This window comes from Rhamphochromis sp. 'chilingali' (genome assembly GCF_963969265.1).
Source record: "Rhamphochromis sp. 'chilingali' genome assembly, chromosome: 2".
In the NCBI taxonomy this organism is placed as follows: Eukaryota; Metazoa; Chordata; class Actinopteri; order Cichliformes; family Cichlidae; genus Rhamphochromis; species Rhamphochromis sp. 'chilingali'.
Genome location: NC_137930.1, coordinates 49,851,196 through 49,923,284, shown reverse-complemented (window position 1 = coordinate 49,923,284; position 72,089 = coordinate 49,851,196). Strand labels below are relative to the sequence as shown.

At 40.2% G+C, this 72,089-nt stretch overlaps 2 protein-coding genes and 1 long non-coding RNA gene across 3 annotated transcripts; all 3 read right to left on the bottom strand.

Moving 5' to 3' along the window:
- Window positions 1–41,486: 41,486 nt before the first annotated feature.
- Window positions 41,487–44,624, bottom strand: LOC308387067. The gene is made up of 3 exons (XR_013969885.1): window positions 44,408–44,624; window positions 42,345–42,500; window positions 41,487–41,921 (listed from the first exon to the last, which is right to left on the bottom strand). It is a non-coding gene; the product is annotated as an uncharacterized lncRNA (long non-coding RNA).
- A 2,455-nt stretch (window positions 44,625–47,079) lies between these two features.
- Window positions 47,080–49,318, bottom strand: LOC308387044 (interferon-induced transmembrane protein 1-like). Its single transcript, XM_080866917.1, has 3 exons — window positions 49,171–49,318; window positions 48,200–48,426; window positions 47,080–47,796 (listed from the first exon to the last, which is right to left on the bottom strand). Exons 1-3 carry the CDS (start codon window positions 49,298–49,300, stop codon window positions 47,599–47,601), a joined length of 555 nt encoding a protein of 184 aa, XP_080723043.1. The 5' UTR covers window positions 49,301–49,318; the 3' UTR covers window positions 47,080–47,598.
- A 6,437-nt stretch (window positions 49,319–55,755) lies between these two features.
- LOC308387053 (interferon-induced transmembrane protein 1-like) lies at window positions 55,756–60,090 on the bottom strand. Its single transcript, XM_080866929.1, has 3 exons — window positions 58,603–60,090; window positions 57,760–57,986; window positions 55,756–57,559 (listed from the first exon to the last, which is right to left on the bottom strand). Exons 1-3 carry the CDS (start codon window positions 58,682–58,684, stop codon window positions 57,404–57,406), a joined length of 465 nt encoding a protein of 154 aa, XP_080723055.1. The 5' UTR covers window positions 58,685–60,090; the 3' UTR covers window positions 55,756–57,403.
- Window positions 60,091–72,089: the final 11,999 nt, after the last annotated feature.

The following is a 72,089-nucleotide window of genomic DNA, read 5'->3' as shown; positions in this document are numbered from 1 at the left end:
CTTTGCATAGCAGATTGAAGACTTGAGGAAATACACACTGTTCAAGAAAACAAATGATCAGCATTACTCCAAAGTGGCAAAGCTCATGTAAATACTAATGTATAGTTTAAATTGTATGTCATAACCTACCAATGTCTTGTGTTTGAAATTTAAATGATTTGTTTAAACCCACTGATGAACTTTGAACTGATGAACGTATTATCGAGATAATAATAATCTATTATCGAGATTATGAGTTCAGCTGCATTCAAATGATGGGAGTGAATTCTGTTTGCATTAGGTATGTCCTGAGTTGTCACGGATTGCCGGGGCAAGCCGTGTGGAATGTAGAAAAGGACCCAAAAGGCAGCAGCTCTGGAGCAGGTGAGTGTTTATTTAACAAAAGAAAATACAAACAGCAATGGCGTGGGTGAAGGTGAAACAGGAAAACCTAAACTGGGTAAAACTAACAAAACAAACCAGAAACGAAGATGCAGAGGTCCGGGGAAATACATACGGAGAGACGCAGGGAGACCGAGGGGAAACAACACAGACGAACCAGCAACTACTAAGACAGAAAATACAACTTAAATATACTCAGAGAACACAGGGAGATTACACACAGGTGGGAGACACAGCTGGGAGTGATAAACATGACGAGACTAGGGAGGCAAACTGAAAACACTCACATAAGACGCAGACCTTCACAATAAAACAGGAACTTGCACATGAAAGGACACAAACTAAGAAACGCGGACTGGATACAGGAACACACGAGCAGAACAGAGTAAACACTAACCAGAGGAAGAACAGAACCAAAATCGCGAAGAGAAAACACAAAACGCTGGGTCAAAAGGACCCAGGATCATGACATGAGTGATGCTGGATTACTTTAAGATTATCATTAATCAAAAGTACATGTAGGAACGAGTGTGAATGACGTATGTTAAATAAAGTGATGCGCACATTGTGGGCTGACTGGAGGCCTGGTCTCCACGAGGACATCAAAAGAAAAAGCCTGCCTGACATTCACAGATGCAGGTACAAGAGCTTGAGGGAAAAAGCAAGAAGGTGAGATCAAGGGGAAAAGATAACAGGACACACAGGAAGTGCAACTGCACAGTATCTATTTGAGTATGTGTGTGAGAATCAATATATGTGGTGATATGGCAAAGAAAAGCAGCAGTTCTTCCTCCCGCTGGTGACAATGCGTATCTGGGTAACAAAAGACTTGACCTTAGACAAAGAACATGGAAATACAGTCTCTCAAAAAATCATAACACAGTGTTTTCAGCACCACGTTATTGTCAGAGAGTGGTTCATAACTGCAGGTCATTATGCTCAGTTTGCCACTGAGCATAATACATGGAGCGTACTCTCTAGAAAGTTTCATTGCTTTTCACAAAAGTCTATGGTCATGCGTCCAATAAACTAATTTGGCTATACAAAAAAGGTTGGAGAAACCTGTAGTCAGCTGAGACTGAAAAAAGTCACTTGTATGAATGATGAAATGTTTCTCCCACTGAAAACACTACGTCCAAATAATGTCCAACTTATGGGGTACCTAGCATTGCAACAAAAGATTAAAGATGAAAATAAAAAAAAAACCAAAGAATTAATTAACCTGCCTAATTTTAATGAAAGTGAACAGAATGTTTCAGAGGGTTAAATATGACTCACATCCACTGCTGTATAAATAAGAGTAACTGTTTCCTGTTTCTGAAGAACTGGTGGAACATGTATTTATCCCCACCCACCACCACCACCACAGACACACACACACACACACACACACACACACACACACACTACATCTAACAGCAGCAGTTTAAGGGGAAAAACATACAGAGAGACAGGAAACTGAGAAGATGTGAATAAACAGTGTGTATTTGACAAAAATAAGTGTGCAGCCAGGGTAACCGTCACCAATGTTCCCTCTAAGATTGCGTAATTGCGCACTGCTGGCACGGTCTCTGCGCAGAGAAAATCTGTGTTGCCACAAAAAAATCTAACCTGAATTGAAATTAAAATATATACGTTAACAATTCTGTCTTGCAGTGTTAGTCAGCAAGTGACTGTCTGCTCCAGTATGGGATTAGAACGATGCCACCTTATCCCATAGTCCAGCCAATGATGCGATTCACATTTGTATATATGCAGCTAATCAACGTCGACAGGCTATGATAGCATCCTTATGCGCCGACACTGGTGTTTTAGCTAGCAAAGCGGCATGGCTGATGTGGAGTGAAGCCACGTTAATGACAGCGTGTACAACCACTGGAGATGTGAGCTGGACAGACAGAATAACTCACAGAAAAAGACACACTCAGAAACATGAAAAATTAGAGGGAACATTGACTGCCACTGAACAAAACTGTTTTATAGACTACATGACAGCATTCCACAAGCTCCTATATATCTTTCTGATCTTTTGAAATTGGTATGCTCCGACGAGATCTTTGAGGTCTGCAGACCAAATGCTTCTAGTTGTCCCTAGGTCTAGATTAAAACACATAGGGCTTTTGCTGTGACTGCTCTGAAACTGTGGAATAAACTGCCTTTAAATATCAGGACCTCTCCAACACTGGATACTTTTAAAACTCATTTAAAGGCCCATTTTTACTCTTTGGCTTTTAATTCTGTATGTGTCTGTCATTATTTTATTCTTATTATTTTCTTATCTTTTATTTTACTTTCCTTTAAAATTTTATCTGATTATTTTACTGTAGAGTACTTTAGTCAACAGTTGTTTTTAAAAGTGCAATATGAATAAAAATTGATTGATTGATGTTTTTCTTTCGCAAACTGCATAAAAGTTTTGGGTCTATTGCTAAAATGAGTGCAACAGTAAAAACGCTAGGAAGAAACTGACTTTCTATGGGTAAAACATGTTTCTGTTGTAGGAACTGTGCATCTGCAAAAACTCCTGTAAATCCAGGATGTTCAACCATGTTAGTTGTAGGAGCCATATGAGTTGCTCCTTTTTTGACTAAGTGGGTTGGTTTAAATGGACTAGCTGTATTGGTGCACGGGTGTGGGGCGTGTCTCATGGGTGTGGTAGACGATAAATGTGGTTGCACTCACCTGTTCACCGCACCTGATGTTGATGAGCAGAAAGGTAGGGTGAGCATGAGGCAAAACTTTCTGTTGACCGCAGCTTTAATGATTTTTATGTATTTTGACTGTAACTTGATAGTTTTTGTATATTTATGCACTAATTGATGCCATGCCATTGAAGACATGGATGAAACAAATCCAGGATGATTTGAAGGCCCTTCGACTTGACCTCGAGCAGGCAAAAACCATCGCCTTAGATCGAAAAGCGTGGAAGATAATCGTTGGTCAAGCAAGAGAACCTGGGGCACCTACAGCAGCATACTGGTTGCGCGGCAGACCACCGCCACTGGTCGCCCGCTAAGGACAAGAAGAAGAATTGATGCCATAGGCCAAGTTGTAATTTGGCGTAGTAATTGGTGCAGTTCTTTGTGAGTTGCAGTTATTTGTTTGTGCAGTCTGTGCATTTGTTTAATAGTTAATCCCAGGCGCTGATTTGTATATTGGACAGTTGCATGTGGAATAAAAGGAGCAAATGGTACAGAAGGGACAGGGATGAAAAATGATATTAAATGTCTCAGTGGGTCAGTAGCAGGTAAAACTGGAACTGGATCAATCTCCTCCACAAGCAAAATGACAGACCAACACCATCAACCTCATTAGAACTATAACCTGGGCGAGCTAAATATTCCACAGTAAGGCATCGTCACTGATTTCTAGAATTGTTTTGATTCCGATTCACAAGGTCCCCATTCAATTCAATCCACGATTTGATTCAATTCAATTTGAATCAGGGATATTTTGCATTAGACAGTCAGAAATATTATAATTCTGATCATTTATCAGTACATATCCATATTTTTATATCTATAAAAAGAAAGCTGACACTTGTAAGACGTCAGAGGTGTGAGCATCACAGCAGATGCCTTTGAGTCAAAGTAACTGAGGATAATACACAGAAAAAACACAAAGGAGATTTTCCTGGCCTGGCTTTTTACAGCAGATAATCACCTTAAAAATATTCTGCAGTAGAACAAAAACAGAAGACAACCATGAATCAACATATAAACATTACCTGATGCTGCTGAAGTGAAGCAGAGCAGAGGTTTAAATAATTAGAGACTAAGTTTAAATTTCTTCAGTATTGAACAGCAGAAATGAAGAAATGAGACTTTCTTGTCGGAAGTCAGTTAAAAAAACAAAAACAAAAAACCAGCGGCCAACAACGGTAGACTTCCACGTAATAAGAAAGCAAATAGTGCAGAAAACAGAGATTTTTAGATAGGAAACTGTTCTTGAAGTACACCGAGAGAGAGAGAGAGAGAGAGAGCTGTGCAGTAAGTGTGAGTAAATCATGGTGGAAACAAAACAGCAAAAGTAAGAGGGAATTCATGACAATGTTTATGTGAAGCAAAATCTGAAGTGTAGTTTGGATCTTCTTTTGCTGCTCATTCAGTCAATTTTGTTAGGAGACAGGCAAATCCTACAGCTCCAGAATCTAGCACAAAAAAGACATAAACACACTCGCAGATGCATCAGAATCTGTGAGCTGTTGGCTGAAAGCGCACTTTGTGTTTATGTCTTTGTGCAGAATCTGTGCAACTGCTCTCGTTTATGTTTTTAGCTGTTTGGTGGTTGTTGAAATTTTGTGGGGTTTAACCTGAGATTCTGGCGTTTTGGGAAAATAAATTTATATGTAAAAATCCATTCAGGATTTTAATGAATCAATATTGCGTTATTCAAGCTAGAATAGATTTTAATCGGAAAATCAATAATCAAAACCCACCTCTATTCCACAGCTTCACCTCGACCCACCTCTGACCCTGAAAAACAAGCTTCAACAACTACCAACCTCCATCTATTCAATTCAATTCAATTCAATTTTATTTATATAGCGCCAAATCACAACAAAAGTCGCCTCAAGGCGCTTCATAGATACAGAGAAAAACCCAACAATCATATGACCCCCTATGAGCAAGCACTTTGGCGACAGTGGGAAGGAAAAACTCCCTTTTAACAGGAAGAAACCTCCGGCAGAACCAGGCTCAGGGAGGGGCGGCCATCTGCTGCGACCGGTTGGGGTGAGAGAAGGAAGACAGGATAAAGACATGCTGTGGAAGAGAGACAGAGGTTAATAACAGATATGATTCAATGCAGAGAGGTCTATTAATACATAGTGAGTGAGAAAGGTGACTGGAAAGGAAAAACTCAATGCACCATGGGAATCCCCCGACAGCCTACATCTATTGCAGCATAACTAAGGGAGGATTCAGGGTCACCTGGTCCAGCCCTAACTATATGCTTTAGAAAAAAGGAAAGTTTTAAGCCTAATCTTAAAAGTAGAGATAGTGTCTGTCTCCCGAATCCAAACTGGAAGCTGGTTCCACAGAAGAGGGGCCTGAAAACTGAAGGCTCTCCCTCCCATTCTACTTTTAAATACTCTAGGAACAACAAGTAGGCCTGCAGAGCGAGAGCGGAGCGCTCTAATAGGGTGATATGGTACTACAAGGTCATTAAGATAAGATGGGGCCTGATTATTTAAGACCTTGTATGTGAGGAGCAGGATTTTGAATTCAATTCTGGATTTAACAGGAAGCCAATGAAGGGAAGCCAAAACAGGAGAAATATGCTCTCTCTTTCTAGTCCCTGTCAGGACTCTTGCTGCAGCATTTTGGATTAGCTGAAGGCTTTTCAGTGAGTTTTTTGGACATCCTGATAATAATGAATTACAGTAGTCCAGCCTGGAAGTAATAAATGCATGAACTAGTTTTTCAGCGTCACTCTGAGACAGGATATTTCTAATTTTAGAGATGTTGCGCAAATGGAAGAAAGCAGTCTTACATATTTGTTTAATATGAGCGTTGAAGGACATGTCCTGGTCAAAAATGACTCCAAGGTTCCTCACAGCGTTACTGGAGGCCAAGGTAATGCCATCCAGAGTAAGAATCTGGTTAGATACCATATTTCTAAGATTTTCAGGGCCGAGTACAATAACCTCAGTTTTATCTGAATTAAGAAGCAGAAAGTTAGCGGCCATCCAGGTCTTTATGTCTTTAAGACATTCCTGCAGTTTAACTAATTGGTGTGTGTTATCTGGCTTCATGGACAGATAGAGCTGGGTGTCATCTGCATAGCAGTGAAAATGTATGCTATGTCTTCTAATGATACTGCCTAAGGGAAGCATGTATAATGTAAACAGAATTGGTCCTAGCACTGAACCCTGTGGAACTCCATAATTAACCTCAGTGTGTGAAGAGGACTCTCCATTTACATGCACGAATTGGAGTCTATTAGATAGATATGATACAAACCACTGCAGCGCAGTACTTGTAATACCTACAGCATGTTCTAATCGCTCTAATAGGATATTATGGTCAACAGTATCAAACACTGCACTAAGGTCTAGCAGGACAAGCACAGAGATGAGTCCACTGTCAGAGGCCATAAGAAGATCATTTGTAACCTTCACTAAAGCTGTTTCTGTGCTGTGCTGAGCTCTGAAACCTGACTGAAACTCTTCAAATAAACCATTCCTCTGCAGATGATCTGTTAGCTGTTTGACAACTACTCTTTCAAGGATTTTTGATATGAAAGGAAGGTTGGAGATTGGCCTATAATTAGCTAAGACTGCTGGGTCTAGAGATGGCTTTTTGAGTAAAGGTTTAACTACAGCCAGCTTGAAGGCCTGTGGTACATAGCCGATTATTAGAGATAGGTTGATCATATTTAAGATCGAAGAATTAATTAATGGCAGGACTTCTTTGAGCAGTTTTGTAGGAATGGGGTCTAAAAGACACGTTGATGGTTTGGAGGAAGTAATTATTGAAGTTAACTCAGAAAGATCAATTGGAGAAAAAGAGTCTAACTTAATATCAATGGTACTAAGAGTAGCTGTAGATAATATTACATCTGTGGGATGATTATTGGTAATTTTTTCTCTAATAATAAAAATTTTATTTGTGAAGAAGTTCATGAAGTCATTACTAGTTAACGTTAAAGGGATGGTTGGCTCAAAAGAGCTCTGACTTTTTGTCAGCCTGGCTACAGTGCTGAAGAGAAACCTAGGGTTGTTCTTATTTTCTTCAATCAGTGATGAATAGTAAGATGTTCTGGCTTTGCGGAGGGCTTTCTTATAAAGCAGCAAACTATTTCTCCAGGCTAAATGATGATCCTCTAGATTTGTGACACGCCATTTCCTCTCCAGATTACGAGTCATCTGCTTTAGGGTACGTGTTTCAGAATTATACCACGGAGTCAGGTACTTCTGATTTGAGGCCTTAGTTTTCACAGGAGCTACAGTATCCAGAGTCGTACGTAGTGAGGAGGTGAAATTATTAACAAGATAATCGACCTCTGTTGGGGTAGCGTTCAGATAGCTGCTTTGCTCTGTGTTGGTACAGGGCATTGGAGATGATAACAGTGGGTGGATTATATTCTTAAACTTAGTTACCGTGCTTTCAGAAAGACATCTACTTTGATAAAGTCTACTCTTCACCGCTGTGTAATCAATTATTGTAAAAGTAAATGTTATCAGGAAATGATCAGACAGGAGAGGGTTTTCAGGAAACACTGTTAAATGTTCAGGTTCGATGCCATATGTTAAAACAAGATCTAGAGTGTGATTAAAGTGGTGGGTGGGTTCTTTTACATTTTGAGAGAAACCAATTGAGTCTAATAACAGATTAAATGCCATGTTGAGGCTGTCATCTGATGACACAATATACTTCTAGACCAACTGCATTGAGTTCAGGAGACCAGTAGCATATACAAACACCATCATGGATGAAGAGATCCCTTCCAAATCACAACCTGGGAAGTTCACCTTCGATATCAATGTTTGTGAATGGACTTGGAAAGATTGTCTGAGTTTAATATTTGCCACACGCGGAGTTATAACGGCAATTGAGGAGACTGAGAAAAAAATAAGACAATGAACACATCACAACCATGAACTGCAGTAGATTGTGGCAAAGGCAGACAGAGGTGGAGAGGTGAAGGGAGAAGAAAACATGGAACAATTAAGGCTGTTTTTAGTGTGGTCACACATTAATATTGGGTTAAGGATTGTCCTAAAAAGCAGGAATCTCAGGCCGACTGACTCGGGGTGGAGTTTGAGAAAGGGAAGGGTCCTCAGCATCGCAACAAAAGGTTAAAGATAAAAAATAAGACACGCACACAGATAATTGCATTAGCCCACCTACTGTCACACACAGCCAATGAAAGCTACTCATAAACATGGCAATTTCTCTCATTACTGTTAAAAATATACACACACACTTGCTACCAAATACTGAGTTCATCAGCTGCTGACAGAGACCTGCCACAGTTTACTCTCCAGATTACAGGACATCAGCTTGAGTTTTTAGTAGACTCTGGCGCTACTGTAAGGACACATGAATGTAGATTGTCGTAGCTGACATATGGTGCCTCAAGTGGCCTGTCTGAGTAAGGCAAGAGAAAATCAAAAAGGACAGAACCCACGCACGTTCTCTGGGGTGTGTGTATTTGTGAAGAAGAGGAGAGAAGTAGCTGTCTCCCGCATGTTGTCAGGGCCAGCCACATTAAGAAAGCCTCACAGTTCGACTGAGCCCAAAAGGGGTACCAGAGAGGTCAGTGAAACAGAAGTCTCGAGAGTTTTGCTCCTTGCGTGAAGCTTGGCTTTGTGTAGCCGCGAGCCACAACGGGTGACGCTGCGGACCATAATCAAAGTAGATAACGTGGGGACAGGGCGTTGGAGCGAGAGCAAACTTTAGCTGCACTTTTCTTTTAGGCCCACCACCGTTTCTAGTTGGATTAGGCTGAGTTTGGCCGTTAATTGAACGTTTGGTGCAGGGCAGCATGTAAGCATGTAGTAAGTACCAGGGTCAATTGTACTAGGGGGGTCACGGACCCACATCCTATCACCCTCAGTCGTTCAGGGCAACTTGTACATACCCACACCCCTACATAGCGGGAGCTGGTAGCACCTACACTACCAATCAGTGATCAGTTAATAAATTAAGTGGTTAATATATTTTGATGCATGCTCAATCATCCAGGTAAGTAAATAAGTAAAGGCGCTGTCAATTGGTGTTCGCTCTCTCTGCGGTAGAGTATCACTTCCTTTTCCTGCTCAAACACAGTGGTGTTTTTGAGTAGCTTACCTGCTTAGCAATTTAATTAAAAACTTTTAGATACCTTTTTTTCATAGTATAATCTTCACGTGCTTCATCCGAAGCACACTTTCTGTGTACTCACTACCTAATTTAAAGCCAAAGTATTCACTCACTGTGAAGTCGCTAGCACCATGGCTACTTCACCTGTCCCTCCTGCACTTTCTTGCTCATTGTGTCAGATGTTTAGTTACTCCTCAGCCTCTGTAGCCAGATGGGCTACTCGCCTTCCGTTTTTTTTTCTTCTCTCATTCTCTCTCTCTCGCTCGCTCTACCACCCTCGCTCTCTTTCCGCTGCACTCGCTCCTTGTATCAGGTGATTGGGTTAATTGGGAACCCACCTGCACATTGATTGCAGGGTGGCGCTAGCCCGTATAAAGCTAAGCCGATGTTTTGTTGGATTAATCCCTCCTGAGCTTCTGGTGCGATACAGCAGTAAATGCTGGCGTACTGCGACAGACTGATCAGCAAGAGCCGATTATATGACAGCTACAGGTATGCTCTCGCTTAACCTCAGATTCCCTCCGAATACTGGAATTGGTGTTAATATACTTTTCCGGCCTGTTGTAGCGCAGCAGTCTGTTTAATTCTGCCATTCGGGCTGTGCAATGCTCCTGGTACCTTCCAGCGCCTAATGCAGAGGATGTTCGGGGATCAGCAGTGCCAGTCATTACTGCTGTACCTAGACGACATCATTGTGTTCTCCTCGTCTGTCTCTCAGCACCTGCAACGGCTAGAGATGGTGATGGCAAGGCTGCAGCAACAGGGGCTCAAGGCTAAGTTAGAAAAGTGTGCCTTTTTCCAGCAGAAGGTTAACTACTTGGGCCATGTAATCTCCTGTGAGGGTGTCTCGACCGATCCAGCCAAGGTTGACGCAGTAGCCAAATGGCAGTGTCCTCGTTCCGTGTCAGAGTTGCGATCCTTTTTGGGTTTCGCCAGCTATTACCGGCGCTTTGTGGAGGGGTTCGCCGCATTGGCGGCTCCCCTGCATCAAGTGGTGGCTAAATCGGCTGGCACAAAGACAAAGAAGGGCTCGGGACAGAGTTTGAGTGCTATTTGGACCCCTCAGTGTGAGGAGAGCTTTGAGGCCCTGAAAGCAAAGCTTGTGTCTGCACCTGTGCTAGCATATGCTGACTTTACGCGCCCATTTATCTTGGAGATTGACGCCAGCCACAGTGGTTTAGGTGCAGTTCTCTCCCAAGATGTAGAAGGTGTCGTTAGGCCAGTGGCTTATGCTAGTCGAGGTCTTCGGCCACATGAGCGCAATATGGACAATTACAGCTCCATGAAGCTGGAGTTTCTTGCGCTCAAGTGGGCCATGGCCGAGAAGTTCCGGGAGTACCTGCTGGGGCAGAAGTGTGTGGTTTACACCGATAATAATCCACTCAGTTACCTCTCTTCAGCTAAGCTGGGTGCCACCGAGCAGAGGTGGGCCTCCCAGCTGGCGGCATTCGATTTTGAGATCAAGTATCGCTCAGGCCGCAGTAATAGGAATGCTGATGCTCTCTCTCGACAATATGAGACGAGCTCCAGCTTGGCCGAGGGTGTGTTGCCTGGGACTTGTGTCCCGACTTCACTTCAGCAGGCTCAGTGTCCAGCCGTTTCGCCTTCCGTTACTCAGTTGGAGATTGGGGCCTTTCCATCTCACTCCCTGGAGGATATTCGTGCTTTGCAGGAGGCTGACCCCCTCCTCAAGGATTTCTTGGTATACTGAAGGAGGCACACCCCGCCCTCTTCGGAGGAAAGGAGTCAGGTCCCCAAACCAGTCATGGTTCTGCTGCGTCAGTGGGATCGTCTGGTGGAGAAGGATGGCATCCTTTTTCGCCGTATCTTGCGTCCAGGTGGAGGTGAGGAAGCCCTCCAACTTGTTCTTCCAGAGGCTCTAAAGCCTGAGACCTTGAGGCAGCTGCACCAGGACCATGGGCACCAAGGTATTGAGCGTACCACTGAACTGGTCAGGCAGCGTTGCTATTGGCCCGGGATGTCCTCTGACATCAAGCAATGGGTTCAGCGTTGTGAACGCTGTCAGGTCGCAAAGGACTCAGAGTTGGGGTCTCATAGTTATATGGGTCATCTGTTGGCGTCTAGGCCAAATGAAATCCTGGCCATAGACTTCACGGTGTTGGAACCTTCCCGTAGTGGAGTTGAAAACGTCTTGGTTATGACTGACGTTTTTAGCAAATACACTGTTGCAGTCCCTACCCGGGACCAGCGGGCCTCTACTGTGCCCCAGGCCCTGTTAACAGAGTGTTTTTTTAAGTTTGGCATTCCAAGCCGCCTCCACTCTGACCAGGGTAGAAATTTTGAGAGTTTGGTGATGCAACAGTTATGCGAGTTGTATCGGGTAGCCAAGTCCCGTACAACCCCTTACCACCCAGCGGGTAATGGGCAGTGCGAACGGTTTAACCGAACCCTCCATAACCTCCTCCGGACTCTGCCATCATCTCGGAAATGCGACTGGGCTGCATGCTTACCGCATGTGCTCTTTTGCTATAATAGCACGCCGCATCAGGGCACTGGAGAGTCACCGTTTTTCTTGATGTTTGGCAGGGATCCTAGGCTGCCTATTGATTTCCTTCTAGGCCGCGTTCAGGACCCAGTGCCTGGAGAGGTACAGGACTGGGTGGCCGAGCACCAAGCCAGGTTAATGGTGGCTTTTGAGGGAGCTCGGGCACGGTTGTCGCTGGCCGCTGACCGTCGTAAGGAGCGGCATGACCAGAGAGTCCACCCTGTTCCTTTAAAGGTCGGTCAGCTGGTGTATCTTCGAGATCACAGCGCCCGGGGCCGGCACAAGATCCAGGACCTTTGGAGCTCTGTGGTCTATCAGGTGTTGAGGGCACCCCAAGAGAACGGGGCTGTTTATACCATTGCCCCCGTGGGAGACTTGGAGAAGGTTCGACATGTCCATCGTGACATGTTAAAGGCACAGGTCAGCCTAGGGCCGCCTACACCTGGTCCACCGGTTCCACCCCCACCTGTACCTGCTGACTCAGAGCAGACCTCTCTGAGTGACGACGAGTTGTGGCTCCTTGTCCCTGAGGTACCCTCACACCCTGTAGCACCTGTGGTGTCACTTCCCGATGCCTCTAGAGTTCCATCGGTGGAGCTCAGGTCCACTCCCAGTGTGATTGTAGCACCCTCGACCTCTGCTCCCCCAGGTTCTTCCTCAGGCTCTGTTGAACAGTCTGAGGTGAGTGGGCCACATTTGCGGAGAACAGCACGTTCAACAGCTGGTCAGCACTCAAATGTTTATCACTTGCCACGTCCTGTTGAATCCGCGTCAGTTGCTAATGCTCAGCTTGCCATATTCAGGCCATGGTGTTAGGTTCCTTGAGTTATTGTCGGGGCGCCAATACAAAAAAGGGGGGGTAGATGTAGCCAGATGGGCTACTCGCCTTCCGTTTTTTTTTCTTCTCTCATTCTCTCTCTCTCGCTCGCTCTACCACCCTCGCTCTCTTTCCGCTGCACTCGCTCCTTGTATCAGGTGATTGGGTTAATTGGGAACCCACCTGCACATTGATTGCAGGGTGGCGCTAGCCCGTATAAAGCTAAGCCGATGTTTTGTTGGATTAATCCCTCCTGAGCTTCTGGTGCGATACAGCAGTAAATGCTGGCGTACTGCGACAGACTGATCAGCAAGAGCCGATTATATGACAGCTACAGGTATGCTCTCGCTTAACCTCAGATTCCCTCCGAATACTGGAATTGGTGTTAATATACTTTTCCGGCCTGTTGTAGCGCAGCAGTCTGTTTAATTCTGCCATTGCGGAGAGAGGTGTTCGTGGTATCTCCACCAATGAGAGTATAGTGCCTCCGGTCCTGGGGTAAGCCGTTAGAACTACTTTTATTAGCATTCATAGCTATAAGAGTTTAAGGTTACATTTATCTGTTTCAGGGCTTCACTGCTGTACTCACCTCTCCATGGTAAATTGCCCAACCTAAATTGGAAGAGTGGACTGCCTTCTCAGCTGCTGTTGTGAACTCCTCCTTGGTGGAGTCTGCTGTCTTGTCTTGTTTTGTCTTATCTTGTTTTTATTAAGTAGGCTTACCTTTTTTTGGGTTCGCCTGGTGTTCTATTTTACCCTGGACTGTTGCTCGTACCCACGCTTCTGTGATCGGGCTGAAGTGATTCCCTGCCCGAGTGTCGTGCTGGGACTCTAAATCGCCTGGGTGGCCGGTCTCAGCCGGTGGGGAGCCAGACCGGCCTACGCCTGAGAATAATTATTACCAGCACGAGTGGTAGTTTGACCCGTGGGGAATAAGCCTTTCCTCTGTGTGTGTGCGCGTGTGTGTGATTTCTTTTATTAAAGTTATTAAAGTGTGTTTTAGTCTTTTTATGATTTGTAGCGAGCCTGACGCGCAGTGTCCTTTTATTCTTTTAACATACTTTTCTGTGTTTTATTTCAGTGAAGGAGGACGAGCCAGTGGCCCTGGGACCTCAGGTGGTGGGTCGTTTTCACACTTTCTTTTGTACAGCACTGGGTGGTCTGAAGTGATTCTTTTGGTGTGATTTTCTTTTGGTTCCACGGCTGCTGGTAAGTCCAAGTTCCACGGTTGTTTATGTTTACTGTAGGACACTGTCAATAATGATGCTACATCTTGACTTTTAATATTTTATTTATAAAATATTATTTATAATATTTTATTCATTTCTATAAATAAAACTGTTTTAATATTGGAAGCCAACCTGCCTCAGTGTGCATCCTTGAATCTGTGCGGTCTTCTTTTATTCCTTTTCTTTATTTTTCTTAAATATATTTCCTGGGGGTGTAATTCTCCTAGGTGGCGTTGTCAAGTTTATTTATTTTGTTCATAACCCCGCCGACCACTTGGTCACACCTCCTTTAGCAGTAATGATACTTGTAACAAATGTAGCATATTTGCAGCTCTGGAGGCCAGGATTACTGAATTGGAGACTCAGCTTTGCACCCTTCATTCACCCGTAGCTAGTCATGCCCCTGTAGCTGGTGCAGCCGAAGATAGCGTAGGCCAGTGTTTCCCAACCACTGTGCCCCGGCACATAGGTGTGCCATGGGAAATTATTTAATTTTAATGAACTGGTCCAAAAATAAAATTTAATAATTACTACAAATGATAAAATCATTGTTGGGCATCTGTGCTTTCAATGCAGTGACTTGTAGAGTAATTACTCTTTTATGTCAGTGGGTGGCAGTGGGTAGCGCAATATCACCTTGTTAAGTTAAGACACAGTAAGTGATGCGCGTGGTACGTGGCAACTGCAAGACGTACAACAAAGATGGATAAATATTTGAAAACAAAAACTGCAGACTCCGAACTGGGCCCTGGACAAAATTCTAATCCAGAAGAGCCTAGTACGAGCGGTAGTCAAAAGAAAGCAAAAACAGTGAGCTCGAGGCAATACAGCAAAAGTTACCTTTCGTTCGGATTTACTTTCACTGGACTGCACCAACTCAGTTATGTTTGGTGTGTGGAGAAAAGCTCTCAAACAGTGCTTTTGGTCCCAAGCAAGCTTAAATGCCATCTCCACACAAAACATCCCTCACTTCAAAACAAGAACAGACTATTTTGTTCACCTGCGTGAACACGCTGAGAAACAGGTAACTTTAATGAGAAAAAACACAAAGGTGTCTGAAAGAGCTCTCAAAGCTGAACTTTTAGCCAAATCCAAAAAAACCACACATACCGTAGCAGAGACATTAATACTACCTGCCTGCAAAGCCATTGTGAATAAGATGCTGGGCCCGGACACGGTTAAAGAAATAGCCAAAGTCCCGCTCTCACAAAACAATTGCCAGACGTATTGATGACATGTCTGCAGACATCGAAAGTGTGGTTTTGGAGAAGATACGCTTCAGTGGGAAGTTTTCATTGCAACTTGATGAGTCTACGGACATTAGTGGACATTCCCAATTCTTGGCCAATGTGTGTTTTGTGGATGGGGACTCCATCAGAGAAAACCTTCTGTTTTGCAAGGCACTGCCAGAAAAAACAACATGAGAGGAAATTGTTTGGGTAACATCCGAATATCTTGAACAAGGAGGACTTAAGTGGGAAAACTGTATGAGTGTCTGCACTAATGGAGCAGCAGCCATGGTCGGGCGCACCAAAGGTTTCTTAGCAGAGTGAAAGCAATACACCCAGATGTTATTGTTACGCACTGTTTTCTGCACCGTGGGGAGCTTGTTGCCAAAACTTTACCAGCAGACCTAGCTCCTGTGTTGAATGATGTCGTGCGCATGGTAAACTTCGTCAAGACAAGACCTCTGAAAAGAAAACTAAAAACGGAGAGATTTAGAGCTGTTGAGGAAGAGCTTCGTGTATGCCTTTCTTCAATTCCTGCCAGAATATCATCTTTGTGTTCATCTAGACAGGCCCAGGTTTCACACTGAGTATAAACAAACTGAGAGATTAACTTGCCATTATATGTACTATATTAGGCTACAATGTGTCATTTTGGAGTAAGTTTGGTTGGTGGTGTGCCACAGGATATATTTAATCTATAAAATATGCCGCAACTTAAAGGTTGAAAAACACTGGTGTAGGCTCCGCTAGCTGTTTCCCGGCAGATCCCAAGCAGCTGGGGAAAGAGGGCAACTGGGTGACGGTGAGGAGGAAGCATAGTCTTAAAAAGAAGCCCCAGGTACACCACCAACCTGTTCATCTGTCTAACCGTTTTTCCCCACTCGGCGACACACCCGCCGGGAGTCAAACTCTGGTAATTGGTGATTCTGTTCTGAGTGTGTGAAGCTAGAGACACTGGCAACCATAGTCAATTGTCTTCCAGGGGCCAGAGCAGGTGACATTGAGGGAAATTTAAAACTGCTGGCTAAGGGTAAACTGATGAGTTACCACTGCAGCACATTTGCTTTTTAACGGAAAAACCTCAACCCATTTTGAAAAATAGTCTGTTGCAGTTAGAATGTATTGATGTCACTCGAGGTTTTTGGAGGAGGTCCAGTTAGATCGATTCCAATTAGCTGCCAGACATCTGACACCTGTCAATGATGAAAGAATCACATTTTTAATATGTACATTATAACATTACTATTTTATACTAAAATGCTGCTAATATTTACCTTGGTATACTGTAGTGATTGCACAGCAGCCAAAGGTTTTCCTATTTTTTGGCGCTGGTCACAAGCCAAGATACATAATTACAAGTATTCTATAACAAAGACTCATTCTAGCTACAGTGTTAATTACTGCACATCATCCTGAAATGTGGGACAGATCTTCAGGATAACTATGCATTATTTTTGTGTATTGTCAACATACCTTACTTTTTTTTTATAAATGAAAACTTCAAAAACACATACCCAATTCCCAATGTCATCTGACATGCCATACCAGTAAAATCTGGAACACATTGCAGAGTCTTGCCAGTGTGTCCACCAATAGAACTTGAATGAAACTCCTGAAATGGTCCCATCGCTTTTGTCTTTTACATTTAAGAAATGTAAATTAATTGTTAACGCTGTATGCCAGTTTACAGAAGTGTAGAAGTACTAAATCAAGACTTGAAATATGACTTCAACTGGAGTATTTTTGCACAAAAAATAAAATGCATGTTAGCTTGAAAAGTTAACAAATTGACAACAGCATAAGGAAAACAAGTATCAACTGTAATAAAGAAGTAAAACATATAATACTAACCTTTTTTCATACGCACGAGATTGGAGAGGATCAAATAATAGGCGTATACTATTAACACCGAAAACATGGACACTTTGAGGTAGGACAGTTTGATAGGGTGTTTTGTCAGAACACTGGCTCTGTTTTAGAAGAAATTACATGTAAAAACTCTTAACATAAAAAAAATAACAGAGGACTTGATATTTTTTTAAGTAATCAGATCATTTTATGCACCCTTATGAGCAACACTTCCATCATAGCTAAATGAACCCTCGTTAGTGATGTGCGATACCACTGATTTCCTTTCCGATCCGATACCAAGTAAAATTCAGGGTGGTATCGGCGATACTGATCCGATACCGATACTCTGTACAAAAACTTAATGTTTCATTGCATTTCATAATACAATATATAATTGTATTATGTAATTGTAATAATAACATAACCATATTGCTTCATAATGATTAGAGGACATCAGACAACTTGTTTTTATTGCTTAATAATGCAGAATAATCATATAAAAAAAAAAAAAACTGACGTTGTGCACTATTTGAGCATGTTGTCTGCCTGCACCACTAAAGGACTCTGCGAGAGACGTCTGTCTCGCCCTAGCAGCACCTGTCCCTGTCCTCCTCTTCAGTTCGCCTCAACATAAGCTCGTCATATTCTGTGATGTGATTTACTCTGAGGTGTTTGATGAGGTCAGTGGTGTTGCCACAACACCCCACTGTCTTGCCACATATATCACAAACCGCGACTTGACTGTTTGTGGAGGTAAAACGCGTCCACACATGACTCTGTTTGCCCTCAGCCATTGTTATGAGTGTGCACGCCAGGGGCTGCGACACACGATCCGAATGATATAGTTTCTTTCCACTGCGTTCATTTTAATGGAAAAACTACAAATTTACCCCAGAGTACTAAAATATCGATATTATAATATGAGAATCGATTCTAGAACATAAATTGCTGGTATCGGAAGAATCGATATTTCAGTATCGATCCGCACACCACTAACCCTCGTTAATTTGATCATGTTTGACTCATTTCCTGGGATCCATCTATTCCTGGGATAGATGACAGTGTGAAGGAATTCCCAAACCTGGGTGCATGACTTAACTTGAATCACAAACAAAAAGCATGTGCTTCAGTATTTACCAGAGTTTGAACACATTTTACATTGTAGGCGACATACAGCCCAATTTTCTCTTAATTGGGTCAGACCAGTGAAACTCCCCTTTCAGTAAATGGAAAACAAACTTTTCTGTCATTTAATTGTTTATTGCTTAATTAATTTGTATAGTATTATTAGCCATAAGGTTAAAAATATAGTTAAATATCCCAAAATGTATGCTTGTGCTTATTTGTGGTGAGGAGCCAATCAAAGAGTTATGATTTATAAATGGCTTCAAGTGCACATCTAACATTTCAATCAGCAGTGTTATCAATTTCATTGGAATCTGTTGTTATTATGCAAATGTTGCTCTATTTTATAACCACTGGATAAGTCTTCATCGTTTATTGAACAACTCTTTTGTACATTCATGTGGAGAACACTTTAAAATGACACACTTTTAAAGCTTGTTTTAACCAGTTTGAGGTGATTAAGCTTTGTGACATGGCATTAGTTGGATAATGGAAAGATGGGAACACTGTGGGCATAAAGGGATGGACATGGTTAGGTATAATACTCAGGTAGACTGTGGTGTTTAAATAATGCTCAGTTAGTAATAAGGAGCCCCAAGTGTGCCAAGAAAATATCCCCGATATAATCTTGCCACAAACAGCCTGAACCATTGTTAAAAGTCAGGATAGATCAGTGCCTTTGTTTAATCTGTGCAAACGGTAGCCTCACTTATAGTTTGCAAGGTTTGACAGGTTGTGTATTTAGAGATGCTCTTCTGCATACTTTTTTAAAAGTTATATTTGCTGTTCTATCAGCTCAGTCACACTGGCCATTCTCCTGTGAACTGCTGCTCAATGGATATTTTCTCTTTTTCAGACCCTTCCAGGTAAACTCAACAGGTGTTTGTGTGAAACTCAGCAGTTTGTAAAATACTCGGACCAGTCCGTCTGGCACCAAGAACTGTGCCACGATCACTCTCATCTTCAACATGTCTGCATGTCTAAAACATTTGAGCAGCTGACATATGATTGAATCATTACATAATTGCATTAAATATCATTTGAACAGGTAGGTGGCCTCTGAGAGTATATAAGACCACAGTTCACATGCCAAATGAAGTGCTTTATATTCGTTAACACATGAACTATTTGATCTTAAACCCTAAGTTTATTGTTTACTTACAGTTGAAATACTTTAAACACATATTTTTTTAATATACTTATATAAGTCAAATTCAAATGTGATTTTTGGTGTACAGGGTGAATCACTCTTGGAGTGAAGGCCCAGCCCCACAAGTGAACTTAACAGACTTCATGTATTCTGTAATTTGAGTCCAAATCTAGTTTAACTACTTTTGATTTATTATTATATTTGCTGTAAATTTTGATTTTAAAGCATCATTATGTGTTTGAAGTGTCTAACCAACACAAACCTTAGGAAATGTAGGATTTATCCCAGCGGTCCCCAAACATTTTCGTGCCACGGATCGGTTTATGTCCAACAATATTTTCACGGACTGGCCTTTAAGGTGTCATGGATAAATACAACAAAATAAAACCAGTACTGGGACCAAAAAGAAAAGAAGATTTATTCATAACACACAGGAAAAGACCCAGGGAAATGGAGTTAAACAACAGTGAAGTAACATCTGACAGCTGTTTCCTTTAAAGAAAAATCATGGACCTGCTCACAAAATTGCTCAAAGCAGAAAACAAGCATTAACATTTCTGAGGATTGTTGTGTGTCTGTGTTTATAATTTGGTTATTAAAGGGATACGGAGTCTGACTCCCCTCTGAACCTTGTGGCTGTTTTTATGTGTCTGTTAACTTGAACACAAAATGTAGAAAGTTTGAATTCTTGAGATTTTGTGTGATGGAGCAGTGAACTAAGTGATTGACATCCTGTTAAAAACTAATTTAATTACATTTTGAGTACAGATTGCAGTGGTGCTATCAGAGAAATGTACTTTAAAATATAAATATCTGCAGTATTTGAATAAATCTGTGAGCTTTACACAGTACACTGTTGGTACAGAGTCATCAAACTTTGTGATGATTTCACTTCTAACTATACATCATATATTCAATTATCACAGGAAACCATGTAAACCCTGAAGCTGCAGAATAACTTGATCCCACTACTGTTGCAATGTTTCTCTCTGCAGTATAGTTCAGCTTAATCAGATATTAAATCACAGAAGTCAGTATTTTAATGTTGTAACTGGCTGAGCTGAAGCTGATCTAAAAGTATAGGAAATATGTTGAATTAAATCAAATTACAAGTTCTCATGTACCTTGTTAATGGTATTAAATATTATATATTTGATAAAGATTGCAGATTCTTGAATATACACTCAACAAAAATATAAACGCAACACTTTTGTTTTTGCTCCCATTCCCCATGGGAGCAAAAACTATTTCTATTTCTTCCTTGACGTCCATTTCACTGACAGAGTTGGTTCATGAAGAATGATAAAGTGATTCTGTCTGTGATCCATTTGCCCAGTTATACATAATATAATAAACAGGTTTCAATTGACGATCGTACTGTATATACACTCAACAAAAATATAAACGCAACACCTTTGTTACTGCTCCCATTCCCCATGGGATGGACGTAGAGACCTAAAATTCATTCCAGATACACAATATAACCATCCCTCCCAAACAGTGGTCACAAATCAGTCCAAATGTGTGGTAGTGGGCACATCTGCTATATTGAGATAATCCATCCCACCTCACTGGTGTGCCACATCAGGATGCTGATCTGACATCATGAGTAGTGCACAGGTGTACCTCAGACTGCCCACAACAAAAGGCCACCCTGGAATGTGCAGTTTTTTGCGCTATTGGGGGTCTGGGGACCCAGAACCGGTCAGTATCTGGTGTGACCACCATTTGCCTCATGCAGTGCAACACATCGTCGCATGGAGTCTATCAGATTGTCAATTGTGGCCTGTGGAATGTTGGTCCACTCCACTTCAATGGCTGTGCGAGGTTGTTGGATATTCGTGGGAACTGGTACACGCTGTCGTATACGCCGGTCAAGCACATCCCGAACATGCTCAATGGGTGACATGTCCGGTGAGTATGCTGGCCATGCAAGAACTGGGACATTCTCAGCTGCCATCTGCCCTGAACAATGTGAACCATGATTCATCCGTGAAGCGCACACCTCTCCAACGTGCCAGACGCCATCGAATGTGAGCATTTGCCCACACAAGTCTGTTACGGCGACGAGCTGGAGTCAGGTCAAGACCCCGATGAGGACGACGGGCATGCAGTTGAGCGTCCCTGAGACGGTTTCTGACAGTTTGTGCAGAAATTGTTTGGTTGTGCAAACCAATTGTTCCAGCAGCTGTCTGGGTGGCTGGTCTCAGACGATTTTGGAGGTGAACCTGCTGGATGTGGAGGTCCTGGGCTGGTGTGGTTACACGAGGTCTGCGGTTGTGAGGCCGGTTGGATGTGCTGCCATATTCTCTGAAACACCTGTGGAGACGGCTTATGGTTGAGAAATGAACATTCAATGCACGGGCGACAGATCTGGTTGACATTCCTGCTGTCAGCATGCCAGTTGCACGCTCCCTCATTGCTTGTGGCATCTGTGGCATTTTGCTGTGAGACAAAACTGCACATTCCAGGGTGGCCTTTTGTTGTGGGCAGTCTGAGGTACACCTGTGCACTACTCATGATGTCAGATCAGCATCCTGATGTGGCACACCTGTGAGGTGGGATGGATTATCTCAATATGGCAGATGTGCCCACTACCACACATTTGGACTGATTTGTGACCACTGTTTGGGAGGGATGGTTATATTGTGTATCTGGAATGAATTTTAGGTCTCTACGTCCATCCCATGGGGAATGGGAGCAGTAACAAAGGTGTTGCGTTTATGTGTGTGTGTGTGTGTGTGTGTTCATATATGTGTGTTAAACAGGTAAACCAGTGGTAAAGGGCACAAATGTAAAAGAAAACAGCTCCAACAATGTAAACATGTCAGTAGCCTAATAGTATTATCACAGTACGGCAAGTAAATAACAAATACATAAATAAAGTTAGTGTAGAACAGAATAGGTGATTTAGGCCTCAGTCACACAAAAGTAAAAATAGGACGACCACCAACTGGTCGCCCGCAGGCTGAGTCTGGTGGGAGGCAACCTGTCTCTGTCAGACTCAGAATGAAAACAACCACTCTTAAACAAGGTCTGCAATTAATTGCCACATAATTTATAAATGCAAATGAATTGCTGACTCTTGCAATCACTTGAATCAGTCTTCCCCATTGTGTGCCAAATTGTGACAGACACAAATTGAAGACACTACGCTTTTTCACAGTAAAATTTAATGAATATATATCAGTCATACAAATACATGCACACAAAAAAGAAATGCAATGCAATGGTTGGGAAGGACAGTTGAATTCTCACCACAAACCACACAACAGCTGCAAATGCTTCCTGGAACATTAGGTTCCAAAAGAAACGTCCTGTGGTATTATCATACGAATAACATGTTAACAATGCATAGCTTTTCTGGCAATATTAAAATAAATGCTATCACATTCAAATTTTTGGTTAATTGTGTTTAAAAGAAACAACAAAGCTTATGATTTATAAAAGTGTGTGGCTTTAAGAATGGTAGCATATTTACCCACTATATGCCTGACTGCAGCAGTGATTCAAAGAGGAAAGAATGCAACCAGAGCTTAACACTCAAACCAAATTATATCACTTATACAAAATGTGCAAAAGTACAAATGGATCAATGTTTAGTCTCACTGAAGCCTTTTTGTTTTGTTTTTCCTCAATAGTCTTTAAATAAAATAGTCCTAAATAGATTCTGGTAGTTTACCACAGTATGATGTATGAATAAAAAATATGTTTTGAGGGAGGTTTTTTTTAACTGTAGTCGTAAAAAACTCCAGAAATTTCTATAGTAGAAAATAAAAAAAAGAAAGTTTTCTGTCATTTATTGTTATTTCTGTTATTTTTCTGTTATTTGGTTATTGATTAATTAATTTGTATTGTATGATTGCCCATAAGGGAGGTTAAAAGTACAGTTAAAAGTCCAAAATGTATGCTTGTGCTTGTTTGTAGTGAGCAGCAGATCAAAGAGTTATGAGTTATAAATGGCTTCAAGCGCACATTAAGGCCTGTGAGACTCATTTAGCCCCTCAGACACTGAGTCATGGCTCTGTGCTACATGCACACATTTCTGCATCTCTGCCGTTCAAAGACACTTTGACAGGTGGAATATGGCACATTTTGTTTCATATTTAATACTGAACTGTAAATTTAGTCGTTTTCAAGGAAGCAATTTTATATTCAGTGTTTTCTTAAAAGTCTTGTTTTATGCATTTACTACTACTGGGGAGAACAAACACGAGGTTTAAGGCCTCGTTTAAGGCCTCGTTTAAAACTTTTGTCCTCCACAATTAAAAATGTTGAAAATAGGAACAGGCATCACTTTAGCCAGCTCCTAATTGGATCAATTCTGTACTCAGCTTTGCAGTCTTCAGTATCATTGAAAAGCAGCCAGATGCTGCTTATTTCACGTTTTCACTCGTCTCTTTCTTTTTCCCGACACGCTTGCATTGAAATCCAGCTCCACCCTCTCTCTGTGTACCTTGCATGTACCCCCTTTCTTCTTTCACAAAATGGTATGATCCCAGTCTGCTGTTTCGTGTTATTGGCCACATGGTCTTCTCAGGAGACTGAAAAGATTTGGCATGAGCCCCCACATCCTCAGGACCTTCTATCACTGTGCCATTGAGAGCATCCTCACTGGATGCATCACCACCTGGTATGGCAACAGCACCGCTTACAACCGCAAAGCTCTCCAGAGAGTAGTGCGGTGTTCTGAAAGGATAATTGGGGGTGAGTTTCCCTCCCTCCAGGACATCTACAGGAAGCGGTGCCTGAGGAAAGCGGGGAGGATCATCAAGGACTCCAGTCACCCCAGCCACAAACTGTTCAGACTACTTCCATCGGGAAGGAGGTTCTGCAGTATCTGGTCCCGTACCAGCAGACAGAGACAGCTTTTTCCATCAGGCCATCAGACTGCTGAACACTTCATAGACACCTCACCTTCACTACTGGAACTTCAACATTATGCACTCCATACTGTATATAAATGCCACTGTTTTGCACATGTCTCAACCAACTCTGTATATATTTATATATTTTATATTGTTGTTTACTCTATTTAATTTGTAAAATATGTATACACACACACACACACACACACACACATAGAAAAACATATTTAGTATACACATCCAGTAATGCATATACTATTATATATTGTACATACACTCAACAAAAATATAAACGCAACACCTTTGTTACTGCTCCCATTCCCCATGGGATGGACGTAGAGACCTAAAATTCATTCCAGATACACAATATAACCATCCCTCCCAAACAGTGGTCACAAATCAGTCCAAATGTGTGGTAGTGGGCACATCTGCCATATTGAGATAATCCATCCCACCTCACAGGTGTGCCACATCAGGATGCTGATCTGACATCATGAGTAGTGCACAGGTGTACCTCAGACTGCCCACAACAAAAGGCCACCCTGGAATGTGCAGTTTTTTGCGCTATTGGGGGTCTGGGGACCCAGAACCGGTCAGTATCTGGTGTGACCACCATTTGCCTCATGCAGTGCAACACATCGTCGCATGGAGTCTATCAGATTGTCAATTGTGGCCTGTGGAATGTTGGTCCACTCCACTTCAATGGCTGTGCGAGGTTGTTGGATATTCGTGGGAACTGGTACACGCTGTCGTATACGCCGGTCAAGCACATCCCGAACATGCTCAATGGGTGACATGTCCGGTGAGTATGCTGGCCATGCAAGAACTGGGACATTCTCAGCTGCCATCTGCCCTGAACAATGTGAACCATGATTCATCCGTGAAGCGCACACCTCTCCAACGTGCCAGACGCCATCGAATGTGAGCATTTGCCCACACAAGTCTGTTACGGCGACGAGCTGGAGTCAGGTCAAGACCCCGATGAGGACGACGGGCATGCAGTTGAGCGTCCCTGAGACGGTTTCTGACAGTTTGTGCAGAAATTGTTTGGTTGTGCAAACCAATTGTTCCAGCAGCTGTCTGGGTGGCTGGTCTCAGACGATCTTGGAGGTGAACCTGCTGGATGTGGAGGTCCTGGGCTGGTGTGGTTACACGAGGTCTGCGGTTGTGAGGCCGGTTGGATGTGCTACCATATTCTCTGAAACGCCTGTGGAGACAGCTTATGGTTGAGAAATGAACATTCAATGCACGGGCGACAGATCTGGTTGACATTCCTGCTGTCAGCATGCCAGTTGCACGCTCCCTCATTGCTTGTGGCATCTGTGGCATTTTGCTGTGAGACAAAACTGCACATTCCAGGGTGGCCTTTTGTTGTGGGCAGTCTGAGGTACACCTGTGCACTACTCATGATGTCAGATCAGCATCCTGATGTGGCACACCTGTGAGGTGGGATGGATTATCTCAATATGGCAGATGTGCCCACTACCACACATTTGGACTGATTTGTGACCACTGTTTGGGAGGGATGGTTATATTGTGTATCTGGAATGAATTTTAGGTCTCTACGTCCATCCCATGGGGAATGGGAGCAGTAACAAAGGTGTTGCATTTATATTTTTGTTGAGTGTACATCAGTGACCTCCTGACCCAGTATGAACCTTCCAGATCCCTCAGGTCATCTGGATCCGGTTTTTTATCAGTTCCCAGAGTCAGAACCAGACACGGAAAAGCTGCATTCAGCTTTTATGCTCCTTATATCTGGAACAAACTCCCAGAAAGCCTCAGATCAGCTGAAACACTCAGTTTATTTAAATCCAGGTTGAAGACTCACCTATTCTCAGCTGCATTTGAATAAAGCACCAAATCCACACTTTTAAGCTTAAATTTCAAAACTTGTATTTTAACTACTGATTTTATCTACTGTTTTTTTAATCAATTTTAAATCATGCTTTTTATTGTTTTTGTTTTTTAATGTCTGTGCAAAGCACTTTGAATCACCTTGTTGTTGAATTGTGCTATATAAATAAACTTGCCTTTCCTTGCCTCACATATCACCTTTAAAATCTATTTACTTTGCCTTGTTTGGTATCATACTTTCACCACAACCTCATGTGTGTGAATTTATAGTTATGTTTTCATTTTGACATACTGTATTAACACAACTGATCTGAAATCAGACAAAAAAATATAAAATCAGAGTAACAACCACAAACATGTTTACTGAATCATATTTCATAACTTTAAATGCAAATATAAATTGTCAATTTTAAAATCATATGCACAAGTTTTGCAAATAACAAAGTTATTTGCAGCCATTTACCTTTTACACTTTTTTATAACCATTTCAAACTGTTTACATAACAATCAGCTGTTCTGCATTCGATAAGATGCCACACAAATTATTTGTGCCACTTCCAAAAAATAATTTCTGCCACTATAAAGGAGAACATCACAGCCTGATACCTGCAGGTCTGACAGCAGCAGGTGTATCACTCCTGTTCTCTACCTGGAGACAACAATCACCTCATTGTTCTGACACACAACACAAAAACTATCCTCAACACTACACACTATAACTACACAAGACAACACATTAACTACACACTCCAAACACGCTAAATGTCACAAATCTCTCACATCTCTAAACTCGCTCTCTCTCTTTTTCTGCTGTCCCTCTTCCTAAACAACCAAATGTCATGTTGCCATATCATTTTTGATTGGTCGACATGGTAAATTTTTCCACCAACACGAAAGGGCTGTTTTTTGTTTTGTTTTTTTATTTTGGGGTCATAAGCAGAGAGTGCTTGCTGGGGCTGTCCTTAGACGTTAAACGTGATGAAACTATTGAGGAAAAAACAGCGTATATATTGTTTATCATGACTCTGGTTTTACGTGGCCTATCAACACAATTTAAAAACTGGTATATATCACCTTGTTGCTTTGTAATCTTGAAGTGGTCATGTGATTTGCTTGCCACGACCACTTTATTCTTCCTCAGTCAAACAGCAGCACTCAAACTGCGATTGTTTTGCCCCCTACCTCCAGGTGTTGTGCCAGATTACTTACAGCTACTTCCATGGAACTGATATAAGGTGCGGTAAGCTGAACGCAGCTTCCACCTGTTTGTTTGTTGAAAAACAGCATTTTCCTGTTAGTAACGGTAACGGCGTTGTAACGATAGGAATAGTAATTAGTTAGATTACTTGTTACTGAAAAACGTAACGCCGTTACTTGTAACGCCGTTATCCCCATCACTGGTCCCTAGGGACCAACATACTAATTACATAAAATGTCCAAAACCTAAAATTCTAAGGATTATTCCTGTGTAAATGTATCATGTCTCAATTTTTTATAAAAAGTTGTTGTGTTAATTCCTTGGATCAAAAACTGTAAAAGTGAATTCCATGCCACCATTGCTCTATACTGCACTGTCCTCTGCATTTAGATTAGTTTGACAAGGAGGTAACAAAAAATGCCTGTCTGTCGACTAGCGTAGTGTTTTGATGTATATCGCAAAAAAATAACAGTTTGCTATAATGAATTTCTGGTGCTTTTGCTATAACGATTTTTCTAATATAATTAACTATGGAATAATTAATCCTGCCTTTTACACATAGCCAAACCAGCCTTGTGTTCATTTATTTAACACTTGTACTAAATTAATAATAATAATAATACGTTTTATTTACAGGCGCCTTTCAGACCCTCAAGGTCACCTTACAAAAACACATGAGCAATAGCAGCAAAAAATATATTAAACATGGTAAAATAAAATTTAGACATAGACAGTCATAAAAGTATAAGAGCAAATATAAAAACTGAGCAAGGTAAAAATGGACTAAGACAGATCAGGTGTATGCAGTTCTAAATAGAAATTGGCAGTTTAGAACTAAACAAGCGGCTTCCTTTTGAGCCATTTGCAACTTATACAAATTTCTTTCAGTTGTGTTTCACCAAAGCACTGAAGAGTAATCTAAATATGGCAAAACTAATGATTCAACGAGTGTTTTCATAACACATACTGAAACATTTTTTGACAGATTTTTGAGCGCCATGTACCACATAAAATCAGGTCGATGTCACTAAGCACAACCGGGAATTAGGGATGGGTATCGTTTAGGTTTTATCCGATACCAGTGCCAAACCGGTACTTTTGAAACGGTGCCGGTGCTAAAACGGTGCTCAAACCGGTGCTTAAAGAATGGAGAACACAAACTTTGTCCAAAAGCCTCTTATGTTTTTATTTTTAGCAGTCTTTTTTTTTTTATGGTGACTCCACCATTGAAAATGGATGGAGATCTTTGGCTATAAATTTTGTCACTGCCCTAAGAATTTCGGCCACTTTTTCTTTGGTCATTTTAGCCTTTTTGGCCAGGGTGAAGGGAGTATCTGCCATCAAACAAGAAGACAGCCGCATGTAACTACGACGGTGTTTGCTAGTTCACCTTACATGCATTAATTTAATAACGTGGTTAGCCTACTCTACGTAAATTACACACGAACAACATTAAGCTACTCACCCAGAGAAGAGAAGATGCTGCCATCATCATCCTCATCATTTCTGCTACACTGGCAGGGCTAGGGGCCAGGACTCTCCTCTTCGGGTTCTTGGGGGATGTTGCTAACTCCGCGTCTGATAACAGGCAACCCACCCGCAGTAGATGTGCTCGATGTGAGGTCTTGCAGTAAGTTATTAAGCGTTAGTAAGCGTTTCTCGGCTTTTAAAAAAACACTATGCGTCGCCAGGTGTTTCATCAGATTCGAGGTGTTACCTCCTTTGCACAGTATCACCTTAAAGCACTTGTTGCAGGCTGCTGAGTTTGCATCTTATGCTGTGAAGTACAGCCAGACTTTTGACTGCTTTGCCTTGGGCATTTTTAATCTGTAGTGCTGCTCTAAAAGAATGTACGTACCTGGGCCCGCCTACTATCCTTGGAAAGGTAAAATGATTGGCTGAATCCAAAGTGTATGACATCTCAGGAAAAAAAAAAGCACTGAAATAAAGCACCGAAATGTGCGCTGCTTTAGGTCATCCATGTTTTCTACAGTCATTAGTTCAGATGGACAGGTCCCAGTGGGTTCACCATACACTTGCTGTAAGTACACATTTGTTCAGTAGTTGTCAAAAACATAAACATTTTTAAATATTTATTCATATTTGTTACTGTTATGATGTAACAGGGGGTGTACAGGGTTTTGTCCACCAGGGGGCAACAGTTTTTGGAGAGCAGTGTCGGTTTTTGTTGTGCATGCCCCAGTGGTGTAAATAAAGGAGTGACTGTGAGGTCGACATAGTCTCCATGATTTCCTATTGCACATGATATCACAATTATTTTAGCCAAACTCAAATATCTTTTTATTTACTGATTATGTTCTGATCAGTATGAGCATAATTAACTATCAGCAAAAATATCATATGAATCACAATTCTGTGTTTAACTCTTACAACATTTAACACTATTTTTAGTGGATCATGTCTACACACAAAAACTAGAATAGACTGCACAGAAATTTTCACTACTCAGATCTCTCTGCTAACATATAATCAGACTTATATCTAACCCTTACTAGCAGATTGGGAAAAGCTCTGTTTTTGCACGCTGACCACTTTCAACACATTATTAACACAAGGCTGCTTTTCAAGTCCTTTTATTCCCTCAGCTGTGATGGCAAGGGGCAGTCAGGGGGACTTCAGTCTCTCTTTGCTCCACATTTCACAACAGTCCACATAAAGGTTGCATGCTTGAGTGTTTTTGTGATCTTAAAGAGGAGATCACAATGTTCCTGCTCAACAGCAGGCAAGACCCCCCCCCCCCCCCCAAAAAAAAAAAAAAAACAAATACAGCTCCACAGTCAGTGTCTACTTTCTGAGCAATATATTCAACCATCTGAAAAAAAGAGTGTTTGTGGTCAATGAGATGGATTTGCAAAGCCAATGAAGGTGAGGGAGAGAAAGTTCACAACCTAATCAAACTTGCTGACATGCAGTCATATGTAGCCATGGCACAGAAGCTGCAAAGTTTGGGACTGATGCAAACATACATCATTCCCCTTATCAAACTTGCAGTCATGCTCATTATGTTTGAATCAACATACAGTTGTGATTCAGGCTTTTCTCACATGAACTCAATAAAAATCAGCTCCCATTCAATGTACAGAACAACAAAATGGATAAATAACTTTTCCGACTATTGTAAACAGGGTAACTGTAGCCTAAATATTAACATTACTGGATGTGTATCAGGCCATGCCTGACTTACAGGTAAAATTATGTTCCATCAGGGTATAATGTAATGAGTTTCTGCAGTGATGGCTTTGGTATGATTGAATCATTAACGTTGTGCACATTCAGATGTCCGATATGAGCAAAATTTATTGGGGTTTTTTTTTGTTGTTTTTTTAACTATTACTGCTACTTCAGATTCAGTTCAGTTATTTTTATGCACTTATTCTTGTGTATGCTTTCAGATGTGATCAAGTTTAAAAGTGAAGCAATAAATAAATATGACTTTTTTCATTAGTTCCTTTATATGGGTTTGAAGTTTATAATTACTTGTTGCTTACAGGCTGCTTCAAATGTCTGGCCCAGGGACATTTCTAGGTTTCTAGGATAACTCACCACTCTGGCCTTTTACCCACTCGTGGTATGAAAAAAATCTATGTCACCAGTTGATGACATCCAGTTCCTCCAATTTATAATTAATCAGAAATGTGTAAAGTACAGTAAAATAGAGAGACCTTTATTGAAATGTGAAGCTTTTTAATTCTTAATTATTTACTGACAGGATTTCTGCATCAAGTGACAAAGTCTCAAAATAAAACTCACCAGTAAAGAAATTGAGATGACTTCCATTTAAGACGTACCAGGAGCTGCAAAGTTTGGGACGTTAACGTACATCATTCCCCTTATCAAAGTGGCAGTCGTAGCTGCACATGAATGAAACATTGTCAGTTCATTCTCTGACACGGAATACACACAACTTGGTCTCTTTGCCCACTCTTGGTATATAAAACTTGTTGGGAAAAAAAAGACAAAACAAACAAACAAACATGTAAAACAGTAATATAGAGGGACCTTTATTGAAATATGAAGCTTTTCAATTCTCAATGATTTGCTGACAGGATATTGTTATCAAGTAACAAAGTATGAAAATAAAACTTATCAGTAAAGAAATAGAGAAGACTTCCATTTAAGATTTCTGTCAAATGTCTTCTTTTCCAGATGATGTGATTAAAAGGTTCTAGAAGGTTGTAAAATTTATTCTAAGCAGGAAAACACAAATGTGACCTCACAAACTGTATAATCTATAAAATGATTATAAAGTAATTAATTGTTATAGTTGTATCTGTAACTGTTACTGTAACTGTAATAGGAAGCTGCTTGAGCTGCTTGAGCTGTAATAACACTGAATGTAATAATGGTAATCAGGATTACAGTGGTAACTATGATTGTGGCAACAATGTTGAGATTGCGAGCAGTGGAGCCATAACTTCGTGCACCATCCATATCTCCAACCATCTTCCTGTCTCTGGCCTGGAAGGATGAAAGTATTTTATACACTTTAAAAACTGGAGTCCAACACATGTTCAATTCCAGAGAGACTCAGAACATCAGATGTTAAACATAATCCTTTCATAGTCACAGAAAATATTAAGATTCTTGTTTGCAAGCACAGATTTTTTTTAAACATGCAAAATGCAAAAGACGGTAGCTTATATAGTTTTACAGTTACAGTGAATCAGCTGTTCTGTGTTTATAGTTTATTTTGTCCTGTACTGTCTCAGCAAAGCCACTTCATTGCACTGTCCACTACACTCTCTTACACTCAGACATTTTAATGTCATCTGATATCTTCCGTGTTGCTTTTACTACTTTTGGTAAGACGATTGTTTGATTTATTGCTTAAATAAATTCAGGTGGTTAATTTCATGAAGACAGAATATTAATTTCCTTTTGTTGTTTTTTATTGAATATTTTTTGTTTTTCCACTTTATTTTAAGATTTTAAGATTTTATCATGCTGAACTCTTTCCGGTATCATATTCTTTTTTTTCATGTAATGGTCTATTAAATTTTATTTTGATTTTTTTTGTACTTTGTATGCATATTTTTTTATACTCTTATTTCATTTAACTGAACTCCTTTCTTTTGTGTAATTTTAACCTTTTACCATATTGCATGTTAATTTATTGAAAACATATATATTTGTTTTTGTTTATATATTTTTTTTTATTCCACATCGTCTTTAAGGTTCTGGCTTCTGTAACACATCAATTTCCCCAAATTTTAGATAACTTTGTCTTCTTTTATCAGCAAGCACATAAAAGATGTGATTTCTAACAAAGTAAAATGTGTCACAGTAAACTCACCTTGATGGAATAAATGAGAGCTGCAAGTCCAAAGCAGAAAGGATTTGCGTAGACAAGGGAAAAAAGCGACCAGATGATATGGTCTTTGGGGCGCTCAGTGATGACTTGTTGCCCTGCGGTGATGTTCACAGCAGTGTGCTGGACCACTCCAGGCTGACCAGGGAGTCCGCCATAACTCACAGCCTGCAATGGAACGGCTTCAGTTGGGTAACCTTGAGGATACATCGCTCAAACTGTTCTCAGCTGCAATTTAGAGAGGAGAAAGGTGTAAACAAGAACAAGAGAGTCACCAGAAGTTGTGGCTTTTAAAGCTTTTTGGGGGGGGGGAGCAGGAAGCCCATAAAAACCTGACCTACAACATTCATCACTACAAAATAAAGTACGATACAAAGAATGTATCAAACGGTCACATCTAAATATGAACATGCAAAGAAAGCACTACCAGTCATGAAACCTTTTACATACATAGCACTGCCATTTATAGTTTGTGAAATAACCTTTATTGACTGGATTTAAATGTTATTTTGACATTGTGTTCCTGATATGATGAAACTATCTTTTCTTATTATTGCACAGGGCAAATCGGTTTTCACAGCTGTACTTCACTGTACTTGCACTTTCTTAAATCATCAACTTTGCACATCAGATGGAAGACATGAGGAAATATTTGCATGCAAGCCATACAAGAGTGGGTGGAACTCTCTAAATCAATTCGTTAACACTGGACATTAGCAAGGAAGAGATAATGCAATTTCATATTCTAAAGCAACACGTGGAATCATTCTGTTCAAAAATGATCAAGAAAATGATCAAGAAAAATACCAAGTGCAAAGCTCATGTAAATGCAGATTTTTTTTTTTTTTTAAAAAGCATTATCAAGAGCTTTGCTGCATTCAAATGGTGGGAGTGAATTCAAGGTTTCTGTTTGCATTAGTTATGTTCTGAGTAGTGCTGGACTTCTTTAAGATTATAATTAAATAATTGCTGATGTCTGACATGACGCTCACATTTTCAGCAAACTGGAGGTCAGGCCTCCAGGAGGGCATTGTAAGGAACAACCAGCCTGAGACTCACACATGCAGGTATAAAGCTTGAGGGAGACAGCAGCATCAGTTCTTCCAGCTGGTGACGAGATGTGTCTGGGTAATAAAAGACTTGACCATAGATAAAAGCATGGAAATACAGATCTCTCTTAAAATCATAACACGGTGTTTTCAGCACCACATTACTATTGAAGACACTGGAAGGTGGCTGGAAATCTGGAGGGTGCGTCATGTATTATTGAAAAATGCAAAACTGTCATGCCCGTAGGAGCAGTCGTGCAAGAGAATGTTTCTGGATGGCTCTTTGGCTACGCCCTCAGGCAGGGCCACCAGCATCACACCTGAATTCCATCACAGGTAATCACAGGAGTACTACTTCAGCCAGCACGGTCTGCTGCTACACGCCAGTCTGTTCAGTCACTATAGTGGTAACTAGGCTCGCCTATGGTCTGTATCTGCTTTAGTCTTTTGGCTCGTGTTAATTCTGCTATAGTTCGCTGCGGAATTTGTGTTGAGTCTGCTTTTGGCTCCTTTCGTGAGAACCTCTGTTCATGACACAAACAGCACAGGAAAAAGATGTACTGTGTTAAACCCAGCATCACTTCTCTCCACAGTAGCAGTTGGTGAACCACATGATTTTATAGCAGTCAGTTCACCCATATCTGACCTACAGGATGCACTGCTGGTTAACTTTAAATCTAAATGTCTTTGTGGGTGATTTGGCCTCACGCAACCTGTAATATGATATTTAATCTGATACTCGGGTTTTTCCTTTTTTCCCTTTGTATAAGGATAATTATTGTTGCTGAATGACATATTTTTAATGTATGCATTTGCCCATATATACACAATAGTGATTGTAATAATGAAAATTAGAAATATATTGGCAACCAGAATGGTGCAACGGTAAACCCACGGGCAGTGGAGCCATAACATAACACATGATCCAGACTTAGAAACAGGCAGCAATAATGAGAAAAACAACCAAGATTAGTGAGAAAGCACTTAAAACTAGCATGACTGCTATGAAGATGATCAAAGAGAGAGACTCAGAGTTGTTGAGGTGTCTTTCTTCAATTCCTGCAAGAACATTGTGTTTAAGTAAACAATCCTAGGTTAGGTAAATTGAGTAGACTGAGAGTAGATTTACATTATATTTCAATTAAAATGCTTTTCGTAACATGTTTGTTTGGTGGTGGTTAATTGTGATTTTTCCAATGTGAAATATGTGCTGTGGCCAGAGATGGACAGTAACACGTTAATGCGTTATTATAATCCAATTACTTTTTTCAAGTAATGAGTAAACCAAAGGATTACCATTGTAAAAAAGTAATTTGATTATTGTTACTTTCCCGTAAGCACGCTGTGTTACTGCATTACTAAACCGTGATTTTGTTTCTGAGAGTGTCTCATGACAATGACACACGAACCCGCCATGTCCGTGGCAGCAACAGTGTGTAGATCAACAATGGATAATATGAAGTGTGGGAGAGAGTACAGCCATGCAGCATTTAAAGCTTGGAAGTACTTTGAGTTTGATTTCGTGAAAAGATGCTGGAATATGCAGAAAATGTTAAACAAATTTCTTCCAGTCAAAGATTGTTGCATATAATTTAATTTTTGCTTAATGCAATGTGCATAAAGTTAAAATATTAAAACTAATAAAACAAGTTTTAAAAACAGACTTTTTCATTTGATTCAATTTTATATGATGGATTATGAAGAAAAAATAGACTTGGGCTGAAAGATCTATTGCTTTATTACGTATTCAGGTTTTTAAAAAGTAAATAAGTAATAAAGTAACTAATTACTTTTGAAAATAAGTAATCTGTAAAGTAACAGGATTACGTTCTTGGAGAAGTAATCAGTAATTAGTAACTAATTTCTTTTTTCAAGTAACTTGACCAACCCTGGCTGTGGCTCCAAAAGGTTGGGAATCACTCTATTAGGATATGTTAGGCAAGAAAAAATGCACACACACGCACAAGTACAATGGAAGTCCCAAAAGGTTGATTCTGTTCATGCACAATGACTGTAATTAGCACTACTGAATGAAATGGGCTGGGAGGTCAGTTCTTTGATCATTAATATCCAAATTCTCATGACCATTGATCAACAACTACTGGTCAAAGTCCAGTGATCAAAGACCATTGATCAAATCAATAATGAGGATGAACACATCCTGGACAGGGAGAGGGAGAGATCTCTGAGGGATGGAGATAGCTAGCAGGAAAGATAAGGGAGAGGGAGAAGATGAGACCGCCTCCGTCAAGAGCCGAGAGAGAAGACAGATTGAGAAATATAGAGAATGATAGGTAGAGTTGCATTGTGTTGTTTTGGATCTAGAGAAAGCAGATGATAGGGTCCCAAGAGAGGAACTGTGGTACTGCATGAAAGAACAGGAGCGGAAGAGAAGTATGTATATGTGTAGAATTTTTTTTTTTAATCTTCTCTATAAGTAATAAAAATAAATAAATAATTATTTGCAAAAGAAATAAGTGACTATAGAACAATGTCTTTGAAAGAAGTAAGATAATATAACACCAGTAAACAAAGAGTCTTTTAATGATGTGCAAAGTACATCTTGAATGTGTATAATCTGTATATCATGTGCATTTTCAGTCTGTAGCACATGCAGCCAGTTACTCAGCGGTTAGCACAGTCACCACAATAGAAAAGGTAACAGTTTGTGTACGTGCTTCTGCAGGTTTTACCAACACACAGGAACTTTAAAAGTCATGCACTTGTTGCATTTGGTGCAACCTGTTTTTTCTTCACAGTTTCCAACCACAATGGAAATTAAATCTCACCATAAACCTTCATACTTTTTTTTTGCTGTGGTTTGATGGCTAAGTAGTGATGTTTGAGTGGATGCACAAAGCACAAACATGTTTACTAAAACATGAAATACTGAAAGAGCTTCTTTCTACTGCACAGAATTCCAAGAACTAGACTTTATCAACCCCTTTTTATGCTTTATGTTAACCATAACTTAACCATATTTCACTTGGAAGAAGATATCTTCTCCCAACATACTCTCAGTTAAATTTCTCCATGTTGTATTTTGTGAACACAAGCTCTTCCACATGTGAGGGGAGTCTGGAGTGATGTGGGGACACAATATCTCCTGCTGTGCTAAAGATCCTCTCAGAGGGGACACTTGTTGGGGGGCAGGTGAGATATTTCATTGCCATATAAGCCAGGGCTTTCTGTGGCTGCATCATTTTTGACCAGAAGATCACTGCAGGATCTGAGGTCAGTGATTCAGTGCTGTCCTCAGCTAAGCAGTTCTCAACTATCTTATCTTAAGCACCATATGAGGCAGATTTGGCTTTTGGTTTAGCAAGATTGTGCACTGCCCCCCAAAAGAGGCTTTTTTGCCCACTGGTCTCACTCTCAACTGAAGATGAGCTGGCAACTTCAGGTACCCCAGAAACATCATCCGCTTGGAGTTCTGCATCCACCTCTGCAGCCACATCTGCCTTGAGCCTGTCAAATTCTGATGTACTAAGTAGTGACATGGGCAAGCTCTTAAATTGGGGATCCAGTAGGGTGGCTTTAAAGTAATGACCTGAGGAGTATCGAAGACAACCTGGAAACGCTGAGCCAACTGAGACTGCAATGTGGTCACCAAGTGCCTCTGGAAGAGCCTGTACATCCACATTCACCTTTAAGTTTGTTAAGGCAGTCTTGAGAGCCTGCACACAAGGGATAACAGAAGACAGAGAAGCCACATCCTCACACAGGGTGTGTGTGGCCTCCTCAAATGGTTGTCAATGGTTTTCACAGTGGCCTGTGTTGTGGAAGTTTTCCATTAAATAAAGCCTGCAGACAAGTGGTGAGCGGTAGCTAACATTCTTTAATCAAAACAAAGCACAGAAAACCAAGCTTGGTGGAGAGGATGCATGATTGCGGGGCAGACGGTCAGCAGAGTCTCTCTCTGAGCCTAGCATGGCTCTCAGTGAAATACCTTCTCCAGGAACAAAGAGACAAAAGACTCTTCCTGTGGAGTTGTCTGCTTTCCCCAACTTCCTTTCCAGACCCCCACCATCTGTTTAGCTGCATGAGTGTGAGACATGCTAAAATCCAGTGGCACTAAGGCATTATACAATAAAATAATGTGAATAATACATAAATAAAAGAAATTCTTATATAATTGCACTAGTTCCCATTGATGGTATGACATTACCATCAATGATGGTGTGGTCGTCTCTGCTTGTCATCATGCCGCTGGAGCATGTGGAAGGAGGAATTCCACCTGGTTGACACATCATGCACCAAAGTGTTCTTGGAAAGGCCAAGCTCTTCCTGGATTTTGTGAAGTTTGTTCACAGCTTTGTTTGATCTGTGTACAAACCCAATGATCTTGGGAGCAATCAATATCACATTGATCACTCCCTGGCACTCTTTTAGACCAGCTGTTACCGCTATTTGTAAGGTGTGAGACATACACATAATGTGCACCACAGCCATTGGTGCAACCATGTTAGTGGCATTATCTGTGACAAAATACTCAAAATAATTTATGCTCCAACACTATCTTGCCATTGTTTCACAGCGGCCTGGAGGTGAGGTAGAATGTTGGCTGCTGTGTGATCTCCATTAAGAACCTCCATCTTGAGAAGTGCTGTCACACGTTTATCTTCATCTATTCATAGGGGACTCTGTTTGCTTTCTATCCAGTGGCCATTGAGAGAAAGATATGCATTTGTGGAAATTTTGCTCATCCAGATCTCAGACGTGCAGTGCACAAATTTCACCTCAATTTTTGAGAGAGCTTCTTTTACTTTTGTTTTCGCTTCTTGGTAAAGTTGTGGTATAACTGTGCGAGAGAAATGCCAATGAGATTGGTATCGAGGTGCAACCACATTGAGAAGTTTGTGAAAATCTTTATCCTCCACTACTGAGTAGTAGGGATGGGTATCGAAAACCGGTTCTTGTTGAGAACCGGTTCCCACTGTTTCAATTCCTTGGAATCGTTTGCCATTTTTGCAAACGATTCCCTTATCGATTCCAGTCGCCCCGAATGACGTCACCACGTTGCGGAGCGTCATTTACCTGGCAGGAAACACGGCGCCTAAGCGGCTCAAACGCTCAAAAGTTTGATTATACTTTATGAGAACCGATGACAACAGGGCAACTTGCAAAGTAGATATTTCATTTAAGGGAGGAAACACTACGAATATGCAAAAGCATTTGCTCACAAAACACGCGATGACACGCGTTTTTAATTCCGCTCCGGACTCGTGACTCTCAACCCAGCAGCAGCGGTAACGTTTGCACGTCCTCTCCCGTTAATGCGGCAGGTAAATAATCAACTAACAGTGCATATTATGTTAGCGCGATCTGCCTTATTACAAGACCTGCCATTACTGTACATGTAGGTGACCATGATGAGAGAGACAGAGTCTGGCTGGCGCTCGCTGGCAGTTCTCGCTGCAGTCTACCGGTAGCGTCTCCTTTCAGGCCAGGATAGACGAATGTCACCGAGCAGTGACTAAGTTTGTGGTCAAAGGCTTGCACCCATTTGCCACAGCAGATGCCCCCGATTTTTGGTAAGTGAATGTGTTTAATTGTAGGCAAGGACATTACTGGATATTCTTGTGTAATTGCCACAGAACAATTTATGTTATACTTTGTTATTGCTACAGAAGAATATTTATTTTATTATTTTACATTTACAATTTTTTTTCCTGGGGACCCTGTGACACCCCATTGAAGAGCCATAGGCTGGATCTCTTAAGATCTCACTGTTGGGTTTGTAAGGCCATGTTACTCCTAAATTTCTATCTTGTTCAAAGAGAAGATATAAAACAAAGTTCTAAGCTAATCGACCTTAGTGTTCTTTTTAAAAAAAAAAAAAAAAAGAATCGATAAGAGAATCGATAAAGAATCGAATCGTTAAACAGAATCGAAAATGGAATCGGAATCGTTAAAATCTTATCAATACCCATCCCTACTGAGTAGGGCATCACATGAAGGCAAATCATTTCTCCCACTGTGTTTGTTATTTGCTTTGCACTGAGGTGGATAGCAGATGTTGTCAGATGTTTGAGATCTGCCTCTGCTAATTTGAATTTTGTACAAGTTACATATCACTTTGGTTTTATCTGCAGGACTGACTGTGAAATGCTTCCACACAGAGATTGAGCAAGTTGTTTAGGGTCAGTGGAGGACCAAGAGATGGCTCAGCAGAAGCCACACTCTTTTCTATTTGGTTGAATAGGTTAAATAGCTTATAACCTACATCTTGCTGTCTGCAAAAGCCAGAATAACTTAAACGTACCATGCCTGTGAAGGTTAAACGTACCATATATCGCCCACAACTGCATACAATTTGAAACAACTACACAAGCATTGTTTTAACCTTTTTAACCGAACGTTAACGTTACTCTGTCAGCAGCAATGACTGTTTTCTACAGTCATTGGTCAGCAGCCTATTGTCTAAAGCTAACACAGCTACATAAACAGAGCGAACATGAGAGCACACCAGTGCAGACGTCGATAATGCAGCGCAATGGATTAATCTCCCGATCAAACTCCGCTTCCTGAAAGTTGTAAACTCCCTCCAGAACCCGGTTAAGGTACAAAAATCAATTCAACAAAACTAGTGATGCAGTTCATTCTTTTTTCGCTCAGCCATGCCTTCTCTGTTGCTGAGTGCAGCAGCGTGTGTCAGTTACGTCTTTACACGTCACTCACTCGCTCAGTCATCGGGCATGCATTGCGGTCTCATGAGGAAACGCAGCTTTTGATATAAAGTTTCTCTTGTTCGCGAATATAAATATCTTTAAAATATTTGTTCGAATTAAGTATTCGTAAAAAAACCAAAAAAAACCAAAAACAAATCAAAAGCAAAAGCAAAAGAAAAAAAATACGTTATTTGCGCCTTTCCGAATACCGTATTCAGGTTCGGCTCCATACCTCCTATTTGTCACTTTTTTAATTTTTAAATTCATTTTAAGTTCCAGTGTGAAATATGTCACACCCAAAGTCTTGTGCAGTGCACAAGACTTTGACAGAAACTTGTGCACTGCACTCTCACCCAGTCACAGTTTGTAGCTCTCGACCACATGCTTACAAATCCTGTTAAATCACTGTTACCTGTGTGAGACTGTCTTCATCTGAGCTGTTGTAAGGAGCAGCATGTGCACTGAAAAAAGTAATCAGTGGGATAAACATAAAAAAATTATTGTAATCGGTTGCACGAAATTAAGTTATGTTTGGTTAACCTTAGTTTTTTATGTTATACCTGCACACATTTTTCTGGTAACACGAACATGACTTTTTTATGTTGTTGTTATGTTTTTCATTCTGGTCAAATATTTATAGAAACCACTTGTTTATCAGACATGAACTTTTTGTGTTAATTGTATTGGACTACTATATGTTATATTGACAAGATTATTTTATGGTAAGCTTATTTTATTTTATAACAAATTTCTAATATATAATATATAATCTAATATATAATTGAGTGTTCAATAAATAAAACTAAATTAAGGCTGATCTTACTGTATGTACTGTACACTTTTTCTTCAATCAAAGACATAAGCAAAACATTTTTGAACAATGACCTGTATTTTTGAAAATACTACACAGTTGTAACAATGGACTTTCAATTCAGGCTTCCAAAATATACATGAGTCATATTTGTACAATGCATCTCTTGAAAAACATTCCACAACATTCCTCAAAGTTATCTGCTGGAACCTGAATTCAACATTGTGGGGCCTTGTGACATCGCGCTTATGTAAAAAATAGTTTTTTTTAAGTGTAAGAGCCATAAGGTAATATGGCAACAGGGGTGTAATTATTAAAATGACACAAAGAAGAGACTTAAAATAACATTATAACCCACAGGCACACAACCAAGAGACCTAAACTGATTAGTATTGGCTTGCTCCTTTCACTAAACATCACAATCACTAATACTAGACGATGCAATCTGTTTGTAGTGGTGCACCTTGGGAAAAAAATTGCAAACTGGTGAAATTGGTGCAAGGCACCATTTCCATTGAGAAAAATGGACATTCAAAGTTTGAATTTTCTTTTTTTTTTTAAAGAGCCATGGCTTGAAAAGTGAAAACTGCAGTAATAAAGGCCCCAAGTTGAAAAGTGCCAGATAAATAAGTTTCACTATGTCCTGCAACTTTACCAGTGCTGGCTTAAAAGAAAGGATGGTACATATTCGAAGAGGTAAACATGTTGTTCCCACATCATAACTGGAAAACTGTTCAATCGTACAGTCTGGTCCTGAAAACCTGGGCCTTCTTTGAAAGGCTGTTCCTTTTGAGCTCCATAACCAGTTTCTATAATACCTCAAAGGTATACTTTTCCAGTGGGTAGGTGAGGTTCAAAGTGTACATTAGTCCAAACAGCATTGCAGCTGCTAGGGTATAGTTATCCAAATCCTGCCAGACTCTCTGGCCTTCAAGGACTATCCCGATGTCCTCAAGGCTGCCATTGCCATCTCTTGACTTTATGATGTAAATTCCCATGGTTGTTTCCTTATTAGATCGTTGGATAATGGCTTCATCTTTGGCCTAGAAAATGCAGAATTCCAAAATTTAATTAAACAGAACACTGGTCAAAGAACATTATACCAAATCTTATTTTAATCTGTTTCACTATTCCAAAAAATGTTAACATTAACACATTAGGTGAACAAAAAACGGATTCATTACAGCATGTGATTTGAGTCCTCAGAATGCTTAAAAAGGTAATGCATGAAGTGAAATCTCCATGCAAAGAAGCAGAATACTGTCAGAGCATAGAGAGGTGTTCAACTATGAACTCCACACATGGTCTTAATGCAGATAAAAGAAAAAAAAACAAAAACGCACCCATGGTAAATTGTGAAGATCCCAGGTGATTTTCAACATACTCCTGGCATAGAGTGACAAGCAGCCTTTTGTTAAAATTATTATTTTCCCTAAAGTGTATACACAAATAAATTTTTTTCTTACCTGGGCCGTGGGCTCCAGAATGTTCTGAAGTCTTCTTCCTATTTGTCCTCCTCGCCTTTTGAAGACCTTTATTAGTTTGTCAGATAGCACATCTATCTGCGAGAGTAATCTGGACTGCAGTGGCATGGTGGTAATGCGCTTAAACTCTGCATTTATCTAAAAAGAGAAGTTGTCACATAAAAATGCTGTCAAAATCTCAAATCTCACAAGGTTACATCCACACAAAGTTGTTATTTTATGTCATATTACTATTTATTAGCTATGGGTCCCATGTTGCTGAGCAGTTCCATAGTTGCCCTTACTTCCATACCACCCAAAGCCTGTTTGCAACCACAGCAGTTGCCTCCTTCTGGCCATTTTGCAGTTCTGCCAAATGACCCAGAAACTACATCTATTATTGTCATATACACATCAAGGTCTTTCATTAATACTTAGTTAAATTAGTTAATTTGACCTTTCCAGAAAATTTACCTTACAGAATGTGAGATAACATATGCAAATCTTCACTAGTAAATAAAATAATGTTATTAAAACCTTAACTGTAACACCTCTACGTAACAGCGCTAGAGAATTGTTCTGAAGCAACACCAATCTGCCCTTCAGCAGGCATAAGCACCATATATCGATACAGAAAAAATTAATTTAACATATTTATATTGTCATTATTTTTATCTCTTTAAGCCCTCCTCTCAGCCTCTCTATAAATCAGTTAAAACAATTTGGTGTCATGCCCTAAATAAACCGACTTTAGTGAAGACACCCCCCCCCCCCCCCCCCCCCAACACACACACACACAGAGCCCACCCCATGGCAAACTAGCTTATTTAACTGTTTAACTAAAACATTTTAGGTACAACCAGTTAACTAAATGGACACAAGTTTGTTAGTCTGTATTCACTGAGAAAAAACAAGCGAATGTGACTGGGCACACACTGAAAAAAAAAGCTAATGCACATAATATTGTCTCGCAGCTTAAGCTAGCATTATCGTTAGTTAACTTAAGGAATGACTTGTTTTTTACATTATGTTGCTCAACAGCAATTCATGAGAAAAACTTCCCCATCTAATGGATGTTCTCTTCGTTTCCTCTCAAACATGTAGTTTTCAGTTTACCTCGACAAAGTAAAGCTCAGCACCAAACGTAAACGAAGCGAAGACAAAAAATGGCGGACCGCCACAGTGAATTTTCCCTCGCAGAACACACCGGGGGGGGGGCGCTTCAACAGAAAACATAACTATTTTCTGTTATTTTGATATGACTGGTTTTAAAAGACTGAACATCCTTCTAAAACAAGTGAAAGGCGTGAGACTTAATTATATTTATGTTCCGTTATTTGAGGTTATGGATGTTCCTACCACTTAACATTTACCTGATACTACAGTTTAGACCAAAAATATAAATGATTCATGTTGGATATATTTACTGTATTTTTACTAATTTAACAACCTCATCATTGCATTAGTCGCTTTATGCTATAGCATTACGCTTACATTAGCTTGAAGCTCAAGGTCGTCATTTTATTTAATTTCTTTTTCTGGGCTTACAAACAGGACACACAACATTTAGATAACCGTTACACTGAAGCTTGGGTCTGTGTTGAGTCTTCCAGCTGCTGACTACAGAAGCTAGATTGACCTTTCAGCATGTTTATAACGGCTGTGGCTATGTGCTGGTAATGTTACCATGTGTGAGCAGTCACATTGGCAGCAGACATGTTTCAACAAACTAGTCATATCCCAGCCCTACATTAGCTTGTTTAATGGTTAAGACACTGCAGGTACCACCACTTACTACAGACACCGATGCAAGTTTGTAATAGTCTGTTAATTTAGACTGAAAGAATATACAAACAATATTAACTCACATTATATAAGTTAATTACTAATTTGCTTATCGCATAATTTCGGTTACCATTAGCTAACTGGAGCCTAACATTAGCCTTTCATGGTTTTCGATAAACAGCCCACATACCTGTAAAATAACAACACCCCAGTAAAAGTCCACATATATAAAGGGTCTACACTCTTTCTCACTGGTGTGTTAGCTTTAAAATCTTATTTACCTTCAAGTGTAAAACTCCAGATGGTAGTAGATTTTCCAAAGCGAGAGACAAAAATGGCGGACAGTGCAGCCGATTTTTCCTTTCCAGGGGGCGGAGCTTGAGGATAAAACACGACTAACTTGTTTCTTTTCAACATGATTTGTTCTAAAAGAATGAATATTCTTAAAGAATATGTGAAAATTAAAAGACAAAAATATGTTTAGATGTGAAATTTAAATTAGTCATGCTGGCTATATGAAGTAATTCTATGCAAATTCAACAACCACCCTATTGCATTTTTTTCAGTGTGGAAACACTTTGAACTTGAACTGAAGCTGGGTCTGTGGGGCACTGACGCTGTTGGGATCATTTGTTTGGAGCGCCACCTGGTAGTCAAGCAGATGAAATACCAGTGAGATGGAGAAGAAGGAAAAACAGTGTTGTTGAGGCTTGAGTTTTGCAAGACAAAATACTTAGTAGGGTAGGTCTGATCAATAAATACAGTAATGACACAATTAATTACCTAACAAACACAGCTGCCACTTAACACACTGTACAGTATGTTAAGTTTTCAAATTAATGATTTATTCGTAGTTTTCAGTGGACAATGTAAAATACTGTGGTTTAGGGCAGCGGTCCCCAACCTTTTGTGCACCACGGACCGGTTTCCGTCCATCAATATTTTCACGGATCGGCCTTTAAGGTGTGGTGGATAAATACAACAAAATAAAACCAGTACCGGTACCAAAAAAAGAAAATTTATTCATAACACACGGGGAAAGACCCAGGAAAACTGATAAAAAATAATGATAAAAACCGATACGAACCCTGAAAACCATAAATTTCACACCCGAGCCTCAACCAAAGTCGGTCTGTGAGTTGGTACCAAACGGCTCACAGACTGGTACCATGGCCGGGGTGTTGGGGAGCACTGGATTAGGGGATGTAATGCACCTCTTATCATAAATGGCCAAATCTAATCTCATAATAAAAATTTTTAACTTAAAAAGTTAATTTAATAAAGGTTCATTGTGTCGTAATATTTATACAGACCAAATGCTGACATCTCCTGGCCATCAGTTACTATTAAATTTCAGTGGCAGGAAGAACTTAACACAAAATTCTGATGATGAGAAGATTCACTGCTGACATTTTGTTTAGTAAAGCTAATAACAGGCAAACTGAACATTTATACACAATGATCACAATGATACAACAATCTCCGTATGAGTAAGAACTTAATAAGAAGTCAGAAATAAGAACTGAGTATTAAATCAGTACTACCTGAAATGCAATACTGCATGGATTTAGATTAAAGGATTGTTTTCTGAGCTACAGTAACTAGACCGGGCAGCATGGTGTCGCAGTGGTTGACACTGCCTCAAAGCTAAGTTCGATTCCACCCTTTCTGCTTTGATTTTGCATGCTCTCCCCATGTTTGCGTGGGTTCTCTCTGGGAACGCCAGCTTTAAACTCATCTAAAAAACTTCAAGAAAAAATCTGCCATGCAGCATCTTGTCAAGACTGGGCTCGATGCCAAGTGACAAGCTGGTGGAGTTGAGGGCCAGCTGCTCCACCTCTACAAAGTAGTTAAAGCAGATTCTGATGTACACAATTTTATCAACTGGCATCACTGGGCATTCTTATTGTGAACAAAACTGGACCATGCACAATGCAGTCAGACAAATACCGTTCCCCTGGCAACCACCAAACCCAGAAACGTGATTCGTCACTTCAGAGAAAACGTCTCCAGTGTTCTAGAGTCCAGTGGCGACATGCTTTACACCACTTCATTTAACGCTTTGCATTGTATTTAGTGATGTAAGGTGCAGATGCAGCTGCCCAGCTGAAACTGAGACTGCAGAAAGCTGCCAACCTCTGCGCTCTATGCACCTTGGCATCTGCTAACCCCGCCCTGTGATTTTATTTGGTTTACCACTTTGTGGCTGAGTTACTGTCATTCCCAGTCACTTCCACTTTGTTATGATTCCACTAACAGCTGACTGTGGAATATTTAGTAGCAAGGAAATTTCACAACTGGACTTGTTGCACAGGTGTCATCCTATCACAGTATGCTGGAATTCAAATCACTTCATTTTTTCAAAAACGTTTTTTGAAGCGGTCTGCATGCCAGCTGTTTGATTTTATACACCTCTGACCATGGAGGTGATTGGAACACCTGAATCCAATGATTTGAATGGTTGCCTGAATACTTTTGCCAATATATGTGCAGGTATAACATTCCTGTTTTTAAAAAAATCAGACTCTTTCATGATAACTCTTAAAAGGGGTGCTACTACACCTCTATAACCTGCTCATCTAGTAATGATTTTCAAGCAGGGCAATGAAAACAAAAGCTGTTAAAAGCTAATCTTTTTGATTTCAGGTAACTTTTTGTGATTCTGGACAGAATGCTGTTTTTTACTGATATGAACAGCCTGCATCTTTGTAAATAGATCATAGATCATACTGCAATTGCAATATCACAATAATTGGACTCACTTAGTAAATCTGCCCCATAGTGTATAAAATGTGTCTTGTGTTTTACTGATGTGATCCAGTGTAACTCACTGCTGTAAAATTCCCTCTATCCATCACTTTCTCCAGCTGGACTGTACTGAGGTAAAAATGAATCCTGAAGACTGTAGTACAACAGAAAGATTTTACTAAAGAACAGTTATTACAGAGAAGTTTAAGCACACTTTGATCAGTCAGTGTAGATCAAAATCTTGAGCTTACATAGCATATTGCATTCTACATGCAAAGCAACTCAACAGCAAGTATTTATTTAACAAACAGTTATTAAAAACGCTGAAATATACCAGGAGTTCATGAAATGAAAAGAAAAATGTTACAACGAACATTCACACGATCTGTGCAACTTTGTTTATTATGTCCATTGTTTTCATGAATGGCCGGATGGTCTGTTGCAATGACTTATGGGACACCTTTTTCTTCTTCATTTTCATAAAGGATGCTCCAGTGTATCCTATGCTAAAGGAAGCAATAAAGGAAGCACCAAATCACCTTTCCTTAGTAATTGGGTAACTGGAACAGCTTTTATTACTACTGCCACAGTTCCTAACTGAGAGACTAAGCAAAATGAACTATTGGAGCACACCTTTAGTTTTTAAATTAAACAGTGGGTCTGAAGCTGTGTTTTTTCTTGTACCGAATATGAGGCTTAATAACAAGTCACAGAAGCAAGCAACTTAATCTCTGTTAAAATGATAATAGTATGGTTCTCTGTGAGCATAAGCAGGTGCATTTGCAAACAAAGCACTGATTATAATAAAGAAAATCATGAGTACAATGACAAACAGGACTGTGGCAGCAATGTTAAGCCCACGGGCAATGAACCCATGATGTCGTGCACCCTCCAGATCTCCGGCCACCTTCCGGTCTCTGGCCTAGAAGGACAGAAACATATAGTTTGTAATGGTGTAATTATAATGTAATTATCTTTATCCCATTGTAAACTGAAACTGCAAATGTTAAGCATAGCCTAAGTTTCATTATTTGACAAAGTTAAGCTTCATGTTTTTAGTAAATGCAAACAATTATAATAATAATCCCAGGTGCTCTTTCACTGGTGGGGTTTTTTTGTGCCCATATATTTTCTTTGTTACTATCAGTGTAGGAAATGATGTAAACTGTATAACAAATGTAAGATATTTCTTTCAGTGTTGTAGTTTTTAAAAAAGAAATTTGCACTTCAGCTTTGGTTGTGTTCGATGCCATGATCATGTAGCTTGATTTATATGGTAAGATATGATAGGCAGGTAGGTACAATGTATATATTCACACACACACCTTGATAGAATAAATGAGAGCTGCAAGTCCAAGACAACAAGGGTTTAAGTAGGCAAAGCAGAGGAGGGACCAGATAATATGGTCCTTTGGAGGCTCAGTGACGATGTTCACACTGGTGTGCTGAACCAATACAGATCCTCCAGGCTGTCCAGAGGGCCCATCATAGGTCCTCACCTGCATTGGAACATAAGCTGGAGGTTTCATTGCTCTCACTAGTCTGAGCTCCGCTGCAGTTTGGAGAGAGGAAAGATATTGAAAAGAGTTACTGACATTGATGATTTCATTTTTGAAGTCTTTGGGCAAAGCAGTTGTCTCTGTTAGAAACTGAACAGTAACAGCTGTGTCTTTGGGGTCCAGGTATTTCCAAAATGTTGCATTGTCCTTGCAACGGAATTTTTCTAAATCTGTGAATCCTGAAATCTGACTTCACTAAATAAATTAATAAATAAATAATGTAAATAATATGACTGTGAATAAATGTTTTGGGACAAAGCACACGTTTTTTTGAGGATTTTGTACTCACAGTTGGTGACACAAACTAAGTTAGCATGCAGTGACATCAAAAATTTCCTTAAGCACAGTGATAAAATCTCTCTTCTGCTTTTTACATGAAGCCATTAAACAGATCCCCCCCCCCAACCCTAACATCTTGATTGTTTTTCTATAAGTGAGCACAGAACAAATGCAGAAGTCTTCTTCTGAAAACTGTACAAAAAAAAAAAAAAAAAAAAAAAAATGAAAACTGTACTAACCTTACCAATACTGCACCACCAATTACATTAATTACAACCAAAGAGAAACATAAAGATTCTTATGTCACAACTTCAATATATGGAAGAGAAACTTCAAGAAAAAGTCTTTCACAAGATTCCCCCATTGTGCAACAGCCTCATCATGAAAACAGACAGCATTGCTACACAGACACAGCTACACAGACACAAAAGGAAATGGAAATTAAAAAGTTTTCCTACTTTGAAGTTCATCGTGCCTCTCCTCAGACTCTACTAAGACAACCCGATCTTCGTTTCCAGTATCACGAAACATGTCGGTCATTGGACTCAGCCGTCTGTAATTATGTGAAGTTAACAGCGTGCTCAGCATACAGGAGTTGAAAGCAGACGTTGGTGGTTTAGTTTCACATTTGTGTTGTGCTGTGTGGGTTCAGGAATTTGCGTCATTGGCATGATCAAACAGGATAAGGAAGGAAGTTCAACACAGCCTTTGTTGTTACAGTGACAATCAGATACAGAAGGTAAAACAAATATTGAACACTTTTCTAAGTAAATATATTTTGAAAGGTGGTATTGACATGAAATTCTCACCAGATGTGAGTACCAATCCATCCAGTAGATGTCCATAAATTATGTGCTCTAATGAGAAACACTACAGGGAAAGAATTTTGAACACATGAGGAAATGGAGATCTGGAATCAGCATGGAAAATTGTTTCAAAGAAAATAAGTAATGAGGTAAAGCATCTTGAAGAACATTTAAACTTTACTGAGCAACATTTAGACAAACCTGTAAAATACTCTGAGGATATTGTCTGGTCAGATGAGACCAGATGAGATGCTTGTCATGAACTGGCTGTGCACAGGCAGGTGAGGACCCAAACGCAAAACTCATGGAAACAGAATTGAACTCAAAAATCACTGCTTTATTGCAGGCTTAACAATGATACAAAACTAGACTGGGAATGCTAAACTGAGGACCGAGGAAACACAGGGAAAAATCACACAGCTTCAGGGATGAGACATTGACGACGCGACACAGAACTGAGGGAGACGTGGACATAAATTCACAGACGGTAAACGGGGAACACAGGTGACAGTGATAATCATAGCGAGACATGGCAGGAGCAAACACAACACTGACGCACACTGACGGGAGACTATCAAAGTAAAACAGGAAGTATACAGAGACGCAGACCAGAGAGGGGGAGAGAACACAGACACAGCGGGCTGAGGAAAACATGAAATAAAACACAAGGAGGAGAAACGAGACTCACAGATACACAGAGGGGGCACACAGGGGGTAAAGTAACGAGGGGAAATCTAATAAGCAACATCTTAACAGAACAACTTAGAAACCATGGAATAAATAAAGAACAAAATACAAAAACACAAGAAAACTAAGAACGCTGGGTCAAAATGAGCCAGGACCATGACAATGCTACAATACACACCGTGTTTTGGAGGTCAGAAGGCACTGCATATCATCCCAAAAATACCAGACCAACAGTGAAGTCTGGAGGTACGAACATGATGGTGTGGGGATGTTCTTCAACAAATGGGACCAACATGCTTCGTATAATTGAAACTACAAAGAAAAGGTTAATAGTGTCACTTTATTTGTAGGCTCCAAATGGCATCATCCTCTGATCAACACTGACTGTATTTTAGAATAGAATAGAATAGAATAGAATAGAATAGAATGCCTTTATTGTCACTATACAGATGTACAATGAGATACAGAGCATCTCAAACTCAGTGCTAACATGTGGGAGAAGAAATGGGGGCGAGGTGCACAGTTTCTGCAGCACTATATACATATGAACAGTATTTAGAAAAAAATATATATATATATACATATATAAAATCCACAAAATAAACAAATCTGGGAAAAAGGAAACAAATATGTAAATAAATAGTCTTGTGCATATACAGTTTGGGTTATTACTCTGTGGTGGTTTATAGAGGGAAGTCTTGAAATAGGCGGTGGAACTGTGTTATTGGTGCATGTGTGAGTTCAGGGTGGTTATGGCTTCTGTTCTTGAGTCTGTGGGTCTTTGTGCTGATGCACCTGTAGTGCTTCGCTGAGGGAAGCAGGTTGAACAGGTCAAAGCCAGGGTGGGGAAATGTTGTTGATTATGTTCATTGCCTGCTGAGACAGCGGGAGGAATAAATGTCCATCAGGGAGGGGAGAGGGCAGCCGATGATCTTCTGAGCTAACTTGACTACTCAACTGAAGCCTCACTCTATACCCCTTAGTGCAGCTGCCATACCTTACTGTGATGCAGTATGTTAGCAGGCTCTTAATGGAGGTGTGGTAGAGGGTCAGCAGCAGGTTGGAGTCTGTTTTGTACTTCTTGAGGACTCTCAGGAAGTTCAGCCGCTGCTGGCCTTCTTGACGGCCGCTGTGATGTTGTCTGTCCAGGAGATCTCAGCAGAGATGAGGATGACAAGAAACCAGAAGTTGTGGACCCTTTCCACAAAGGGGGGGGGCCAAGTCAGTGCTGTGCCTTCTGAAGATGAAAATGATCTCTTTGGTTTTCTTGGTGTTCACATTTTGATGGAGGGGGAAATTTAGGAGCAGAAAAAGATTTAAATACTGTCATTGCTGGCATTTTATTCAGTAAGGCTCATTCTACAAAAACTATACATTTCTATATAAAGTGCACAGCTCCGCTTTCTCAGGAGATAACGCAGAGCTGTACTACAGCAGAGTGACAATCACATACCTTAATTTTTAAAACTTTTTGATGCGCATGGAGTCAAAGCATTTGTCAAAGGACTTGTTGAAACACTATTCTATTTCATTACAAAGAAAATTAAGACGTCAAGTAATAATACTGCAAAAATGCATGGATGAAAACTATATTTTTATTATATTTATATTTTTATACCAGGTTAATTTCAGGTACCAGACCTGAATGACGTCTCACCTGACGTATCACGCTGGTCAGACGTCCTCATCCCAAAATATAACATACCGACGCTACGTGACAAATCGCCGGTATGTTACACTTGTGGAAACATGAGAACCATTTGGAATTAATCTACACATGTGCATTTATTTTACTTTCTCATCATGAATCACTTTGGAAAACCCTATCTAATATGATTAAAGTTGTGGTTAAGGTTAAGAATAAGGTTATGAACTGAGGACTGAGCCTGTCATCAGCCGGGAGACAAGAAGGGCACTGCCCGTCCCCCAACAGCGTGCCCCGTGTGACCCCGGAAAATTCCTGGGAAGTGTTCTTCTATGGGCTCAAATTGTGGTCATAAATTTTTTGTACTTGTAAATCAGTTTTGTACTTGTAAATCAGGATTTGTATGTCTAAAAAGAATTTTTTGTGTGTGTGTAAAAAAGATTTGTGTGAGGACTTAGCCAAAAAATACATGTGAAACTCTGCACTCAAGTTTCAAGTTACAAGTATGAATTTTGACCCTATTTTTCTTCCTTTCATCTGATTGGCCAATGTCATGTCAATTACAAATTTAACAATCCAATCAGAGAACAGATGGGTTTGGCTATTGGAGGGCAGTGTTGCCACTTTAGCGACTTTGTCGCTATATTTAGCGAGTTTTCAGACCCCCTTAGCGACTTTTTTTCTAAAAAAGCGACTAGTGACAAATCTGGCGACTTTTTCTGGTGTTATTGGAGACTTATTTATGATGACTTTTTGACCTGAAAGCGGGTATCGCTTTTACTCTCAACAAGCAGCAGGTGCTGTCGTGGGCACCTCGCCCGTTCCAAAGCGCTCACGGGCGGAGGATAGTCCTCCCCCAGCTGCTATCAGAGCAGAAGATGTTCACACCTACGCATCCGAACTGCAAATGAACCGCGCATGAGCGAAGCCGCTGCTCCCGCACTGTAACGCAGTAAATTCTTCTTTTACTGTTATGCTGTTTTGTAGATCACGAGGTTTAAAACTACTTATAAACACACACACACACACACACACAAAGTAAGTCCACCAGAGTGCCTATTTCGGGTCACTTTTGCCGGTCCAAGCCCGGATAAAGCAGCAGGGTTGGAATTGTGACATTAAAAAAAACAATAATTGCTAAAATAAATTTAATTTGTAGTTCTAAATAAATTCTAAATGCATTTAGGACGTTTTTACTCACTTTATGTCTCTTCCACGATGTTATTTCTCTCTCCAACAACGTAGGTTACAATTATATTAGCATGACCAATTATATGCAAATTACGCAATGACGTCATTTAGTGTTTGACTCCTAACCTCTCTGTCCATGCTCCTCCCCTTCCCTCTCATACAGAGTTTCATGCTACTATTGCACTTACATACTTAAAGTGAGAGGTACCCCCTTTTAGGTTCCAATCCCAAAACAGTGACTTAAAATTACTTTATGTAAACACATATATTTTCACATTTATTAATACTGAAAAGATGACTTATGTAATGAATCTATGAATTATAAAACAAACATGAACTCAATCGTAAATAAAAATATAAAGCAGACGTCTGGCGCTTACAAGTAGTTTTAAACCTTGTGATCCACAAAGCAGCATAAGAGTAAAATAAGAACTGACTGTGTTACAGTCAGTGCGGGAGCAGCGGCTTTGCTCATGCGCGATTCATTTGCAGTTTGGACGCAGGGGTGTGAACATCTCCTGCCCTGATAGCAGCTGGGGGAGGACTATCCTCCGTCTGTAAGCGCTTTGGTATGGGTCAAGTTCCCAACGGCAGCACCGCTGCTTGTTGAGAGTAATAATAATAATAATATACAATATACAATGTAGCTTGCCATCGCCAGTGTGTGAATGTGTGTGTGAATGGGTGAATGACTGAATGTAGTGTGAAGCGCTTTGGGGTCCTTAGGGACTAGAAAAGTGCTATACAAATGCAGGCCATTTACCATTTTTACTTGTATTCACACTATTCACACGTATTTTTTGGCAAAGTCCTCACAAAAATCTTTTTTACGCACACACAAATTCTTTTTACACATACAAATCCTGATTTACAAGTACAAAATATTTATGAGCCCTGGTTTTTTCGTGAGATTTCATCCTGTGTTGTTTATTATTTGTGTGTACTTTGTGTCCCCTGTTTGCTTTGTTATTCTAAGTAAATAAAATGAAATTTAATCTGTTATGTTATTTAATAAATGTATTTTTATGTGTTTATATGAAAATAAAACTTTATTTATATATTTATTAATGAACAAAAATGAAATAGAAAAAACTGAAATGAAAAGAAAATACATTAAAACTCCTCAAATAAAATAATCAATGATGCGTGTGCTTGTACTGCCATGTTTTGGCCAAGATTTGGCTTTCCTCAGGTGAGAAGCACATGAAAAGAGAAAAAAAAAAGTGAAGTTGTGGCTGTTGAAGGGCTCTCAATAGAGATGTGCACTGTCCGAAGGTCTGAGACAGAGTTAGGAATAAGATTATGGGTAGGGTTAAGTTAGGATTAAGGTTAGGATTAGGGCTGGAATACATGGCTGGAATGTGTGTTACCACCAGGAGTATCATTCTATTGGATTCCATCCAAAATACGGTGCATATCATAGGGGTGCGTAAGGTTATCTTTATTTATCTTTACATTTTCTAACTAATTTTGTAGTTTGTAACTCAGTTATTTTATAATTAATATAATAATATTAAATGGATATTTTAGCAGTGGACCATTAGACCAGACTGTTTGACGCAATCCCTTTTTTTTTTTTTTGCCTGTCCTATTTGGTTCTTTAGCCGTCAGAATTGTTGTCTGACAGCCAGGAAGGATTTACTTTAACAAGTGGAGCATCACGGCCTTGCCATATTGGTCCATTTGATCGACCTTTGTTGTTACTATTTATTTTTGTTTTATTTTATTTTCAGTTGTTACAGATGGGACAGACATGGATTGGGGATTGGAAAGGGAGAAAGAAAGATGAAGGAAAAGAAAAACAGAGGAGAAGCGGGACAGTGAGAAAGGGCACTTACAAAGAAAGAAATCTCCCGGATCACCCATTGAGAGAAAAAAAAAAGGAAAAAAGAGAAAACAAGCAAAGAAAGAGCAACATTATAAACACAACACCATCACAATATTCTAGCTAACAGTAAATAACAGTTAATACTAAATATTGAATGTTGTTGTGGAGCATGCAGGATCGACAGCGCACAATTTGCTTTGAGGTAGAAGCCAAGAAAAGTGTACTTTGTGTCTATGAACAGTGAACACCCGTGTGCACACCTGTATGGATGAGCACGCTTGTATTCAAAAGGTTTCTCCATGTAACGATCTGCTAGAGGGTATGGGGAGCCATAGCCCAGTTCCCCAGGGCATGAAGCAGGTATGGAGGAGATCCAGGCCCAAGAGTGTGAGACCCCAAGGAGGACCACCGGAGGGGCATCCGTGCCACCCTCCTGGGAAGAGTGAGAGGATGGCAGAGGAATGGAGAAGAAGTGGACTGGTTCCAGTTTTTAAGGACAAGGGAGATGTGCAAAACTGTGCCATATATTGAAGCTGCAGGAAAGAGTTGGTGAAAAAAGTTTACGGAGAGAGAGGTGACCATCAGTGAGTAGTAGTATGGCTTCATAAGTAAATAGGAAGACCACAGAAAAGATTCAAGGGTATAGTGTATAGAGGGTTGGTGTAACAGAGGAGGATGCAAGGGATGGGGTGAGATGGAGAAAGATGATCTGCTGTTGAAACTCCTAAAGTGGGCAGTGAAAGAAGAAGATTCCCAAGTGTGATACATTTATTGAGTTAAGATGGTCAGTTTAGTGTAACGACCAAAAAATCTACTCAACTGGAAATAAACCTGAAAACAACAATTCCTCAGAAGTAGACTATTTCCATTCTAAGATATTAAACTACAATATTCATTTCTAAAAAGGAAGAAGGAATTGCTATCGAGGCTACAAGAGCTCCTGGAAATCAATGGAATCTAAAAAACAAACAAAAAACCCAACCCTAGGAAATACATTTTTAATGAGTTACAGTCCAACACCATTTAACCCTTTAAGACCTACCATAGAACCAAGTCCGCCAGAGCTTATATTATATTTTTACATGCTGTGGAGCCATTTTTGGGAGCATTTCAAGTTGCTATACATCAATACAACCATTATAGCCCAAACTTTAATAATATGTCTGCATTAAGTGCATAGTAATTACATAAATTGCCAAAAAGTGCAATAAACTACAAAAAAATTGAAAATTGTTTTTGTTTTTTTAACATATATTTCTAGTTAGAGAAATTTAAGAGGCTTATCCCTCAAAACTGTAAATACAAAAAAGTTGCACAAACTAGTTTCCCACCACAGAAGATTAATTTTAAGTGTCTTCATAGTTTTATTTTTGAAATACACCAATTTTCATATATTGCAGGAAAAACGAAAATAAATATTATAATGCAAATTTGCAAAAAAGCAGCATATGCATCAAAATAAACTATTTCCAGCAGTGCAATATGAGTCCTAAGCATCCCAGAAACGACACAGAAAGTCATAAAGTCAAACATAACTTTTAAAAACACAAGTATAGGCTCATAAGTCCCCGATGGTAAAAAAAAAACTACATTGGCGCAAAATGACGTCACTTCCGGTTTCGGGCAGGTCATGGCGGACATGCGACAGTTCACGCTGATGGACGTAGGAAGTGTTACAAACAGCTGATCGGATCGGCAAAGCGTTTTTCTGGAATATTATGTTTTTGTTGCTGCAAGTGCTTTTTATGCAGTTTTTGCAAAGCTATATGTGGAAGGAAACTGTGACCTAGGACAAGCTGATGGCATAAGATGTAAGTACAACTCCTCCGGTTTCATATGCAAAAAAAATTATTGCGCTAGCTTACGTGGTTGCAGTGCTACCGGGATTTAAAAATAGTTACGCAAAATGGAGCGTGTCCGCTCCGACCGGCTTTAAAGGGTTAAATCTCAAAGATTATATTTATTATAACATAGCATACAAATCAACTCTTAATTCTCTAAATCGAACAAATTCTAAGGGGATGAAATGTCCACACTGTTTCTGTGGAATATTAGTGAGTGGAAAATGAAACATCTCAATAAAAAGATTTTCCTGCCATGAATGAGCTGAGATCCCTGTCAGTGAATATGCAGCATGATCCACAGCTACAGAAAAAAGGTTTTTGTGAACAAAGAAGAATTCCGTATACTGTCATTCATTGTTCCGTATGTAATTTAGCAGACGCCAAATGCAGTGTGCTTATTTTTCACCTGGGTGTAGATAGATAGGCACAAACATTAATTTAATTGGCTAAAAATCATCTTTATATGCATTTACCTTCACTGAAATATGAAAAAACAATATATATGAAATGTGATCTTTTCCAAACAAAAGACTTGCCAACAGAGACAAATCATAGTCAAAATCTCATAATGAAGACTGATAATAAAATTGATGTTAATATTTATCATCCGAATCCAAAGTCACAGCAGCAAGCAATGCACTGCAATCTGTTAAAAGGAAGCGTTTTGTCAGGGTTTGTTACTTTGAGAGTTTAATGATATACCCCTTCCAATACAACTATCATCGTAATGATGAAAAACAGGAGTCCAAGGGCAACCAGGATTGTGGAGGTGACGTTAAGCTGGCGAGCAGTGGCCCCATAATGCCGTGCACCCTCCAAATCTCCAACCACCTTCCGGTCTCTGGCCTAAAAGGACAGAAACATATAGATTGTAAAAGTGTAGTTGGAGTTCATGGATATTAACTTGATCTATATGGTCAAATCAATATAATGTAGGTCATAGTAAGCAGACAGTTAAAAACTGATATATTTATTCATGCACACACACAGACACAAACACTCAGAAGAATAACAGATGCTCAAAAAACTGATTTAATTAACCTCACCTTGATAGAATAAATGAGAGCTGCAAGTCCAAGACAACAGGGGTTTGAGTAGGCAAAGCAGAGGAGGGACCAGATAATATGGTCCTTTGGAGGCTCAGTGACGATGTTCACACTGGTGTGCTGAACCAATACAGATCCTCCAGGCTGTCCAGAGGGCCCATCATAGGTCCTCACCTGCATTGGAACATAAGCTGGAGGTTTCATTGCTCTCACTGGTCTGAGCTCAGCTGCAGTTTGGAGAGAGGAAAGATATTGAAAAGAGTTACTGACATTGATCATTTCATTTTTGAAGTCTTTGGGCAGTGAGAGAGTTAAAGCAGTTGTCTCTGTTAGAAACTGAACAGTAACAGTTGTGTCTTTGGGGTCCAGGCTTTTCCAAAAGGTTGTTGTGTCCTCGCAACTGAATTTTTCTTAAATCTTTGAATTATGAATGAAAAATCTGCTTACGCACAGTGATAAAATCTCTCTTCTGCTTTTTACATTTAACAGGTCTGACATGCTGGATGAAATATGCTGAGTGTCAGAGGGCTTGAGCACATAAACATCACCTACCGCCCCTCCCCCAATTCTGAAGCCTACATTTAACACAGAACAAATGCAATGTCGTCTTCTGAAAACTGTACTAACCACCACAGCCACAAAAATTCAATTTTGATTACAACCAAAGAGAAACATAAAGATTCTTATGTCACATCTTCAATATATGGAAGAGAAACTTCAAGAAAAAGTCTTTCACAAGATTCCCCCATTGTGCAACAGCCTCATCATGAAAACAGACAGCATTGCTACACAGACACAGCTACACAGACACAAAAGGAAATGGAAATTAAAAAGTTTTCCTACTTTGAAGTTCATCGTGCCTCTCCTCAGACTCTACTAAGACAACCCGATCTTCGTTTCCAGTATCACGAAACATGTCGGTCATTGCTCTCAGCCGTCTCTAATTATGTGAGCGTAACAGTGTGCTCAGCATACAGGAATTGAAAGCAGACGTTGGTTTCGTTTTACATTTGTGTTGTGCTGTGTGGGTTCAGGAATTTGCGTCATTGGCATGATCAAACAGGATAAGGAAGGAAGTTCAACACAGCCTTTGTTGTTACAGTGACAATCAGATACAGAAGGTAAAACAAACATTGAACACTTTTCTAAGTAAATATATTTTGAAAGGTGGTATTGACATGAAATTCTCAGCAGATGTGAGTACCAATCCATCCAGTAGATGTCCATAAATTATGTGTTCTAATGAGAAACAGTACAGGGAAAGAATTTTGAACACACGATGAAATGGAGATGCAAAAAAGGCAAGTAAAATCATGACACTGGAGGTCAGGACACAGAGGAGTGAAAAGAATTACCAGAAGAGTTATCCAGTTGCCAAGAAAGTAGTGCACCTGTGGAGCACTACAGAAAGATCTGGAATCAGCATGGAAAATTGTTTCAAAGACAGTAAGTAATGAGGTCAACCACTGTGACCTTTATGCACCATGCAAGATTCCATTGCTGAAGAAAAAGCAAGTTGAAGAGCGTTTAAACTTTGCTAAACAACATTTAGACAAGCCTGTGAAATACTCTGAGAATATAATCTGGTCAGACGAGACCAGATGAGATGCTACAATACACACCATGTTTGGAGGTCAAAAGGCACTGCATATCACTCCACAAACACCAGACCAAGTGGAATCTGGAGGTTAGAATATGATGGTGTAGGGATGTTTTTCAGCAAGCGGGACTGACAGGCTTCGTATAATTGAAGGAAGGATGAAATTAAAAATATACAAAGACTATCTTGATAAAAATCTGCTCACTTTCAGCTTTTTTTAGAGAAAGAAAATAAAGCCAAAGTCACTTGACCTGAATCCAGCTGAAAGTCTGTGGAAAGAGCTAAAGCTACATTTTTCAATGCCTCTGCAAAATGGGTTAAAAAACATAAACAACTGTGGGATACTGTTTGTCCATGATTTGAACCGGGGGAACAAATTGTGGCAGGATGAGCGCGATATCATTTGTATCCCACTGCAACTTTACTGTATAAAGAGCTAACAGCTCCAAAACGTCAGGAGTAGTTAGTTATTACAAGAAGTGCTTGTGAACTAAAAATCAAGAATGTGGGATACTGTTTGTCCGTGATTTGGAGAGCCCATGCTCCCGACGCAGGGAAACCCAATTCTGCAGGGGAGACCTACCTTGGCACTTGTGCAGGTGAAGCCAGAGGGAAGATATGCTTCACCATATTTTCTAGTCTTTGGCTTGGAAGGAAGTTGGTTCGGAAACATATTTGGCGATGCTTCATCTCCTGCTTTGCGTTTGTGTGTCCATGATGCTAGCAGTGTCCAAGCGTTCTTTTTTTTTTTTTTTTTTTTCATACAGCCCCCCCCCCCCCCCCCCTCTCTCAATGGCTCTGCGGGGCGGGCCCCACACTTTGGGAACCTCTGCCTTAGAGTTAAAGTGGGGTTTGGCTGGTGGGAGCACCCTAAGATTGGACATATAGGGAATATAATTGCATAGAAATAAGTGATCATGATAATTTGTACTGTCAGCTAAACTGTGCTGATGCTGCTCTGTGTTTCTTTGCCCTTTGTGAACTTAGCCAGCTCAACTCAATAAGATCTAACTCAGTGTTAGCCCCGTGATTTATTATCTTTCCAGGATATACCAGGACTTTCGCCCTGTACAAGTTCATGTGTCAGACATGATTTTTCCCTGGGAAATACAGTAATGTACATTTTCATTTAAAGCACTAAAAAGGTTCGTTTGTTGATATTTTTGAGCTGTTGAAATGATCTGCCAACTCACCAAATATCACCAAACACCATTTTTCTTTATTGTTATATTTTCTAACTAATTTTGTAGTTTATAACTCCATGAGTTTATAATTAATGTAATAATATCAAATGGACATTTTAGAAGTGAATCTTTAGACCAGACTGTTTAACGCAATCTTAGAGAGTGCGAGTTTGGCCACTTGGTGGTGAAACAGATAAAATACAAATGAGATGGAGAAGAAGCAAAATACAGTTGTTGAGGCCTGACTTTTGCAAGACAAAACACTCATAGTAGGGTAGGTGTGATCAATAAATACAATAAAGACATAATTAATTACCAAACAAACACAACTGCCACTTAACACACTGTGTTGTTATGTTAAGTTTGTAGTTTTCAGGGGACAATGTTAAATACTGTGGTTTAAGGTAGAGATGGTCTGATACCACGTTTTTATGTCCGATACTGATATCATAAATTTGGATATCTGTCGATACCAATATGAAGCCGATATAGTGTATTTTTTAATCAATAAAACTGTTTTTAATATCTTGCTGCATTTTGTATAAGTTCATACTTAAGCTTTAAAAAACAAAACACTGAAGCTATTCTGTTATATCTGTATTCAAAAACACACTGCACCCAAAATATTTCATAGTTCAGTAATGCTGATCAATCTAATAAACTTAAACCTACACCATCCTCCCTATTCTGGTATTTTAAAGAGTACTTAGCAGAACTATTAAACAACCTAACTGATAGCGTTGCCAACTCCCTGCAAAAAAAAAAATAGGGAACCACCCCCCACCCTCCGCCTCGTGATGACATAATCAACTTTAATTTAATGTACCTGTAAAAAAGAAATGCACAGAAATCAATTATTTTCTACAATATTTAAATAGATTCAACATCTTTCTTTAACAGAATTGCAGACTGCACAGATGGTACCTTCCCAAAGGAAAAAGTACTATAGCTTACTAGGGTATATAGAATTAGAATAGAATAGAATAGAATTCAACTTTATTGTCATTGCACATGCACAGGTACAGGGCAACGAAATGCAGTTTGCATCCATCCAGAAGTGCTTTAGTGATATAGATATATTACAATATATATTAGCAATAATATAGATATGTGAGTATATTACAGAAATGGGTCTATTATGGTATGTTATAATGTACACGGTATGAAGTATGTTGTGAATATTCTATAACTATAAGTATGTACAGGCTGTAGTGAGTACAAGCTATGTACAGGATATGAACAGGATATAAATATGAAAAACTATACAGAATATGAAATAAATAACTTTACAGAATCTGGGATATACAGCTATACAGAAATGGGAACTATGCAAGTTGTAAACAGTTGTAGGATTAAAGATTATCGAATGTACAGAATGATTATTTACACAGAGCTATACATTAGTGCAGTTAAGATAAGTGAGGGTGTAGATAGTTTCTACAGAGGCTATATAAAGTGCTAGTGGTTGTGAGTGGTGGTTCAGTCCATGTTATTATTGTGTTTGAGGGTACAGTTGTCCATTGTGGGTGTGTGTATGTTCAGTCCATGAGTTTAACGTGGGTCAGATGTCAGGAGGCAGAGTTCAGGAGTCTGACAGCTGTGGGGAAGAAGCTGTTCCGGTACCTGGTGGTCTTAGTCCGGAGGCTCCTGTGGCGCCTCCCAGAGGGCAGGAGGGTGAAGAGTCCATGTGATGGGTGACTGGGGTCTTTGATGATTTTCCCAGCCCTTTTCAGACACCGCTTCCTGTAGATGTCTTTTATGGCAGGAAGTGGTGCTCCGGCGATGCGCTGGGCAGTTTTCACGACCCTCTGCAACGCCTTCCGGTCCGAGGCAGAGCAGTTCCCGTACCAGACTGTTATACAGTTGGTCAGGATGCTCTCGATGGTGCAGCGATAGAAGTTCACCAGGATGTCTGAGGACAGGTGGTTCTTCCTCAGAGTCCTCAAGAAGAAGAGGCGCTGGTGAGCCTTCTTGACCAGCTTGGAGCAGTTGGTCGTCCAGGTGAGATCCTCGGAGATGTGGACTCCCAGGAACTTGAAGCTGCTCACACGCTCCACAGCCGTCCCCTTAATGTGGATGGGTGGATGTGGGTCAGCATTCCTCCTGTAGTCCACGATGAGCTCCTTGGTCTTCTCGGTGTTAAGCAGCAGGTTGTTTGTCGCACCACTCAGCCAGACGATCCACCTCCTCCCTGCAGGCGGCCTCATCGTTGTCACTGATGAGGCCAATCACCGTGGTGTCATCTGCAAACTTAATGATGGTGTTGGAACCATCAGCAGGTCTGCAGTCGTGGGTGAAGAGGGAGTAGAGGAAAGGGCTCATCACACAGCCTTGTGGTACACCGGTGTTCATTGTGATGGTAGATGAGCAGCGGTTATCCAGCCGGACATGTTGGGGGCGGTTGGTCAGGAAGTCCAGTAACCATTTGCAGATGAGGGAACTGATACCCAGGTCTGTCAGTTTCCTGATGAGTTGTGAGGGGTGGATTGTATTGAATGCTGAACTGAAGTCTATAAACATCATTCTGGCGTAGGTGTTGTTGTTGTCCAGGTGTGAGAGGACAGAGTGCATTGCGATGGAGACTGCATCCTCTGTGCTCCTGTTCCGGCGGTATGCGAATTGGTGGGGGTCCAGGGTGGGGGGGAGACAGGATTTGAAGTGTGCTAGGACCAGTCGCTCTAAGCACTTAGTGATGATGGGGGTGAGTGCTACTGGGCGGTAATCATTGAGGCAAGATGGGTTGGAGTTTTTGGGTATCGGGACGATGGAGGTGGATTTGAAGCAGGCCGGTACCACAGCGTGGGCCAAGGACAGATTGAATATGTCTGTGAGCACTCCTGCAAGCTCCCCAGAACACGCTCTGAGAACACGCCCGTGGATGCCATCAGGGCCTGCAGCCTTGTGGACATTGATCCTGCTCAGCACCGCTCCTACATCGGTGGGGGAGAGAGTCATAGGTTGGTGGTCTGGCGTCATGTCTGCTTTGGTTGTGGTTGTGGGGTTCCCTCGCTCAAAACGAGCATAAAAGTTGTTGAGCTCGTTGAGGAAGGAGACATCAGAGGATGCGGGAGAGGGTTTGGTGGTCCTGTAGTCTGTGATGGTCTGGAGTCCTTGCCACATGCGTCAGGGGTTGGAGTTGGAGAAGTGTTCTTCTACCTTCTTTTTGTAATGGTGTTTGGCTTTTTTGATGCCCTTCTTTAGATTAGCCCTGGCTGTACTGTAGGCGTGTGCATCTCCTGACCTAAAGGCAGTGTTGCGGGCCTTCAGGAGGAGACGAACATCCCGGTTCATTCAAGGCTTCTGGTTGGGGTACATGGTGATCCGTTTCTGGGTGGTGACACTGTCTGTGGTTTTGGAGATGTAATCCAGTACAGATGAGGCGTACTGGTCCAGGTCTGTGTGGGTGAACATATTCCAGTCTGTGTTTTTAAATCTGTCCTGGAGCACTGCGTCTGTCCCCTCTGGCCACACTTTAATTGTCCTCACAGCAGGTTTCACACGTTGGATGAGTGGTGAATACCGAGGTGTGAGGAACAGGGAGAGATGGTCCGATTGTCCAATGTGGGGGAGGGGTGTGGCTTTGTAGGCTCCAGCCAGGTTGGAATACACATGGTCTAAAGTCTTGTCTCCTCTGGTGTGGCAGGAGACATGTTGGTGGAATCTGGGGAGGACTGTCTTTAAGTTGGTGTGGTTGAAGTCGCCAGCAACAATAAAAGCAGCCTCGGGGTGTTTATTCTGGTGTTTGTTAATGGCTGCAGAAAGTTCTTTCATGGCCAACCTAGCATTAGCGTCGGGGGGTATATACACGGCAGTGAGTATGATCGAAGTGAATTCTCTGGGGAGATAATAAGGTCTGCATTTGACCATTAAAAACTCCGCATTAGGTGAGCAGTGACTCTCAGTAGTAGTGGAGTTCATGCACCAAGCATTGTTAATATAAATGCACAAACCTCCACCTCTGGTCTTGCCGGAGTCATCTGCTAGCCTGTCGGCTCGGTGTGTGTGGCGTCCTGCTAACTCGATAGCATTGTCCGGGCAGCTGTTGTTCAGCCATGTTTCGGTGAAAAACATGACATTTGAGTCCATAATCCGTCTGTTGTTAGTGATGGAGAGCCGTATCTCATCCATTTTGTTTGCCAGAGAGCGGACATTGGCGAGAAAAATACTGGGTAAAGGCAGCCGGTGTGGTGTTAGCTTTAGCTTAGCCCGTAGCCCTCCGCGCCTACCTCGCCTTTGTTTACGATCTCGGCGCCGTCTGCGTGCACTTCCGCCCAGCCGGGGAGAGTGGGCAGCCTCCGGTGTTCTGGAGATCTCTGGGGTGAGTCGGAGATCGGCGATAAAACTGTTGGAGTTGTGAGTCCAGATGTCCAGAAGCTCTTGTCTGCTGTAGGTCAGCAACGCACAGCAATTCTGGACGAATAATCCGGTTAAAAGTAGATAAAAAACCGCTAAATAGCAGATTCTGGAGAGACACTGAGCCTCGCGTTGTTCACGCGCCGCCATCTTGGTTAAAAATATTAGACTTAATAGTTAATATACAGTAATAGACTTCTATAAATTTTACATCAGATTAAAACTTTGGGTGTAATATTCAGATAATACTCCTCCACATACTCCTCCGACAAGCTAAGGTTATGAGCTGAGTTACGCCATGTCGCAAGTTTTGTGAGGTGCTTTTGTGATATTTAATAGATCGGATTACAGTTCTTTATTTCCCTCCGATATACGATGTAGTAATTTAGGTCAGTATCGATACTGATACCGATACGCAATATCGGATCGGTCCATCCCTAGTTTAGGGTATGTAATGAACCTCTTACCATAAATGGCCAAATCTAATCTCATAATAAAACTTTTTTTAACTTAAGAAATTGATCTGATAAAGGTTCATTGTGTCATAATATTTATACAGACCAAATGCTGACATCCCCTGGCCATCAGTTACTATTAAATCTAAGTGGAGGGAAGAATGTAAGCAAGCAAGAAATTTATTAATATATCACTTTCGGAACAGCTCCCAGCTGAAAACAAAGTGATGTACATTTGATATGCCAAAAACGATACAATGAATAAAGATAAGCAAGAAGTCACATGTAAAATGGTTAGAATTAATTTTAAAATAATAAAATCAGCACAAATAGCAAAAATAAAATAGTATAAAATGATAATTAGAACTGCATTCAAGACAATAAAATCAGCACATTAGATTACACTAAAACAACAAACTCAGGGTCATACTGTGTCATACGCCAACAAGTAAAAATTGGTTTTAAGACGTGTTTTAAAAGAGCACAATGAAGGGGCCTCTCTAATGTGCTGGGGCAGATTGTTCCAGAGATTAGGAGACCCAGGGGGTGATTAAGGACGAAGAAGCTCAGAGAGGTAAGGTGGGGCAAGACTGTTTAAACATTTAAAAAGAAATATTAGAATTTTACAATGAACTCTAAGATGTACAGGCAGCCAGTGGAGTGAAGCGAAGATGGGAGTTATGTGCTCTCTTTTGCGAGTTCTGTTAAAAGTAGTGCAACAGGCTTTGAACCACCTGCAGATGAGAGAGAAGAAACTAACTCCAAAATACAGTGCATTAGAGTAATCTAAACGAGATGAAATAAAAGCATGGATTACTGTTTCAAAATCCGGCCTGGATAAAGCGCCTTAAATGATAAAAACTGTACTTGACAGTAGCCCTAATTTGAGTGTTCAATTTAAAATTACTGTCCATCATAAAACCCAGGTTAGTAACAACAGGTTTAAAATACTCTGCCAGGGGTCCCAAATCAATAGTGGTCCGATAGAACCAAACATAGTCAAATCTATAAGAGTGGTGACTTAGTGCTATGGAGGTTTTTAAAACCTTTTTGGGACACATCTAAAATACCATTCTCATTTTTAAAAAATCCATCAATTGGCAATAAACAATTTTCTCTAAGATTTGGAGACAGGATCACTTGGAGAACCACTGGTGGCCGACCACATTTACATGATCTGCGCAACTTTGTTTATTATATTCATTGTTTTCATGAATGGCCAAATGGTCTGTTGCAATGAATTATGGGATGCCTTTTTCCCCTCCCTTTTTATAAAGGATGCTCCAGTGCTAACGGAAGCAACAAAGGAAGCACCGAAGCACCTTTCCTTAGTATTTGGATAATCGGAGCAGCTTTTATAATGACCGCCACAGTTCCTAACTGAGAGACTAAGCAAAATGAACTATTAGAACACACCCCTATTTCTGAAATTAAACAATGGGTCTGAAGCTGTGTTTTTCTTTACAGAATTTGAGGCTTAATAACAAGTCAAAGAAGCAACTAACTTAATCTCGGTGTAAATGATAATAGTACGGTTCTCTGTGAGCATAATCAGATAGATTTGCAGTCACAGAACCTTAATTAAGATTAAAATCACAAATCCAATGACAAACAGGACGGTGGCGGCAATGTTAAGCTCACGGGCAGTGAGCCCATGACGTCGTGCACCCTCCAGATCTCCGGCCACCTTCCGGTCTCTGGCCTAGAAGGACAGAAACATAGACTGTAATAGTGTAATCATCTTTATCCCAATGTAAATTGAAACTGAAAATGTTAAGCATAGCCTAAGTTTCATTTTCTGGAAAAGTTACGCTTCCTGTTTTTAGTAAACACAAGCAATTATAATAATAATCCCAGTTGCCCGTTTTTTGTGCCCATATAGTTTCCTTGTTACTATCAGTGTAGGAAATAATGTAAACTGTATAACATATTTAAGATATTTCTTTCATCAAATCATTTATCTCTATTTTTATCTTTATTGTGCTGTGTACATTGTTGTGCTTCAGCCCAAACTGTTCTTATGACTCTTGCAATGGTCTTAGTTAGGACTGAGTTTTCCTTGTAAAGTATTAGAACACACTTTTCCATTGATTTAGTCAGTTTTTTGCACTTCAGTTTTGGTGTTTGTTGTGTTAGATGCCATGATCATGTAGCTTGATTTATATGGTAAATCAATGTATATTAAGATATGGTAGGCAGGCAGGTATATATTCGCATACAAACACACCTTGATAGAATAAATGAGAGCTGCAAGTCCAAGACAACAACAAGGGTGTGAGTGGAGAAAGCAGAGGAGGGACCAGATAAAATGGTCCTTTGGAGGCTCAGTGACGATGTTCACACTGGTGTGCTGAACCAATACAGATCCTCCAGGCTGTCCAGAGGGCCCATCATAGGTCCTCACCTGCATTGGAACATAAGCTGGAGGTTTCATTGCTCTCACTGCTCTGAGCTCAGCTGCAGTTTGGAGAGAGGAAAGATATTGAAAAGAGTTACTGACATTGATCATTTCATTTTTGAAGTCTTTGGGCAGTGAGAGAGTTAAAGCAGTTGTCTCTGTTAGAAACTGAACAGTAACAGCTGTGTCTTTGGGGTCCAGGGGTCCAACTTTCCAAAAAGGTTGCTATGTCCTCTCACCTGATTTTTTTTTTTAAATCTTTGAATTGTGAAATCTGAATTCAATGAATAAATTGATAAATATAAATAAATAATGTAAATGATATGAATATGAAACATGTTTTGGGACAGAACACACGATTTTCTGAGGATTCTGCACTCACAGTCGGTGATACAAACTAAGTTAGCATGCAGTGACATCAAAAATTTGCTTACGCACAGTGATAAAATCTCTCTTCTGCTTTTTACATGAAGCCATTCTGCAGGGGAGGTAGGTCTTCCCTGCAGAATGGTCTGACTTAGTGGATGAATCTGCTGAGTGTCAGTGGGCTTGAGCACATAAACATCACCTATCGCCCTTCCTGCAGACAAGCGGTGAGCGGTAGCTAACATTCTTTAATCAAAACAAGAACAGGTGAGGGAATGCATCATCACGGGGCAGACGATCAGCAGAGTCCCACCCGGAGCCTAGTATGGCTCTCTGTTAAATACCCTTACAGGAACAAAAAGCAGTAGACAGCTGTTTCACACCTTTGATTTTTCCCCCCAAAGAAAGTTTCACCTCTTACAGTGGAGAAAGAGACAAAAGACCTCGTAACCAGTTTCCCTCATTCTCCTTCTTATCTCGATAGTCCCACAAGAGATGCTCAAGGGTCTCATCTTCATCACAATTTACCAGAAGACGCCCGAGAGATGAGCCACACCACATCCCTCATATTCTCAGCAATGATCTTATCTTGAATATTTTTAACTATCAATAAATTTTCTCCCATTTCTGCATGTCTATATTGAATTATACCTTCATTTTTAATATCATTAATTGTATTATACTTTTCCTTTGTACTAATCTTCAAAATATCGAGATTATGTTGGCCTTGGTTCATTAAAGTCCTTGTCTTTAAATTAACTTTGTCTGTGTGTGTTTCAGGTACTGCACTCTCAAAGACTGAATGAACCAGCATTGCAGTCAAGGGGCCTTGTGAGCATCACATGGAAGGTTGAAGCCGCCCACTGCAGCTGTATGGCCGGAGTCGTGGAGACCTGCACCCATGTCACTGCTCTTCTGTTTAAAGTAGAAGCAACAGTGCGGATCTGTGGCACAAGGACTGTTACAGATGAACCTGCATACTGGGTTTTGCCTGGTAATATGACCAAGATACAGCCAGAGGTCGGCCATAAGATAGACTTCTCTTCTTCAGCTGCCCAAAAAAAGGCTCTCAATCAAAACATAAACAGACCATCCGTATTGAAAGGTAAAAGGAGCCGTCCTCAAAAAAGAAAAATCCCACCTGCTACTGTGGAGGAGTTGTCACCGCCATTGGATACTTTGCTGGAACACAGTAAAGCTGTGGGTTGTGGGAATGACCCATAATGTTTTATCTAGGGGTCTGGATTTATGCATGAAGTGCACTGCCATGTAAATAATTTGCATTTACTGAACATGTACTGACTGAGTACCACTGTTCAAAAGATGAATGAAGAAACAAACTGATTTTTGCCCTTTTTTTTTAATTAAAACCACTATATAGAACATAACATCAGTAACAATGTAGAATCCATGTCATTTATATTTTACAAATGACAAAATGTTTACATAAAAATCATGACAGCGTTTATATGATATCACCCACTACTAACATTACTTAATTTACTGTATCGTTTTAAAAATTACATTAATTATACAGCACAAGACTTATAATATATATTATATATTAATATTTAATATTAATATTATATATCAATATTTAACAAGAACAAGTTTCATTGTCCCTGGTTTTACTACCACACCATTCACCAAAATGCAGCAAACCTTCACCATTTTTATCCAGAAGGGTCACCTCTTCACCCTCACATGGAAGAAGTAATCTGATTGGCATGGTGGTATGTTTGAAGCAGGAATTTCGGAGTGCCCCTTGCTGGAACCCAGTCACGATGTGTTTCATCAATTGCTATGACCTCAGAGTGCATCGAAAATAAAACTAATAGGCTATATGAACATATTTAGAACTTACCGGAATGAAAATGTCTGGAGCACCAACAGATATTTGGAGATGGAAGAGAACTGAATACCAGCTCGTCTCACAGCTGCTATCCAGACTAGTGATGGGAATTCCGGCTGAAGCCTTGGTCAGTGGATCTGCACTTCTCTGGCAGGGGCTCATCAATGTAGGATCTTACTTCCAGTATTGCATCTGCTGAGGGATTCCTTCTAGTAGTGTTTCTAGTTGCTCGTTCTTCAAAGAACACTATTAAGCATTAGTTATTCATCTGTTAAGCATTAGTTAATGGTTACTTAATTATCTCTACAGCATCTACAAAGTATTTCTCATAATCAGTTAATAGTTTACAAGCACTGCTTTAAACACTTTATTCGTGATGAATAAGCTAATGTATAACACTCCTTATTAATTATGTTTTCATGTTCTAAAACTCATTGATTAATCATTTATAAACACTACTCTGCATCAGTTACAAACCTGTCATTTCAGGATGTTCAATGGTATACAAAATCATTGGTAAAAGGTAAGTAGATGGTTAGCATATATAACCCAGAGTAAAATCTGTTTTACTAGAATTTAGTAATTTCCTGCCATTGAACGCATCACAAATACATGACTCCAACCACATGACTTTGCTCAGCCGATCGGCTAATTGGCTGCTGCCAGTCCAAACAATTTGATTTTGATTTTTGATTTGACCGATAGTTGTTGAATAACAAATGTTGTGAAGCTATATAATATGTATTTAGCAGTTGAAATGTTTTAGTTAAATCCTTATTGGTTAAATATACTGTTTGTTTATTTATTTATAAATTGTGTACACAGGAACAAGAATGACTTAATGTATTTAGCTTAACTGGCTGACATTTTTGTATTATTCTTGTGATTTCTTATTGGCCTTGTTTATTTAATGCAGGCCAGGTGAACCTTTTTGGGTATGGAAAAGGATGGCGAGCCAATGAACGGCTATAGGAGCAGGAATCATTCTGCATTGAAGCTTCCACTGGTTGGGTAAGAAGCTATCAAAGGCGACGCTCTGTCCCCATTTTCCGAATACACTGATTTCCACAATCATACACACCATTCCCCCCGTTTATGGACAATAGCACTTGGACATCTCTCATGGACATTCAGATAAAACTCATTGACTTCAGTGTGGATCAGTGTTTTTGATGTTAACATGTGTTATTTATGGGGAACTTTTTTTGAGAATCTATATTGCTTGGTATAAGCCAGAAGAATTTGCTTAGTTGTCTTTGTGCACCCCCACTGGGTTTTTTGATTAATTGAATAGCTGCAGCAGGAGTGATTATTTAAGTTTTCCTTTTCTTTTCTTGTTATTTTTCTTTGCTTTCGGTTAAATACATGGCATGGTACCTGCAAAAGCATTTTGTGTTGTGTGTATTTATTAATTACTGCCCATCAGCTCCAGTAGCATTCCTAAATCTTCTGATTAATAATAACCTAATATTTCACTCAATACCTAGCCTGTGTTAATTCATTAGCGCTTCATCAGTGTTACATTTCTTGGCGAGCCAGCCAGGAGCTGATTTGGTTAATAATTAATATATATTCAAACTGACTGGTTTGTAACTGATGCAGAGTAGTGTTTATAAATGATTAATCAATGAGTTTTAGAACATGAAAACATAATTAATAAGGAGTGTTATACATTAGCTTATTCATCATGAATAAAGTGTTTAAAGCAGTGCTTGTAAACTATTAACTGATTATGAGAAATACTTTGTAGATGCTGTAGAGATAATTAAGCAACCATTAACTAATGCTTAACAGATGATTAACTAATGGTTAATAGGGCTTTGGAGTTGACATCACACCGCAATGCATTGTGGGAGCGCGGCACCATTTTCGGGGTCTATGAATCAAAACAAACACACTGTGTTGGAACGACGATTACAAGATGCTTAAAAGCAGCTCAAAAGAGAATGGACTGTATAGAGACTGATTGCGTCCAGAGGCGAAGCGGCGGTACTTGCAGAAAATAGCGTGCATTGGAAATGTGGACCCGTATGAAATACGGCCGTGGAGTAGAAACCCTGAAGACCAACCGCTACTGACGTAGCCTGACATATTTTCGTACCTTATCTGTGGAATCAGCGCG

Excerpts from the sequence above, each read along its gene's own strand:
- LOC308387044 (XM_080866917.1), bottom strand. The coding sequence starts at position 49,300 with ATGCTGAGCACGCTGTTAACTTCACATAATTACAGACGGCTGAGTCCA. Across the intron at positions 48,427-49,170 it reads GAGGCACGATGAACTTCAAA|CGGAGCTCAGACTAGTGAGA; the intron begins GTAGGAAAACTT and ends TCCAAACTGCAG. Across the intron at positions 47,797-48,199 it reads CTCTCATTTATTCTATCAAG|GCCAGAGACCGGAAGGTGGC; the intron begins GTGTGTGTGTGA and ends CTGTCCTTCTAG.
- LOC308387053 (XM_080866929.1), bottom strand. The coding sequence starts at position 58,684 with ATGACCGACATGTTTCGTGATACTGGAAACGAAGATCGGGTTGTCTTA. Across the intron at positions 57,987-58,602 it reads GAGGCACGATGAACTTCAAA|CTGAGCTCAGACCAGTGAGA; the intron begins GTAGGAAAACTT and ends TCCAAACTGCAG. Across the intron at positions 57,560-57,759 it reads CTCTCATTTATTCTATCAAG|GCCAGAGACCGGAAGGTGGT; the intron begins GTGAGGTTAATT and ends CTGTCCTTTTAG.